This window comes from Myxine glutinosa, chromosome 7, assembly GCF_964187855.1.
Source record: "Myxine glutinosa chromosome 7, kmMyxGlut1.1, whole genome shotgun sequence".
NCBI lineage: Eukaryota > Metazoa > Chordata > Myxini > Myxiniformes > Myxinidae > Myxine > Myxine glutinosa.
Window position 1 is genome coordinate 133651276 of NC_136267.1, and position 72089 is coordinate 133723364.

The 72089-nt window shown below is 42.6% G+C and overlaps 1 protein-coding gene and 1 non-coding gene across 2 annotated transcripts; both read right to left on the minus strand.

Moving 5' to 3' along the window:
- Positions 1–30281: 30281 nt before the first annotated feature.
- LOC144892835 (uncharacterized) lies at positions 30282–32756 on the minus strand. The gene is made up of 3 exons (XM_078781162.1): positions 32134–32756; positions 31756–31980; positions 30282–30881 (listed from the first exon to the last, which is right to left on the minus strand). The coding sequence occupies exons 1-3, from the start codon at positions 32695–32697 to the stop codon at positions 30858–30860; spliced, it is 813 nt and encodes a 270-aa protein (XP_078637288.1). The 5' UTR covers positions 32698–32756; the 3' UTR covers positions 30282–30857.
- Positions 32757–39593: 6837 nt separating this feature from the next.
- On the minus strand, positions 39594–39665 carry TRNAH-GUG (transfer RNA histidin (anticodon GUG)). Its single transcript has one exon. It is a non-coding gene; the product is annotated as a tRNA-His (tRNA).
- Positions 39666–72089: the final 32424 nt, after the last annotated feature.

Genomic DNA, 72089 nt, shown 5'->3' on the forward strand with positions numbered 1-72089 from the left:
ACCAAACTGCTCCTGGACTCTGTGACCTTCTCTCCTGACAAGGTGGAGGAGTTTTTGTCAAACCTCGACTCTGATTCTGCAACTGGACCAGATGGCATCAGCCCACGGGTCCTAAAATCCTGCTCTGCCGCTCTATCTCACCCTCTCTCTGTTCTTTTCACCCTATCCTTTGCTCAAGGTCATCTGCCAGCATCCTGGAAATCAGCAAACATTATCGCTTTACACAAAAAAGGTGCAAAAACAGATCCTTGCAACTACAGACCAATCAGCCTGCTCCCAATTATCAGCAAAGTCATGGAATCCATCATTGCTTCGGATATGAAATCTTTCCTCTTCTCCAATGGCTTGATCTCTGATCGTCAATTTGGTTTCAGACCAGGTCACCCTACTCTGGACATGCTGCTTCTGCTGTCTCAACAATGGATGGAGGTCCTCAATGCCAAACAGGAAATCAGAGCTGTCTCCCTTGACATATCACGTGCCTTCGATACGGTCTGGCACCCAGCTCTGCTCACCAAACTCTCCTCCTATGGTATCCATGGAAATCTCCATGCATGGCTTGCGGACTTCCTCTCTGGTCGTAGTCAACGTGTGGCCCTGAATGGATTTCTCTCATCTCCCCTTCCCGTTCAGGCTGGAGTTCCCCAAGGCAGTGTGCTGGGCCCTGTGCTTTTTCTGGTCTTTATCAATGATCTCTCCGACTCTCTGGAAAATCCTCTGTATCTCTTTGCTGATGACTCCACTCTCTGCCGCTCCATTCCTCTTCCCTCAGATCGGCAGTCTGCAGCCTCCTCACTCTCTGAAGACCTGGACAAAATCACAGACTGGTCAAACATGTGGAACATGTCTTTCAATCCTGACAAATCTCACACTCTTACGATGTCTCTCCGAAAAGATCGACTGGACAACCCTCCCATCTACTTTCTCAACAATCCTCTCCAAGAAGTTCTGTCGCTCAAGCTTTTGGGTCTCACCATCTGCCATGATCTTTCTTGGGAAAACCACATTTCCAAGCTGGCCTCCAAAGCCAGTCGCCGACTGGGCACCCTCCGTCGTGCGAAGTCCTTCCTAGGCACACCTGAGCTCCTCACCACATACAAGGCTTTCATCCGCAGCTCAATGGAATACTGTTCTCCCCTATGGGCTGGTGCTCCTGCCTCACACCTGGCTCGGCTTCACGCTGTTGAATCCAAAGCTTTCAGAATCATTGGAATCTCCCGCGATGAAGCTATCTCTGAGGGCCTTTCACTCACTCACCGCAGGCAGGTAGGTGGTCTTTCTGTCTTCTACCGACTCCTCTCCGGCCTTGCTCCCCCAGCTCTCTCTGTGCTCTGTCCCCCAAATATTCCTACAGGTCGCACAAGATCTGCCAGCCACCCTCTGATGGTTAAACTGCCGAAATCTCGGCTCTCTGCTCACCTTCACTCTTTCATTCCTCTTTTCTCCCGCCTCTGGAACAAACTCCCACACTCACTTCAATCACACTCCTCCCTCCAGGTCTTCAAAACAGCTGTTCACCACCATCTCTTATCTTCCCCCATCCAAAACCTTGATCTTTTCTACCCCCACTAATTCACCCCAGATCCACCTTGTTTGAAATTCCAACTTCTTTCCTGGAAGTCTTGGCAGTGTCCATATGTTTTATACCTCTCCCACCCCTCCCCCCTTCCCATGCCTCCCCCCCAAAGCCCTCTCCCTCCCACAGTTCTCTCGATGTCTCCATGTCTCTTGGTCCCTGCTCTCAAATGTTGTGTTTGTGTCCTTCCCCCTCTCTCCCCATCTTGTCTACCGCTCCCGATGTTATTTGTTTTGTGTGTCTGTTTGTCTTTCTGTGTGATTAATGTTCGCTCTTTCACGAGCCTCGATCTTGTATACAAAAAAAAAAAAAAAAAAAAAAAGGTGTTACCGAGGATTATTCATGTACCAAGTGTCGAAGGAGCCTCTTCTTGGACAAATGGCTTGGTAAGAAAAAGGCCTTCTTCAGGGAACAAGTAATGGGTTAACAACTTACAGCTCTTCTGCAGCAATGTAAGTAAATTAAGCCTTGAAAGTTGATGCAAACAATTCCTACATGTGTCCCAACCTCTGCTGATTACTTGATTACAAACCCCCTGTCTGTATAAAAGCAGTATTGGAACAGACTGTTATTACACCATCTGAAGCATTATTTGGACAATATTGCACTGCAGAAAGTAGTATATTTGAAACTGGAGGAAACTCTGACAGGAAGAGGTCTGGCAGACCCAAAGCCACAACAGAATCAGAAGACAAGTTTCTGAAAGTCAACAGCTTGTGTGATAGGCGGATCACAGGACAACAGCTTCAAGCACAGCTTAACACTGGTCGAAGTATGCAAGTCTCAGTTTCAACTGTGAAGAGAAGACTTCGAGCTGCAGGTTTGACAGGTCGAGTGGCAGTAAGAAAGCCATTGCTAAGATGGCAAAATAAGAAAAAGAGGCTTGCCTGGGCCATGAAGCACCGCCAATGGACTCATGAAGACTGGAAGGTCTTATGGACCGATGAATCAAAATTTGACATCTTTGGTTCATCACGCAGGGTTTTTATACACCGTCAAGTAGGCCAAAGGATGGTTCCTCAGTGTGTGACACCAACTGTCAAACATGGAGGAGGAAGCATGATGGTTTGGGGCTCTTTTGCTGGATCCAGAGTCGGTGACTTGCACAGTGACTGGCACCCTGAACCAAAAGGGCTACCACAGCATTTTGCAGCGCCATGCAATACCCTCTGGTATACACCTAGTTGGTCAGGGGTTCATCCCACAGCAAGATAATGACCCGAAACACACCTCCAGGTGATGTCAAAACTACCTTCGAGGAAAAGAACAAGACGGTAGGCTTCAAATCATGGAATGGCCAGCACAGTCTCCAGACTTAAACCCCATCGAGCTGGTTTGGGATGAACTGGACAGAAGGGTGAAAGTAAAGCAACCTACAAATGCAACACATTTGTAGGAACTTCTGCAACAGTGTTGGGAAGAACTTCCCGAACAATATTTGATTTCCATTGTAGAAAGAATGCCACGAGTGTGTTCGGTGGTTATATCTGCAAAAGGTGGCTACTTTGCCGAGTCAAAAATTTAAATTAAATTTTGTTAAACAAAATGATTCAATGATTTCTTTTTTTAATCTCCAATTGTTTATTTGTTCTCTGCTTAATTTTAGAGTACATTGAGACATTAAACGGCGTAAATTTCAATAAAAACTGGAAAAATTGAGGTGTTCTAAAACTTTTGACCGGTAGTGTATATAGTTCAATATCGTATTTAATGCAATCTCACCAGTTCCATTTTTATATACCACTACTCTTCTATTTTCCAGTTTGTTCCTTCATTTCTTGATTAAGCACAGCAATGGAGATTCTGAAAACACTGGCATTGGTAAAGGTTTAACCTTCAATTATCTCCTCGGATCAGTGAAACTCATGCGGACAAAAAGTGATATAAAGCTTCTAAGGGACTCGGGATCCACTCCAGAAACATTTCGCACCATTTAGTTTACCTGCCTGGTCATTTATGGACTCTGATGGTTGGGTTAATGTGGTGACTGCTGTCAGTTCTGATATAATAATCTGAAATATAATCAATTCGGCTTGTCCTGTTTAGGGTTTCCATCGGAACCAGTCACTCATGATGTCCGTATCCCCTTTATCATATGTGGTCGTCCATTGTCTAATAATGTCCTTGTAATTCACATTACAGCAAACTGATGTCTCACATTGTGTTTGTCCTGCAGGTGTGTAAGTAAAAGGTATAAAAGCTCAAGGATTTACTCAAAAGATGTAAATCCAAGATGTCAGAATCATGTTTCAGAGACATCATGTTAGTCTGCTTTACTAGTTGTTGCACTTTGCTGATATTTACACAACATCGGTTCTTAGAATGAAATTCTTTCACTTTGATGTCAAGGTGGCCGAAGGATTTATTGGGGGATTTCCACGACAATGAACCTCTTAGTCATAAAAATCAAACAGACAAATAAGACAATAACGGATACAACATCCCATACCTTTCTTTAATGTATCAAGTTTGAGCGAAACAAAGGGAAAGACGGAATGTATCACAAAATTATATATTACAAGTCCCAAACAAAAATGTGGGAACGGGGAAAGAAGGAAATGATAAGATGAGGGAAGATGAGTGCGAGGCAGTATAAGGAATCAGAATGAGTGGAGAATGAGTGATAGTGAACGAAAAGGGAGGATGTCTTTCCTTGACAAGCACAGCTCGGTTTGTACCTGTTACAACGTCCTTGTGCGATCTGAAAGTCTGAACAATTCAGGATGGATACCCAGTGTTTGCTGCCTTGATCAAACCAATTTCACATCCGTCTTCTCTCTCAGCTCTTCTCCTTCCCTCTGTATCACTTTCTGACATCGTTTATTTATTTATTTATTTGGTCATCCTTTGGAGCATCTCTGTAGTATTTCCATCAACCAATGATGCAATAACATTATTCTCCTGGTCATCCCCTTTGTATGCTATCATTTATTTCACTTAATTTCCCATTACTCTCATATCCTCATTTCCCTTTCTGTTACTCAGATGCCAGCTCACATCAGGAACACAGAAAACCTAAAGTTAGAAATTGGATTATCAATGACTGTCAACATGGCCACGAGTTGTCATGACTGGCAATGTTTAATTGTGCTTAAATATTACTGAACCTGCTCATCAGAATGGAAAGGTCACAGGTCACATTGAGTATTGAACCCAGATCAGAGAGCTAAGTGAGCTCACTTAGCTCTCTGATCTGGGTTCAATCCCCAATGTGACTATAAACTGTTGGATTGGTGATTCACAAAGTGCACCATCCCACGTGGCTGTCCTGTATGCTGATGTTTGTTGGTGGACTTAAATATTCCACGGTATCTTTCACGAAGAGCAGGTGAGTTATCCCCAGCACCATGAACAAATTGCCAATTCCTCTGCATAAGCAGCACAAGTCCTCCTCAGGAATGATGCAACCAGTGGGAAGAATTCTTCGTTGAATAGGCAATCAAAAATATTCACTTTATAATGTTTTTCTTTACACTTTTATCTCGGACTAGCGAGGTCTCGGACTCGGACTCTGGTGAGAGCCCAAAAGTGAACAGACAGTGCAGAAACGCAGAATGCTAAACCATGAACCAATCAATTCCAAATTCCTGTGCCACCTTCAGTTGAACGTCAGGCATGGACAGCTAGTTCGTGAAGGACTTGGGCAAAACACTTACCATACTCACCTCACCCCACCAGAAGTTGTGTAATGTTTCTATACGTGGTCAATGGTGAAACTGCAAATGCCGAATCCGCAAATGTGAACGAACTATTACGGCATCAGACAGGTGGAAACACAAAATCTCAATTGTATTGAGATATTAACGAACCAACGAATATTTCCACATGCAGTAAATGACAAAACTGCTGCTACCGAACCTGTGAATTAATTTACATGCGGAGGGAGAGAGAGACAGAGACAGAGAGAGAGACTTTATAAAACCACCTTTGGAGACCATTTTTCCCCGCAGAGCAGGGATTGGCCGTTTTCGGGCACCGTGGTCCCCTTTTTGAAGCAAAGTTTTATGGCCGGATGCCCTTCCTGCTGCCAACCCTGTTAGTCGCCTCTTGCCACACACAGGGAATTACCAGTGAGCTGGTACTCAATTTGCGGACCTCAGAAGGATGACAGGCTGAGTCAACCCCCCTGGCGTTAATTCAGCGATCGACCAGATTCAAACCCAGGATCCCAAGCCAGCACCCTAACCGCTAAGCCAACACCAGGCTGTAGAGAGAGAGCAGCTTTATATGGGTGGAAAATCAAAATCTTAATTGTTTTGAGAAATTTATGAAACCTCTCACCCACCTTAGGACACCTGCAACACCCCTAAAGGTCCACAGAAAATTTGGTGTGGCTCAACCCAAAACTGAGGGAGTTGTTTTGGAATGGACAGACAGACAGACACTCCTGTTTTATAATACAGATAATGTAATTATGTTAGACATCCTCATTCATGAAGTAAACCAATTCCTGCTTCAAGGGGTCTTCAGCCCTGTAGTACACTTCTCATGATATGCCTATAGGTTGTTTATATAATGCCACCATCATTTAAAATAAGCTCAAACAGATGGATCTTAACCTAGACTGTTCATTTTCTTTGTCTTGGGAGAAAGAGGGGGTAAGGGCGGTGCGCGTGCCCGGAAAATCCCCACAGCTTTACAACTGGCCCTGTGGAGAGAGAGAAAGTCTCCATTCGTCTTGTTTTTATCTCCTCGGATAGTTGGGAGTGGGCAGGCTGCAGGCCTTGCCATCAGTTTTGCAGACGGCCCTGTCAGACTCACAACCGCAAATCTTGGCGGCTTCAAACCTTAGGCCTGGCCAACACATCGTGCACAGATCCATCAGTTGGTGTCCTAGATCACCTTTCTTCCATTTTGCACTTAGCGACATATAATGTACAATACTACACTATACTTTGCTATATAATGCCGCACTACAAGTGTACATTATATAAAGTTGGGGGGATTAGGATAGCTCACTGGTTTGATGTTTGCCTTACAGCTGTGTAATTATTTTTTTAAATCCACAGCCAAATTGCATCACGTTAAAACTCAGCAAGGAAGCACAGAATAATGAATCATACCATGTTTTGGATTGGATGATAATCCAGCAGAGCATTCTGGGATTACAAAAGTAAAATATATAGCATGGTATCTTTGAAAATAAATAGATATTTGAGCTCATGCAATGACCAAATAAATAAATTACCTCCAGATTGTTGAAAGTTGATGGAATAGATGAAGTTGAAAGATGGGGATGTGGGGAGAGTAGGAGGAGGACCGACACAGGACCATTCCTTTGTGGTTTGGGAAAAGAAACCCTTTTGACCCTTCCTCATAACACAATTCCTCCTTCAGATTTTAATTAGCATGTGAAGGGATAACTCCAGTGCTAGCCGAAGTTTTGAAGATGGCATTGTCAGGCCCTCTTACTCAGATTCATTCAAGGCTCTCTTCTGACACAATTCAATTCCACGACACTGGCGGGAGAAAAGGAAGGCAAAATATTGTGACGATGTAACACGTTACGATAATACTGGAATGTTACCAGTACACCAAATTCCATTGGGTTGTGTTATATATTCCACTGCCCTTCAGCCGAACATTAATAGTAATACTAAACCGGCACACTTCAGAGTGGAAGCAAAATAAACTATAGAGTTCATAGAACACATTACCCCACGCAGTCTGGAGAAAATGGCCATGTGAAGGGTCTTTTGAACTCTTGCTTTGCATTTTGCAATGAACAAACAGTGCTAGGCACCGCCATATTTGTCTAGATGCTGAATCTCACCGTTACCCAGTCGTCAGGTTATTAAATGGCATAAATATTTTGTCCAAGTATTGCTAAACAGGTTTTTGAAAGTGCCAAGAAGACGATTTGTGTTCTACAGTGTTCAGGTATATAATTCAATTGAAATAAAATTAAGGTTTTAAAGGTTGTAGAAAAATAAACAAAAACTTTTTTTGGAAGTTTCCCACTGTTGATGCACCGTCTTTTACACCACTTTATTTAACGCGTTAAATTAGTTATTCATGCCTGTTGTTTGTGTCTTTTATGAGCACCCTAAAAAGAGCATTTTTTTCTGCTTGGAATGATTTTCAAATTAGGTTAACTGCCAGACAGGCAGACAGACTGAAACAATTACCATATTCCTCTGTGCGCATGCATGATCGGGATGAGATTCTGTAGATTTTGTAAATTTCAGAGCCAAAGTTATGCTAAACTACAGGTTCATGTTTGATTAGTGTTCTACAGTATTCAAATTATAAAATTCAACTAAAATTAAACAGTAGCTCGATCATAGACTGTGGACAGACAGACAGACGAAGTGATCCAATTGCTTAACCCGACTTTTCACTTTTTGTGCATGTGGGGGAATAAACAGTAATGCTGAACAACACCCTGCGCCTGTAAAGCAGGAAATAATTAAACAACATCCATTATGCATACACAAAGGGTGATTACGATGATGATGCTAATAATTAATATTAATAATAATAATAATAACTGAAAGTTCCAACCTTGGATTCTACAGCAACCTGACCTCCTTTCTGCCTGCAACTGTGGTAGTGTCTCCAGGCAGAAAATTAGCAGCTGCTAAAGGGAACTTCGAGGCCTTGTGATAATAGCAGTTTATCAGAAACTCGAAGTTTCTGGATCACAAGGATAATTGGTATTTTCACCCAAGATGCTGTTAGTAAAAAGGAATGTGTTCCAATAAGTGTATGTGACGGATGTAAATGGAAAGGGACTAAAAGCATATGCGGTTTGCATGATAATTTATTTCAGGCTACATGTTTGATTCAGCTAAAAAATATTATTTTATGGAAATCTCCACAAACAAGGCATAAAGCCACTTGCAGATACATAAAGCCACTTGCAGATACTTGAAGTATCTTGCAGATACTTGCAGATACATAAAGTAAGGGGCAAAGTGAAGGTGAGAAAAATATAAGGATAAAGCAAAACAAAATAAAAATAAATCAATAAAGAAAAAACAAGTGCAGATACATTCAAAGTACACTGCCCCCATTCCAAATAAATAAATATCCCCCAGCGCGGAATTGCCGGGGCGCCCCGGCGATGCCGCCATGCAGCACATGCAGACGGTATTGCGAGGGAAAGGTGTACAATAATTGATTAATTAAAAATAATAAATAATAATCATACCATCATTAATTTCTTAATTGGCTAATAGCATACCTAAACCACCAGTGATTCATCCAAAGCTGTACTTTTCGGAAATTAATTAAATAATTGCTAAAAAAATTAATTGATTTATCAATAAACTAGAACGCCACTCAGTAGAGCGCATACTCCCGCCGTGGGTCAAATTGGAGCCCTATCTTCCAATGGTAAAAAATCCTTCAAAAAATTCCTGGATTCGGAATAATATCCTGAGCTTCACCAAAAACTAATCAATTCTTCCTTATCCCAAGGGCAATCATCCCACCAAATTTCATCCAAATCCATTGAGAACTTTTCCAGATATCTTGTTCACAAACACACGAACACACGAACACATACGCACACACACACACACACACACGGACGGACACGATTGAATGCATTATATTACTCCCTGGCGGGAGTAATCAAAAATATATTTTATAGCCAAATCACTTGGGCACTGTCGTGTCCAAATATCAGCTTCCGAGCTCAAAAGGTGCCTCAGATATTGGCCAGATAAGAGAGAAATTAAACAAGTGATTAATAATGAAAATAAAAAATAATAATCATAAAATAATTAGATTATTAATCACTTGGCTAATAGCATACCAAAACCACCACCGTGTCATCCGAATCTGTAACCTTTAAAAAAAATTAAATTAATTAACCGAATAATTGATTAATTCATCGATTAATTTGTTAATCAATAAATGAAAAATACCCTTTACAGCCAAATCACTTGGTCATTGTCATGTCCAAATATCAGCTTCTTAGCTCAAAAGGTGCCTGGGGTGTTGCCCAGATGAGAAATAAAATAATTATTAATTAATAAATATAATCATTAATAAATTTTAAAAAGAAAGGATTGATTAATCAAAAACTAAAAATAACGTTTTTGCCTAGCTGAAAGGATGGCTGAGATATCATCCGGACAAACAAACAAACAAGAAAACAAACATACAAACCCCTTTGGTGCCCAGCGATGACGTCATGCAGCTCCTGGAGATGGAATCAGAATGGAGCATAGATACAATAACAAGAAACCATCCAAGACACAGGAAGTAGCAGAAGTCAGGTAAAATGTGATTATAATACCAGATGGATACTGAGCAGCATGAAGTTGGATAAGAATCTCTGGGAATAAGATGTTTCCATGAGATTTCATGATGAGCTCACTGCTTTTAATCTGAATTGAGTCCCATTTTCCACCATAATGAACTGTCATCAAAGGCAGTGCATGTGAAAGAGTTGGGGACTGTCTACATCCGTAGGGGTTTGGAAAGTGGATGGGGGTATTTAGGAAAAAAAACATTAAGTAAAGTAACAAAATGGTGCATCGTAGTGAAAGGGGAGTGAGTGTAGGGGAGCTGTGGAGGAAGTTTTCTCTCCTTTGCAGGGGATATCAAGTTGGCTATCCAGCCTCCAAACTATGATGCAGATATGAAATATCCCATTTTATCTTTGCCCATTTTTTTTTTTTTTTTTTTTTAAACCTTCACACCATTAATTCGGCCAAAACAAATTCTTCCAATATATTAGATAGTGCAGGGTGGCCCAAAAATGATGACGGTTTCTTTTCATTGTAGTTTTTGAAAAGAAGTGATTGTTAGTGTCAAACAACACATTGTACGCATTCAGAATTTTTTTTATGGAGAAACAGCTTGGTGGATTTTGGTGCATGGCGCCTCGAGGTTATGGTCTATCAGCAGACAATAAGAGTCAGATGGTTACTATTCTCCAAGACAAAGAGTGCAACTCTGGTGAAACTGCACTTTAGAGATCTATTTGGAGCAAGATGGCACCATTCAGAAACATAATGCTTCAACTGCCCAGAGAATTTGAAGATAAATGGATTGTGCTTGAACCGAAGAGGCCTCGGTGACTAACACTATGCATGTCAGAAGGGGGTGAAGCCCTTTCAAAATGCAATGGAAAGCAGTCATAGGAAATCAAAGGAAAAGGAAAAAACAGCGATTTGGAATTTTACAGACAATAACTCAGTGCATACTGAAACGAGAGCCACACATTTACCCCCCAGAAGACCCATTTCACAAAGGACTTTACACATAATGGGCTTTGTAAGAAATGTATGAGGCATCCGATGAAAATGTAGATGGAAATGTACACAACTTATCCATAACTTATCTTATCTGACAACTTATCCCTACATATCGAAAGGGGGGAACCTGGACCGTGTTGGCAATATTGTGAACACAATGAACACGTGCATGACAAATCTCCAAGGAATATTGTTTCCTTTGATGAAAAATACAATTTGCTTTGTACACATTCAAAACACAATTGCAATTGAAAATGTATCATGTCATGGACTCACTAGACCAATGTGGGATGCAGATGGTAATATTAAGGGATATAATTCATTCATTCATAATTAGGACACTTCCCGGTCGAGATCACTGCGGCAGCCGCATTATTGAGACACCTGATTATTTTCTGTTGCAATTGTTGAACATGCAAGAGTTTGTAGAAATATTACAAAACCAGCGGATATACCCATCAAGGATGGGTGATGGGATGGTGTGGGATTTGATTGGACGTAAGGACCACAGAACTGCAACAAGAAAAGCAAGAAGAAAAAGAGCAATCCTGTGACGGAACAATACCTGGAAGCAACATCCACCAGAATGCGGCAAAGCTATCCAGCATGGAGAATGCTTTGAGAAAGGTCTACTTTCAGTTGGGCCATACAGAATACATGTAGTGTTTTTAATTTTAAAAATTAGATGAAGTTTGATGATGATGCTTGATGAAATGATCAGATAGGAGACAAACAGACTCCAGGCTTTTATTTATATAGGTTATCAGACAGAAATACAAAATTCACTTGGACACTGTATTACACCTCTGAAGGAAAAGGGACACTTGGCTATCTTACTAATGAGATGTTCAAGGATAAATAACCATGACCTTGTGAAGAAATCAAAATGCATTGGGAAATCTGATTAGATATTCCACCAAGTATTGAAAAACAGTTTGGACTTTCCTATATGGCGATACCAGACATTTCAAAGATCATCCTATTGAAAGGCTTTTAACTTCAAAGTGCAGACCTTGAAACCTATTGTAACATTTCAGACATTTTAAAAAGCCTTAATTCCTTAAGCTACTACACTACGCGAAGCAGTTTTCAATCATAATCTCATGAAAGTCATTACTCATTTCCCTGCGATGGATATTGCAAACTTATGCAAATTTTCTTTCTTCCTAGAAATAACATTTCGCCAATAAAAAGCGCCGTCATCGAATCAATTTTTCTTCATCAAAATTATGACAATCCATCACGCACTTCAGTTGAAACTACTACCGAAAATCATTTATTGAATCACTCGATCTCAGCATTTTGCGTCATTGTTCTTGAGAAAATCAAACCTGTGGTGGGGGGGGGGGGGGGGGGGGTGAGCATTAATTTATATAATTTATAATATACCATTTTGAGACATTGGGATGGAAAATACTTCAGCAAAGGTGGCTTGTTGTAAAGTTGAAAATAAAGCTCATTTGAAATGAGGGCAAATATGATGGAGAAGCAATTACAACCAAATCAGAATCCATCACAAATGTCAAATCGTCATTTCTACCTTTTTGTTGAACATATGCTGCTGAATGTGCCATTCATCACGTTTCTGAGTTAAGTATGATGACGTTCAGAAGAAGAAGAAGCCTTACCAACAACTTCGACCGCTTCCGGAATTGTTTTATGATTTGTGTTCAAATGTCTGGTGATTGTTTTGTATTTATTTATGTGAATGTGTACTTGCACATACAGTGCATTCAGAAAGTATTCAGACCCCTTCACTTTTTTCACATTTTGTAATGTTGCAGCCTTATGCTGAAATCTTTTAAATTCATTTTTTCCCTCATCAATTTGCACTCAATACCCAATAATGACAAAGAGAAAACAGGATTTTAGAAAGTTTTGCAAATTTATTAAAAAGAAAAAACTGAAATATCACATTTACGTAAGTATTCATACCCTTTGCTATGACACTTGGAAATTTAGCTCAGAGGCCTCCCATTTCTCTTGATCATCTTTGAGATGTTTATACATCTTGATTGGAGTCCACCTATGGTAAATTCAATTGATTGGACATGATTTGGAAAGGCACACACCTGTCTATATAAGGTCTCACAGCTGACGATGCATATCAGAGCAAAAACCAAGCCATGAGGTCGAAGGAACTGCCTGCAGAGCTCAGAGACAGGATTGTGTCGAGGCACAGATCTGGTGAAGCCTACAAAAAAAATCTCTGCTGCATTGAAGGTTCCCAAGAGCACAGTGGCCTCCATAATTCTTAAATGGAAGAAGTTTGGAACAACCAGGACTCTTCCTCGAGCTGGCCGCCCGGCCAAACTGAGCAATCCGGGGAGAAGGGCCTTGGTAAGAGAGGTGACCAAGCACCCGATGGTCACTCTGGCTGAGCTCCAGAGATCCTGTGTGGAGATGGGAGAAACTTCCAGAAGGACAACCATCACTGCAACACTCCACCGATCTGGGCATTATGGCAGAGTGGCCAGACGGAAGCCTGTCCACAGTGAAAGACACTTGAACGCCTGCTTGTAGTTTGCAGAAAAGCACTTAAGGAATCTCAGACTGTGAGAAACAAGATTCTGTGGGCTTTCATGTGTCTTTCACTGCGGAGAGGCTTCCGTCTGGCCACTCTGCCACAATGCCCAGATCGGTGGAGTGTTTCGGTATGCTGTTAGCAAATTGATTAAGAAATTAATTATGTTACGATTATTGGTTATTTATTTTAATTACGCAATTAATCAATCAATTATTGTACACCTCTCCCTCGATATACCGTCTGCATGTGCTCCATGGCGGCATCCCAGGGCGCCGCAGGCACCCCGGAAATGCCCTGCTGGAGGATATGTTATTTATTTATTTGGCATGGGGGCGGTGTACCTTGAATGTATCTGTACTTGTATCTTGTGTCATTGACAACCTCGAATTGCGTTTTTACCAGGTTTTGTAGAAAATAAATAAATACAATAACACCTGCTTTAGATTCCGACCAACCCACCTTCTTTTCGTCACCTCCAACTTACCATGTACGTTAATTTACTTCACATGTGTGAATTTCATGCCCATGCACATGTGAAATAGTTTCTTTATAAATTCTGCAATTGCACACTATTCAGCCTTATAAACTCAGGCGAAAACCAAAATTGCGTACAACAACCCTACATTTTTTGCATCAAAAGGACAGGTTGGAATTTTTTACATTAACTAACTAACGGTCACAATGCATACTTATCAACATAAATACAGCCAATTCTTAAGAGCTAAATAGAATACAACATGACATGACTAGCTTTAATCCTACTCATATATATATAATTATGTCTATATATATACTCTATTTCCATCCAGGAGGTGCAAAAAGTCCCCTCTAGACCCACTACCATCACAATATCAATTGATGGGATAGAGAAAATGCATTTTGACCTGTTTGACATTTCCATCTTTGCATTTATTAGTCAGGTTCACTGTGTTAACAAATATAATTTCGTTCAAAATTTTGGGATTAGCAAACCTGTACATTTTTGGAATCTTCAGACCATGGAGAATCCGAAAATCAATGTTGGCATTTGCACAGACACCTGCATGGCCGCCATTTTGGATTTTCAATATGGCCGCCATAAAATACATATTTTGCGTTATCTCGGCTTCTAGTCAACCTAGAGACTTAATTAAATATGCTAATCCTATGTTTCTGGGTCAAGGAATCCAATAAAGGCCTCAAAATAGTGCTCAGGATTATAGAAAAGCAACAAACAAATGTAATTGAAAACCATTGTCTTTATATTTGTGATATAACTGTATTACATAATACATGATATTGCAAGTCCTTTGAAGTTATAGGTTGTTATAGGAAGTTATAGGTAGTATCAGATTGAACTATAAGTCCTATACACAGGATCTACGAGGTCTATACCGTTCAGGAATATGCTTTTACAGATCTTCATCACTGTCCTGAGTGTCATTTTCGCAAAGGTGTCTACGCAAATGTAAACATTAATTTTTGGATTCCTCATGCTCTGAATATTCCAAAAATGTATAGTGTTGCTAATCTACCAAAAAATTTGAACGAAAAAACATAGTGAACCTGACTATTATCTCATGATGGTGGCACCCAGGTGAAAATCTAATATTTTGTGTTCATTTGTCCATTGTCTACCAATGTCTTTGTATTTAATATAAAAGTATATTCATTTCTTGTGGGGTCCTTGTCCTGAATGGGATATATGTGTTAGCTCCTCAATGAGCCCGATTACGCATCGTTAGAGCAAGTCATTTTTGTTGATAATTTCAGATCTTGACCATACAAGTGAAGCATAATGAGTGTATCATTTAAATCCACCTCTCACTTCTTTTCAATTATTTATTGTTTATACAATACCTCCACACCCCACCACCATCCGAATTGTGAAATTACTTCTGCAAGCAAAAATTCCCTGATACAATCAGCTTCGAGACCCTCGGTTCAGGCCTTCTGGATAGCTCACCTTGGGAGCATCTCCTAACGAGTTTTCAGGCGAGAGTCAGATATTGAAACAATGTGTCTTTGCTTCCATTTCTGTCGCAAGGCACTGCCCCTCGTGTCACTGGCAGCACAGAAAGCAGTTCCTGGACGTCCTGATGGATAAAATAGCTCATTTCAGGTTAAGGCCTTACTCTTAGTCTCGGAGAAGAGGCCAAGAGAAATGGTTTGTCTATTTCTCTTTTTTCGGGTAAAGCCTTTGGGGAATGAATAAAAGCACAAGTGGTTCTAACAGTGGGACACAAAACAGGACTGGTGGTGATGGAGGTGGAGGACTCGAGTGGGAGATTGCAGAAGATTGAAGAGATGAAGCAAAGGAACTGGAACAAGGGAGGGAGATTGTTGGCCAGAATAACAAAACAAAAAACAAAAACAAAAACTGCTCAGTTACAAGAAATATAAAATGCCCAGATAATCACATGAGGTGAGATACTGATGAGTAGCAAGCTCTAATATAACAGCTTTTCTTGTACTGTGCAGGGAGATATAAACTGGCAGGAGGCGGCCATGATTTCTTCAATTAAGAATTGTTTTTAACTGTGATGTCAGCCAGCTGATGGACTCCTTGGGAGCAGGGGGCGATATGCCTTGAGTTTAACTTGCAAAGAAGAAAAAGTCTAACCGTGAACAAACCAACTGGAGGCAATTGCTGCTGCTTTTTGAGGCAGGAATGGCAGGATAAGGATGGTCCCTCTGTGCCCATAATTAATTGCACCAAACAGGCACGTTCTGCGAGGCTCATTAATTAATATGCCATTATGTAAACTGGGCAGCAAAGTCTGTGATATTTGCTGAGTGTAGTTGAGTCCGGTGATGTGGGACATTGGTGATTGGGGGATTCGGGATTGGGGAGATGATATGGAGGGGGAAGGGGAGAGGTTGAGTTACCATTGTATGTAAGTACACTGATACAGTCACGTGAAAAAGTAAGTACACCCCATGTAAAGTTTTGACTTTTTCAACATATTTCAACATACAGCTATTTGATCTTCATTTCAACAATATTGATAGATAAAGGTGATATAATATAACAAATATCATTGAACATTTCCATTTTGTAGTCCATTGTATAATTTAAATAAACATAAATGCAAATTTCGCTTGTGGAAAAAGTAAGAACACCCTTGGCTCTAATAGGTGGTATTGCCCCCTTTGGTAGAAACAACCTCAAGTAGGCCTTTCTTATAACTGTCTACCAGTCTCTGACATCGACTGGGAGAAATTTTTGCCCACTCCTCCATGCAGAATTCTTTCAGCTGTGCGATGTTTGAGGGCTTTCTTGCATGCACAGCTCGTTTCAAATCCCCACACAACATCTCGATGGGATTTAGATCCGGGCTTTGACTTGGCCATTCCAGAACCCTCCATTTCTTTCTTTTCAGCCATTCCTTGGTGGATTTACTGGTAAGTTTAGGGTCATTGTCATGTTGCAAGGTCCACCTTCGGTTGAGCTTCAACTTTCCGACAGATGGCCTCACATTATCCTCAAGCACCCTCTGGTACAATGAAGAATTCATAGTGGATTCTATGATGGTGAGCTGACCAGGCCTTGATGCAGCAAAGCTGCCCCAAACCATAATATTTCCACCACCATGCTTTACAGTTGGTATCAGGTTCATGTGGTCAAATGCTGTCTTTGGTTTTTGCCAAACATATCTTCTGGTACTGTGGCCAAATAGCTCTACCTTTGACTCATATGTCCAGAGCACATTGTTCCAGAAGTGCTGGTCTTTGCCCAGGTGTTCATTGGCAAACTTTAGTCTTGCCCTGATGCTCTTCCTGGACAGCAAAGTTTTCCTCCTGACACACCTCCCATGTAGATCAAATTTGTGGAGCCTCTTTCTAATGGTAGACTCGTGCACTTTGACATCAACAGTGGCAGGAGCTACCTGTAGGTCCCGTGATGACATTCTGGGGTTCTTCAAGACTTCTTTCAGCATCTTGCGGTCTGGTCTCGGGCTGAACTTGCTGGGGCGGCCTGGCCTGAACAAGTTGGCAGTTGTTTGGAATCTTCTCCACTTGTAGATGATCTTCTGGACAGTCGAATGATTGATTTCAAATTGTTTGGAGATCTTTTTAAATCCCTTCCCAGACTCGTAGGCATCTATAACCTTCTTTCTGAAGGCCTCAGAGAGCTCTTTTGATCTAGGCATGGTGACGCCACACACTTCAACAACTAAGAGCAAACCAAACTAAATGTCTGAGGTTTAAATAAGACAGGTTCCTCCAAGATCCTCTCTAACGATGTTCTAATCATTTGCACCTGAGCTGGTGCACCTGATTCTAATTTTACGTATTTGAAGTAGTGATAAATGTCGGGGTGTACTTACTTTTTCCACATGCGAAATTTGCATTTATGTTTATTTAAATTATACAAAGGACTACAAAATGTAAATGTTTCATGATATTTGTTATATTATATCACCTTTATCTATCAATATTGGTGAAATGAAGATCAAATAGCTGTATGTTGAATATATATATATGCAAAGGGCTTACCTTGAGTAGCCTTTCATGGTTGCAGGTATGCAGCTTTCTTTGGCTATAAGAGCATGGGATGAGTTCATTTATTTAATTAATCTTAGCCACCTGGGGTAATTGATTAGGTGAGAGCTGATTGGTTATTCCCTTCATTCACATGTGAGAGATGTGGGTGGTCTTTGATTTTTTTTCTTTATTTCAGCATTTTTCAGCTCATGATGCTGAGATCCCAAGTTCAAGTTCTATATTTTGGGTTTATTTGTCCATTGCCTCCTGATGTGCATAACATTCAGTTAAATGAAAATGATGTCTCCTAAGGCCATTTACCTCATGTAGCGTTAATTATATGTACAAGCTCCTCGATGAGACTTAGACACAACAAACAAGTACAATACAGTGGAATGATCAAAATAGTCATATTACAACAAAATTTAATGCTCCAAAAGAACACATTTGATGCTGTTTAGTTGATCTACAACACAGCAGATAGATATTTACAACACAACCTCACAGGTAACATATCGGTAACACAGGTAATACATGGATATCGGTGACATGGTATTGGATAATGTGATGTACACAATAAAATTATTGCAACTGATGATTGTTTTTAAATGGGGGTATTTTTAAATCGGGATAATCATGGATACAGGTGGGGTTTTGACTGTGCCTTTGTTGTTTGAATGTCGATTGTTTGTCTGAATCAAATATATTGCCTTTAAATCTGCATTTTCCGGATGGAGAATGAAATTCAAAATACAAAAGGTCTATAGTCTCTGCAATACTACACTGATGTAATAAGACGTCACATCACGCGGTCCTATGTACTTTGTACTTCATTAAAATAGTAAATGTGGGGGCAATTTGACCCATCATTGCTGTGTTGCACTCCCAAGTTAATTAGGCGTGAATATCAGTACGAAGATCGGCACGATGATCCGCACGAATATTGGCACAACTATTGGCATGATGTTCGGCACGAATATCAGCACGAAGATCGGCACGATGATCTGCACGAATATTGGCACATATATTGGCATGATGTTCGGCACGAATATCAGCACGAAGATCGGCACGAATATTGGCACAAATATCGGCATGATGTTCGACACGAATATCAGCACGAAGATCAGCACGATGATCGGCACGATGATCCGCACGAATATTGGCACAAATATCGGCATGATGTTCGGCACGAATATCAGCACGAAGATCGGCACGATGATCCGCACGATGATCGGCATGATGTTCGGCATGAATATCAGCACGAATATCAGCCCGAGGATCAGCACGAAGATCGGCACGATGATCGGCACGATGTTCGGCATGAATATCAGCACGAATATTGGCACAAATATCGGCATGATGTTCGGCACGAATATCAGCACGAAGATCGGCATGATGTTTGGCACAAATATCGGCATGATGTTCGGCACGAATATCAGCACGAATATCTGCACTAATATTGGCATGAATATAAAAACATGCCCTGTAAGCATGTAAAACATGCCCTGTCAACATGTAAAACATGCCCTGTCAACATGTAAAAACAAGACCTGTAAATATGTATCGCTGTAATCAGCATCGCGAGGGCTTCAATTCAACCAATCATGTGAACAGATTCTGCGCATGAACAAAGTTTCGATATTTTATGACGTCATTGACTGTTGCTCCTGATCCCTGTGAGCTTCAGGACCCGTGGTCCTATTTTTACTTTGTTAAAGGACAGATGTCAACAAACTGGGCAGTAGAATATATTTTCATTTTTGGAAATCGGTCTCAGAAACAGTACCTGTGATTCATGAAACCCTTTAAAGGTTGTTATGCATTATTTGTCCTTTTCCATTATTTTTCAGAACTTTTTCCACAAATTCCACTGCATTGTTAAATCCATTACATCTACAAATTACCTAATGCACCTAACATTTTTGCACATTTGTATATGTTTATCTGGACGACAAAGTTGTATTTAAAGATTTACTCAATGTCCTCCCTGATTTTCTCTCTCTTTAAAACATACACCCAGAGTGCAAGTATTCCCGTATTTGTATATTTGCACATGAAGTCAAAATCGGCACATCACATGACTTTTCCCTCGAGGGATGACTCCATTGATACAAGCAACTACACACAGCAACAGCAGCTGCTCCCGCAATTGCCGCATACTGGGACACAGCAAAAATGTTTGCAGCCGCCCAAGATGTCAGCGATTCTTCCTAATTTCCCTGGAGCACCCATTGCAATGAGAAGGCTTGAAATCCCTGCATGAGGAATTTACACCCCGGAGAGATGCTGTGCGACTCACCCAGATGCTGTGTGGATCATCAGGAACTGTTCCTCTGAATAAGAAGTTTGATTGTTTCTCAATGAGGCTTCAACTCAAAGTCAAAAACTCCAAGAGAGACCTGACCCAAACCTTGCGTTAAAATCTAACTTTTACCAATGTATCCATACTACTCGTATCTTCATTCCGAGAGCTGTGACAATTAATTTGAGGCATCATAAAGGCTTTTTTTTTAAGTTACAACGTATTGGAGACTTGAAATTGTCTTGAATATTGTGCTAAACCAATCAATGTATTCCGTCTAATGTCTGATGATCGAGGCAAGATTCGATCGGAACAAAGAAGTGAAAACGCCTCCGCACAAACATGCCACCACACTGGAAAGGAAGGTCATGGCTCACAGGGGCTCATGACAAAAAATTAATTCCAAATGTATTACAGCAATTGGTATCTTACGATTACAGCTATACCTTACTATTTATGTTGCATTACTATATTCATTTATACAGGACCTAAGGCTCATATAACAGCTGTCACACACACACACACACACACACACACACACACACACACACACACACACACACACACACACAACATATATATTGTTGCGGTTTTTAGAACTCTCCACTTTGTAAATATTTGTAATAATCCCTTATAAATAATCCCCTGTAAATATTCCCATTTTTGTGTAAAAAGGTCAAAGGTCGCACCCTAGTTAGGTCATATTGCAACACGTAGGACACCATAGGCTTCTTCTTTAGTTATCTCATTAGTATGTGTTCTAGTTAAGGGTCTGTTTCCAATAGTTGAATCTGCGTTGTATTAATCAAATAACCTAGGCCCCTTCAATTACCCCCAATCTCTCTCTCTCTCTCTCCAAAGTGCCAGTAGCACCTAGAGGTGGGGCTTGTCCTTCCTAATGCTCTCACATAATCTTATTGCCGTCGTCGCTGCCTTAGCGCTCGCTCCAAACGCCATCGAACATGCGGTCGGCTCGAGGAAAGAAGGGGCGGAGCCACGGGAAGAGGTGTGGCCTCGCCCACGAGCCGTCAAGGGTTGAGCCAGTGAGCCCTCGCTGACCAACCAGGGCTGAGGTGAGCTCGTTAGTGGGCGTAGCCCTATGAAGGCGGCTTGATTTCGACGCATGATGATATAAGCGCGAGCGCGAAGCCCTTTGACGGACTGCGCCGGGGGATGCTGATCGTAACAGACTGCGCCGGGGGATGCTGATTGTGAACGAACTGTGCGGGGAGCGCTCGATTGATTGTCACGTTGTTGGAGCGACCTGCGCGAGGGTACCCTCTGAGACGAACGTTGGGCGAGAGAGAGAGTTGGCACGAAGATTACGTACGTGGCATCCCAGTCCCCCGCATAATTATAAGGTCCGGTCGCGCGCCAACAGCATGCGAAGCTGCCTGCCATTCTTCGTGGCGGACTCGGAGCCTGGAACCAGCTGCATGGACCCTTCTCTTCCTTCCCACCACCACCACCACACATTCGTGTAAGTGTGTTTGTACTGTCCTGGGCGTGTGATAATATAAGACTGTATAAGGTTGCCCTATGTCCTTTTGCTTCCTTCTTTTGCATATTCTTGCCTTTCGTTTCCTCTTTTAGTGTAGTTAATAAATCATATTTGGTCTTTCCTTACCTTTTGGTTTCCTCTCATCCGATCGTCTTTGTCTTTTCCCCATTGAGTACCTGTGGCACGATTAGAACCACTCAGAATCGGGTTAGTTTTATTGCTAACGGCTCGAGCTTCAGATTGCTAAACTGCTCGGCAATCTTCCGTCTTGTCCGTGGCTCGAGCAGAAGTATCGTCCTGCTTTGCGGAGAGGTTGGCAAAGGTATCTGGGAACCCGTTGACCAGTCACCCTGGTCAATCTCAACCCCGCAAAGGAGCGTGATATCTTCTAGGACTCGGACGGCCAGCTCAATAGACGAGGGGATTAACCCCCCCTCGGTAAGGGGAGCGCTGTAATCCGGGATCCGCAACAATATATTGTCGCGTTCCTGGCGATTAAAACCTTTATCAGGAAACAGATTAGCCGAGCAAGCTTTAACTCCGGGGTGACGATCAAATGTGGACTTTACATATGCGGGGGAAGAAAGGGGAGGGGAAGATGAAGGGTCTTACCTGTTGTCCACCGGCAGTTCCCGAACCTGCGAAAAATAAACTCAATCAAAAGGGGTTTAAAATGTACAAGGAAAATACCAAAAGGATTTATTAAAAGAAAATACTGATAACAAGAGAATCGCGGTGGTCAAACTAAATTCCTTTGGGATCCTCCACACCAGACTTATAACATGGACAAATGGGGAATAAAAGAACTGGAAAATAATGGTGTGTGGTTTAATTCTGGCACTCAACTTCAAATCGATCCCTCGTCAACAATTATCCAGGCCCCAGCGCACAGTCTCGATGCAGCTCCAGTGGTGGCGGGAAACCGCTCATCCTTTGGCGCGTGCACGCAAAGCCAGGCATCGCTGTATGGTCCATCTCGGACGGCAGGCGCGCAGCTTGCCTCCCCAGCCGCGTCGGCCTCCATTCTCCTCACACGCCAAAGGATGGTGTCAGCAAGAGTGTCGAGGACCAGGGGTGAGCGGGAGGCAGGAGCGTCGAGGAACAGAGGAAGAGGCGAGGAAGGGCAAGAGGTCATCGAGGACCCGATTAAGGCATGAAGGGCAAAAGGCAAGAGCGTGAGGGGCAAGAGGAAGAAAGAAAATGTCGGACCGAGTCTTATTTTATTCGTCGGGTCATGATGTCATCGGTGCGTCCCCTCCAATGCCTGCAGTCCCCCCTGCATGTTCAGCTCTCCACCAATCCACACGCAGTCCACTTCTGACGTCATCGGTTGACATGCCTTGACTTCGAAACACAATCTGCTGTAATGAAATAATTAAAGCATATTGGCGTGTGTCTACCCTGTAGTGAACACCTCAGGGCGACACGGATGACCAAACGAGCTTTAACTCCAAGGTGTTCAATTCAATGGCGGACCTTCATTACACGCGAGAGAAAAGAGAATGATGAACCTACTTTCACAGATCCCACCAGCAGTCTTAGAACCTGATGATTATTAATTCAAAACCGACACAGATTTAAAATGTACAAAAATATGGGTTTTATTAAAGAAATGCCGGTATCAAAATAATACACGATAAAAACTATAATTCCTAAATGGGACGTCCCCACGCAGACCCGTTTACAGACAAAGGGCGGAAATAACTGGAAAATAGATATGTGTGTGTGTGACACAGCTCAGAGCGGCTCTTGAACCTCGTCAGGAATTGTCCTGGATTGTTTACAGGCCTCCATGTCCTGGCGCGGGAACCACAGGCTGCACGGCCCGCGATCGGGAACCAAGCCGCTGTACAGTCCACTTCTCTCGCCGTCGAGCGCGATGTCAACAGGCCGCGCCCGTTCCACTTGCCCCTGCTCGTCCCTGTCAATCTTGTTCACCAACAAGTCCGCAGTCCCCCCTGTAAACAATCCCCCCTGTAACGTGCCAAGGAAAAGAAAATGTGGCAGTGCCTTCAATCAGAACCTCGCGCAAAGAGAGCACGCAAATGCGTCCGCCTTCCACCAACACCTCCAAGTCCAGTTCAATAGGCACTGTGTGTGTGATGACTGTTCGCTATGGAGGCCAGCTCGGAGAGAGAAAAGCCATGAGAAACCGAAATATCAGGGAGACAACCTCTCGCCACCAAACCCAGAAAACGAGAGTGCCAAGAGAGACAAAATGTCGGCCTACTCCTTTGTACTCAAGGCTCTGACGTCATCTGTCCCTGCTCCATCAATCCAATCATCCCATCTTAGCAGTCCTTGCTCCAAACAATCCCGGACCAATCACTGCTCTTCGGGGCATGGCCTTACAGACCTTGCCGGCCTTTGTGATCACCAGGTCGGTGGTATCAGCGGTAGTGCTCAATGTTCTGTTTCGGTTAGTTTTATTTAGTGTTATAAATGCGCGATTTCTTGCTCGGTGTGTGCTGCAGGTGTCATAAGTAACAGAGTAAAAATAACAGAGGCCATTACATACAGGGGATTAACTACCCATAATCCCTAACAAATTAACATAACCCCACCCCTCGTGATGGGAACGAAGATATGCGCTTACAAGACATCCGGTCTAAACAAATTTCCTATTTATGATACATTTGGTTTTTTTCTTCTTCTCGACAGTCGGATCACACTGCCTATACAATTCTACCTGGACTAAGGTATTGCCTACCCCCCATAAATGTAACAATATAATCGAAATCTGGATTCGGGTTTGATGATCGGATCCCATTCACTTAATAAGTATCGAAATCTGGAGTGAAATCTTACAAAATGCAACATATTTGCGATTCATATAACTACTGCAAGTGTATTTTACTCAGCTTTCAGCAATGCTGTCGTCCGTCCTTCTCCCCATTGCCAAAGCATTTAACTTATCTCTTTCTACGGTTCTAACAATTATATTGAGTGAAGAAAATATTAATGAATATGTTAAAGGTTCGAGAAATAAAAAATAAATGGATGAGATTATTCAAACAACACGATGACCAAACAAGCAGGCCCCGGGCTGCAGGCCATCACTGAGCAACCGACTCATTCCAACTCACCACACCTAGGAAGTGCAGCGAGCCGATAGCCGAAGATCGCCATGACGGAGGCAGAGGTAGTTCCGTTAATATCCAGTGGTGGTACTTCAATGTGTAGAGTCACTGCATTGTGGGGTTGATGTGAACTTCTGGATGATGTACTTGTCCACTGCCATGCGAAGCTCAATGACTTTTCCATGCAAAGAGAAACTGAATTTGACGATGTCAGATATTTTGTGGAAAGGTTCGCCACATTGAAAGGCAAGCTGTCTAGCGAGGAATATGATTGATTCGACAAGTACATGTCATACAGATTACTGCCGGACACAGCTGTTTCTGATCCAAATCTGAGGTAACACTGGCTGCTCTCCTCACATGCAAAGCTAACTTCTTTTGTAAAACTCCGTGTCATAATGACACCCCATGCAAAAGTGTCGCGTGTCATAGCCCATGCAACAGTGGTCCAAACACAAATGACAAGTCCACCACCTCCTGCGTGATCGATGTGACAATTTCCTCTGCATTCCAAGCCTCCAGAATCTGTGTATGCCCTTCTGTGTGTGCATGGGTGTGTGTCCTGCATAGAGACCATGTTTGGCAATTGCAGTCCAGTTGGGATAGTTGCACTCAAAGGCATTGTGGTGTTCAGCAATATGCTGGCCTAAGATTCTTCCTGTCTCTCCCACATATTCGGCTCCACAACCACAGGGCACCACGTACACCACCGCTGCCATGTCCTTCTTCAGTTCCTTGGCCATGACCTTCAATCCTTGACCTCTCTTGAGGTTGAAGACAGTTTCAAAACGTCCTCTCGCTCCTGTCGCTTTCGATCCTCTGCCGATCCTCTGCGATACACCCGGTACTATTTTGTTTGTTATATAATTCCATACCCCTGGGACAATTGCCTTAAAATTTGCTATTCCACATTACTGTAACATGCGATAGGTCATCGTCACAATAAAAAAAATTAGCAAATTTTAATTAAAATGATATTAAAGCGAGAAATTTTAGTGCTTTTGGCAATAAATATTGTACGTCAGGTGCCTCCCCCTCTTTCCCCCCACCCCAATTTAAAAAAAACGTATAATCCTTGCCTCCTGGGGTAATTGATTGGGTGAGAGCTGATTGGTTATTCCCTTCAATTACAGGTAAGAGACATCATTGGGTCTTGTTATTACCTCTTGTTATTTAATTGGGTCAATAAATAATGATGCGTCTCCAGATGGTTTAAAATTACCTTCGGCTTATTGAGTCAAACTTTTATTTTCAAATCAACAACTCTCCTTTTTACAAGTTTCTCTATCTTCTCCAACCATAAAACCATTTGTGTGTTTGGTATTTAATGTTTATCGATTTGTTTTCTCATCCATTCCATCAGTCCTATCATTGTAAGTTTCATTGCTTTATTCCAGTTAATCCGTTTGTTTTCTTTATAATTTTGTCCTTTTGTAAGTAATGCACCTAATTTTCCACCTTTCACTATTCTGAGATCACCTGTGATAATGCGTTTATGATGTGGATCTTTAAATACGGAATCTTTATATTTACAATGAGGTGTTATTTAACCATTCCTCTGTGTCTATTGATTGTACTGTTTCCTTGTAGTTGAAGATTTTTCCCTAATTTTATTTCCCAAAAGTGTACACAACCCTCGGTGTCTCTTTCTGTTGTATTGTTTCTGGAAGTTTACTCCACTCTTCCTTCTGTTGTAGCATTTTCTGTATGTTGATCATTTCCACGACTTTGTCATCAAACATAATCCTGATTATGTTCATATTCTCTTTCTACGATTTACTTATTTGCGATTCTCTTTGTACATTTTATGGTCGATCACATCCAGAATTGCTTCCATGTGTTGGATTGTGGTCATCTTGAACATCCTCTTCCATGAATCTGTTAACGATTTGCCAAACTTCTTTAATTTTTTTTTTTAGTATTGATCTTAATTCTGCTGCTTTTAAGTAATCTACAGATATGTGAGTTGCTAAGATAAATAACCACCTTTAGAGGCCATTTTTCCCCGCAAACCGGGGGTTGGCCTTTTTCGGGCACTGTGGTTGTTGTTTTTTGGTCCCCTTTTTGAAGCAATGTTTTACGGCCGGATGCCCTTCCTGACGCCAACCCTTTTTGCCGCCTTTTACGACAAGCAGGGAATTACCAGTGAACTGGTACTCAATTAGCCGACCTCGGAGGGATGACAGGCTGACTGAATGACAGGCTGACTGAACCCCCCTGGCGTTAATTCAGCGATCGACCGGGATTCGAACCTAGGAATCACTAGAAATCCGAAGCCGGCACCCTAGCCGCTAGCCCATACACCAGGGTTTGCTAAGTGAGTTGCTAAGATCTAATCCTTAATTTAACGATTTGTTGTGGGGGTGTGTGTACCTGGATGTTTATGTCCATAATTATGTACCGGAACTGTGTGTCTCTGAAAGTCTCGTGGTAAGGTGTTAAAAACAGAGGCGATTATGTTTTGTCCATTATGTTGTATGTATGTACCATTAATTATTTCATTTAATTTTAATCCTAAGGGTAAGCAATTCTTCTTGAATCCATAAAAGTTCTCGACGACATAATTGTGTGATTGTTTTATCTGCCATCCGATACTTTTTCGGCCATTTCCTCTTATCTCTTCCACAAACTGAACACTGAATATATCCATCCATAAGTGACAAGTGAGTAGTGGACAACCTGTAGTTTTTCATACCGCTCCTGTGTGCACTCTTTCTTACATTTCATCTCTGCATTGTTTCACCAACATATTGCATCACATGTCAATTTGCTTCATGTCAATAAGTAAACTATGTTTGAAGTTTTACATGTAATTCATTATTTTATTTATTAGCCCCCGTTGGACTTAGTCCGAAACGGGGGCTTATGGATTGTGTCTCGCCCGTGCGTCTGCAACCATATCTCAGAGATGTATTGACGGATTTTGTTCATACTGGGCACAAAGCCAACACGTAACGGTGCACATATGCACTTCATTTTGTTTTGTGATGCGATCAAAGATGGCCAAATGGCAGCCATTTTAGTTGTAAAAAACCCGATGTTGAACACGTCCTCAACCATTTCTTGGACAAGCATTTACAGATGTTGTTAAAACTTGGCTCACAGCTACTAAATGCCGGCTTACATATGCTCGTCGTTTTCTTTTGAAATCAGATCCAAGATGGCCGACTGGCAGCCATTTTGTTACTTAAACGTTTCCCCAACCATTTCTCGACATGCATGGACCGATTTTGTTCAAACTTGCCACAAAGTCAATACATGAGTATACATGTGCAGACGATTTTGTTTTGTAATCTGACCAAAGATGGCCAACTGACAGCATTACCTCCGTACAGCAGAATTACTAAAACCACGGTGGGGGCGATGACATTTTTTGTCTTTTTCTTCTTGTTTTAACTTGTAAGATCTCGCCGTTACTGTATAATTAATTATATTGTTTGTGACAAATATACGATAAGTTTTGCAATTGCAAATCCGACATTTACTCACTTTGCATTCAGATAAGTGTTCCCCATTGATTAAACCAGAATTGACACCTCCTACAGGCAGGACATCTGAGTTAACTAGAACAACCCTCAGTAGCGAACATACCTCTGCCAGGCTGAACAGGTTACGTTTTGTACCACTGATAGGTCATATCTGGATCCGGACCTTAACCAAAATCTAATCGGCTTGTTCCTGTCACTTACCCAACTCGTCCACCAAGTTTAGTCATAACTTGTCCACAACTTTTTTTTAAATATCCTGATATACACAAAGAATTAAGTTAAGCACCCCTACACAACGAATTAAGGTAAGCACCCCCTAATATATATTCTTTGTGTATATGTATACATTGGCATATATTCTAAGGTATGTGAGATCAAATAATGATTGGTATGACATTAGCAATTATCCATTGATGAAATTGAGTGATCAAAGTGAAAAAAAGTGATTGGTTGAGTCAGTGATCCGATCACGTGGGTCCTACACACGTTATTGACGCAAAGATCGCTAGAGGTCTTCTCAGAACAATGACTGTACGTTAGAAAACATAAACGTCATCCACACTGTCCGTGATGGACCTATAGCTCCATACTTAAATTGAGGTGAAAATATGCCTAAAATTCCCAAAAAATTTCACCTTAAATTATTCAGAATAAAATATTGAAAACGGCATGATTGTTATGTTTTTATGTGACCATAATATCACTTCTCCAGAAAATATAGCAATATCATGGGTATATTACACTGTTTTGACGACAACAAACTTGTAATGTGCGAGGTTGTAAAAAAACGGGGGGGGTGCTTAACTTAATTCTTTGTGTATACATATGGTTTTTCGCCCTATCTCTCAATGGTGAAGAATCACTTCAAAATTCTCAGATGCAGATGTGGTTCAGGATCTTCACCAAATTATAATCATTTAGTCCTTGTCACATACCCAACCCTATCCACCATATTTCGTCCAAATCCGTCCACAACTTTTTGAGATATCTTGTTTGCAAACAAGCAGACAGACACACAGACAAACAGACAGACAGGGGGTGAAAACATAATCTCCATCCAACTTTGGGTGGTGGAGGGAACTTCAGCATTACGTTGTCGAGGAACCTTCACTCTCTCATTTCTCTTTTCTCCCGCCTGTGGAACAAACTCCCACACTCTCTTCAATCCCTCTCCTCCCACCAGGTCTTCAAAACAGCTGTTCACCACCATCTCTTATGCCTCCCCTCATCAGGGATCCCCCATCCAAATCTTAATCTTTTATACCCCCGTTAATACACCCCAAATCCACGTTTTTCAAATTCCGTTTTTTCCCTGAAAGTCCTTGTAGTGTCCATTTGTTTTATACCGTATACCCTACCCCAGCCCTCTCTCTTCCACAGATCTCCTGATGTCCCTGTTCTCGACTGTTGTTGTGCTTTCCTCTCTCTCTCCCCCTCTTGTCTTCCGCTCCCTTTATTATATGTTTCATGTGTGTTTCTGTTTATGTCTTTATGTGTTTTTATGTGTTAGCTCTTACACGAGCCTCGACTTTGTATACCAAAAAAAAAATCCTATGAGAATGGTTAATCCCCATGGAGGCTAGTTCAGCTGGGGTCTGCTTAACTTTTCATTTTGTTTCGTTTCATCATTTTATAGTTTGAAATGTAGTTTTCACAAATACTTAACAATCAATTAAATACATAAGAACCAAATAAATATAAAACAAACATGTAGATATACTGTATAAGAAACAGTATAATGGATTTTCCACCAAAGCAGAATGACAAAACAGCGGGCGAAGCCTCACCAACAGAATTGTCAATCATCACACACATAGCTTTTTTTCTTTATAGTAAGGGCATTTTATGAGATATTTCACAAATCTGTTAACTAAATTGTTACCAAAAAATTTCTTCACCAATATGTTTGTAAAGGTGTGTAATAACATGTGTTAAAATGTTGAAGTTCAACTCCCATGGGAAACCCAGAAAAAAAGCTGTTGAATTCGGGTACCGAAAAATTATTTTCGAGAATTTTTATTTTTTTAAATCGGCCCTTAAGTAACTTATGAGGGGTCAAATAAGGGTTTTTCATGATTCTGAGTTGATTGTTAAATTTATATTTTAACTTTTACATTTACACACAAAGTAGCTTTTATTTCACATACATATATAATACTCAAGAGTTATTTCTCATTCACAATGTCAGAAGTTTCAACAGTCATTGTCTATGTCTTCTTCAGACTCAACAACATCATGACTGCAGTTTCTGCATGTAATGCCATTACAGACTCCACAGGCCGAGATGCACGTGACCCCATTCTTCTTGCAGCTGCATCGCCGGTTGCTGCAATCTCCATGACAATTACAGCTCGTGAACTGCAATAGCTCCTCAGGAGCCGTGGGGTCCAGTGTTGGAACTGGCTCATACCCATGCACACCTATTGTCCATCCATAGTCACTGGGGTTCAGAGACATGCTCTGTAGAAGGATCCAGTCCCGGGTCTGCAGGTAGGCACGGAGTGAATGTTGTGCAGCTGCACCCTCTGTTGGAGGTAGAGTCTCTGGTTTGATCACTCCTGCCGCTGCCTTCCTTGAGAACATGTTGTACCGAATTTCACCCAATGTAGTATCTCGTCCATGGTAAATGTACTTGAAAATCGCAGTACCAGCCTGAATCACTGTTTCCTTGGTGGCTTCTGTGTCAAGGAAGATGTCGATGTACTCAGCCGCGTCCCCTTCGCAAAACCTAAAAAAAAGCACCAGGTCTATGTCAAGTAAAGTATAATGTAAAACAGAAATAAAATTATTATTATTTTTAACATTTATACTACTAGGGCATGCCCGTACTATATATATATCTAAAATTATATCCCCCCCCTCTATTTACATGAAATGGTTTGGTCCATTCGCAAAGCCAAAGCGAACGGCTTGCGAGTACGGTGACAATCCCCCCCCTCTATTTACATGAAATGGTTTGGTCCAAAGCGAACGGCTTGCGAGTACGGTGACAATCCCCCCCCCCCCCTCTATTTACATGAAATGGTTTGGTCCAAAGCGAACGGCTTGCGAGTACGGTGACAATCCCCCCCCTCTATTTACATGAAATGGTTTGGTCCAAAGCGAACGGCTTGCGGAGTTTGGTAAAGAAATCGCCATAGCGTGCACAAACGCGCAGGAAAGCGAAAGAATCGCAAATTAGTTTTAATTAGTTTTAAAACATAGTTTAACGCCAACATAGTTTGCCAACGTGAAATAAATGAATACACTCTCAAATGTGCCGTCCGAGGCAGAGTCTGTTCGGCACGTTCGGCACACGTGATAGCTCGCTGCTCTCTGATTGGTTGAATCGTTTTTTGGACATAGCTCGGTAACTACTTCTCCGATTAATATGAAACCTTGAAAAGGCACATCCTCAGGTCCCCAGCAATATACCTGGCAAGTTTAAAGTATATCGGACCCGTGGTTGTCGAGAAACAGCGGTCACAGACACACAGACATACACACAGACATACACACAGAGATTACTGGAATTATAGATAGATGATGACAATGATTATAATTATTATTATTAGTAGTATTAGTATTATTTGCCGACGTAATAGTAGTATTATCATTATTACCTGGCAAATAGAGTTGTTTTTCCCATGACCAACGATTGCAGAAACCGTATCACACCCCGTGAAGGCGTGACAGAAGAGCAGGTAGCTCTTCTGTGTTTCGGAGAGAGATTCTTTGATCTTTCGGACGTCATAAGAGCCGTTTGATGTGGTTAAGAAGAGTGGATGGTGGCTGTCTGAGCTATGGTGCACCAGCATTACCAGCACGTCTGCATCTTCTGCCCGCACCTGAAAATATAACAACATGTACAAAGCATAATGAACCGTTCAAGAACAGATTTAACTTTTCAACAGTGTGAATTCTCTTCTTTTTAAATTACCCCATCTCCCCCCGGGCTCCATCCAATAGTTATACTAACTGAAGACACAAATGGTACTGACCTCAACAGAGCCATCTGAAGCAGCAGCCAATGCCTCTCTCACAATTGAAGTGTCAGCATCATTGTCACACTGCTCCACAGTGATGTGATGTTTTCGGAAGGTTGAAGAGAGAAGGTGGATGAGCTCACTCTTGTTTTGAGTGTTGTCCAGAAACTTTGCTCTTGGGGTCCAGTTGGACATATCCGGTCGAATCTGGAGATTACAGCAGGAATTCTTGGTACACCGGATGTGGTCGTGATCTTTTGGTGATCTGCTGTTGCCATCAAAGACCACAATGATCTTCTGGGAGCAGTGGCCCAGATACTGCACGTAGCTCAGGTAACTGTTGGCGATCTCCTGCCAGGTCTGACGTTGTTCCCACTTCACCATGTAGACAAGCCATCCGCCATCAATTACGAGGGTGCAGCAGGGTTGGTTAGTCAAGTCAAGTGGATCAGTTAACGCCTTCAGGCTTGTATTTGAAAAGTCTGCCTTGTTTGCCTTGTTCATCTTCTGATCTTTGTTGCTGAACAGGGACAATGGGAAGGGAGTCAGCTCATACTGTAAGCTTGTCTCAACTGTCATATCCCGCTGGGCGAAAATGATCAGTCGGTTGAACAACTTTAGTGAGTCAAGGTGAATCTTTTTCTCGTTGACCAAGGGAAATTTTCTTAGTGATGACAGGGCTTTTATCTTTGACTTGACATCCATGGTCGACGTCACTGACTGTCCATCCAGCTTGATCTGCATCTCCATCCCAACTTCAGCTGCTCTCTCAGCATTGACTGCGTCATCTCCAGTGCTTGTGAATCCTGTTGAGAAAGATACGAGCAACTCCTTGTCTCTATCGTTGTCGAATGGCTTGATCTCCTCAAACCATTTTAGGACAAGTTCAACTGCCTCTGCATCTCGCTTCATCTGTGTCTTGGCAAGGTCTCTGTGGACTGGAACATGTTTACTGACGTCCTCCTCCATCCGCCGGTTGACATCAGACAGGTGACTGAGGATGAGCACCCAGCATTTGTGGCCAGAAAAACTGTTTCTCATTCTTCCTCTGCTCAGTCCACCTTGTGACTTGGCTGCCTTCATTAATGTCTGCTCAATGCAAATGTCACACCATGTGCCGGACCACTCATGACTTGAGTAACGGACAACGTGGTTCCCGTGGGCAGTGAGACGTTCTAAGGTGTCTTTGTAAGCAGGCAAAGTTTCTAGTTCCTTCATGAGTTGACAGTACAGCCGTGCGCCCTTGGCATACTGATGATGGCCTGCAGCAGCAAAGATGTGAAGCATCTTGGTAACAATGCAGGACAGATGCCCATTGTGGTCTGCAAGTCGCTCGGTTCTGATAAAGACCTTGATCACATCTACCATGTGGTGGTACTCCACCCAGAGTGCAGGTGTTCTTCTTCCTTTTGCGAGTCGTTCGAAGGTTTCTTCAAACCTTTGCTCAAAAACTGGCACTACTGGGTCTGAGTGTCTGGCTCCCATCTTCCCATCAGCCACCTTCTCCATGAAGGTCTTCATGTCACCACACTCCTCCTCAGTGAAGGCAAATTTCATGATGTGTTGATAGATGGCTGCATCGATGAGGAGGTGAACACGGATTGCCTTGTCAAAACCCCAGTTGCCCCAGTCATCCCCGCGACTCCGTGCTGTCTTCAGCAAGCTTGCCTTCAGTGTATCTGCAGTCAAATTATCTGGCACTCTGTATTTCTTTCTAGCTTGTGCTGGATTATTTTTGTAGAGCTGGGCTGGTTGGTTGCAAAGAATGCATACATCCTTATACAGGAGGTCAACTGACTGTGATCTTCTAGAACTGCAGCCAGTTGATGAAGTAGTGCGGCTTGATGAAGTAGTGAACCACAAGTAGTGCGTCTTCTCTTCAACTTTGATGACTCTTTCTCTGCCTTTGATGCTTGAGCTGACTTCTTGGTGGTTGCAACAAAGTTGTTGTACAGATCATTTTTACACTTCTGGTGGTACCTCAGTTTTCCTTCCTTTTGAGCCTCCTTCATACGTTCCACAACAGTAACATTTTCGACAGTTTCTGCTTGTTTCAATAAAGTTGAGTATCCCTTTGGAGTTGCCTGTATGAGCCTTTCAGCTGGTGTATCCGAGCGTGCACAGATGAAGCAATTGAGCACAGGTGGAGTAACGTCTTCATCCATATTGCTAGACTCCATGTCCTGCAAAGTAGAAAATGAGATATATTTAGAAATTATTTTTCCACAAAGGAGTGTCTGTGGTGAAATATAAATGTTAACAATCAACTCAGAATCATGAAAAACCCTTATTTGACCCCTCATAAGTTACTTAAGGGCCGATTTAAAAAAATAAAAATTCTCGAAAATAATTTTTCGGTACCCGAATTCAACAGCTTTTTTTCTGGGTTTCCCACGGGAGTTGACCTTCCACATTTTAACACATGTTATTACACACCTTTACAAACATATTGGTGAAGAAATTTTTTGGTAACAATTTAGTTAACACATTTTCATATGTTTCCCTTACTATTATGTTCCTCACAATTCTAACACACACACACACACACACACACACACACACACACACACACACACACACACACACACACACACACACACACACACACACACACCAGGACCTCAAATATGACGTCAAGAGATCTTGGAAGCTGAAGAGCATCAAAATTGTGCCAGTGATAATGGGAGCAACGGGAATGATGAAGAAGAACCTCACTGAGATTTTGAAAACCATCCCCGGGAATATTACGACAAATGAACTACAACTGGAGGCAATCCGGGGTTCGGTGACGATCCTGAAAAGAGCCCTCGGAATAAAACTCTGAAAAAGTTGAACAGCTTGGTCCATGAACCGTTATCCCTTAACGAAGCGGAGGTGGATACTTTGGGTACTGGGAGGACTCAGTTCCACCTCCTGAAACCCGCAAATGGAGATAACAACCAACGAGACACACACAGTCACACACACACACACACACACACACACACACACACACACACACACACACACACACACACACACACACACACACACACACACACACACATACGAAAATCAACAGAATAGAGGACAGGAGAAAGATGACGATGACGAAGAACAAAAAACAAAACAACCTGGAAGAAGAGCTGGCAAACATAAGGACAAACAAAAAAATATTCATGTTTAGCGTCCCCACCCGCTTCCTTTTTAGAGGCCGCCTCCTTTTTTTTTTTTTTTTTTTCTTTTTAAACATCGTTCGACTGATAGCGAGCAATCAATTTTCTCACTCTCTGGATTTGATAGCCTCCATCATAATTGTTTCATGGCCGCTCACACAAAATAATCCCGTCTGTGATACACGTACATACAGGTCCGGCAGTAATATGCGGCTGGTTGTTGTAGACTAGCAAAACGTGTGAGCGTGCTTAGTGTAGCAGCATAGCAAACCTGTTGTGCATTTTGTGATACAACTTACAAGCACCAAATTTGGTACACTAGTAGACTATCATATTATGAAAAGATCTGGATATTGGGCCATCTCAGATTCAGAGATTTGATTTTTGCAAGATTTCGATTCGATTGGGATCGAAGAGAACACCTTCTTCGTCTTCTGTACAGTGAAGTTGCCAGCCCTGAATTCTCTGGCTACATCTGGGTGCTTCATTGGGAGTGCAACCATGTCCCTCAGGTGAACAGGGACCCACCTGGCATAGTGTGTGTGGTCTAAGGCATGGAACCATGGGACCAGTTCCGTCAGGGCATCAAGGTACGTCGTGAATGAAGCCTGCCGCAGAGAACGCACGTAGACCAGTACCAACATCTCTAGTTCCAGCACAGTTGCCCAGTACTGAAAGTTGGGAATGTCTTCTCCTCTCTGGTGACACCAGTCTTCGAACTCAGGCAGGTCTTCTGCATCATCAGCATATGTCATACAGTGGCGTTCATACGCACGGTGTTGCAGGATGTGCAGTGCCGCTGCAGTGATTTGATGAGCTCTTCTTGTGCGGGGTGACGTGGGCAGCTCGCAGGAAGGAGTCGGCCGTCCCTGGCGTTGCAATCTCAGCTTGCAAATCTGCAAATCTTGCAAAAATCAAATCTCTGAATCTGAGATGGCCCAATATCCAGATCTTTTCATAATATGATAGTCTACTAGTGTGCCAAATTTGGTGCTTGTATCACAAAATGCACAATTCTTTTGCATATTTGGGCTAAGCCGCCCCACTAGCTATACTATAGCATGTTAGCGCTAGCGCTAGCGTGCTAGCGTGCTGTAGTTTCTACATGCTCTGATTTCGAGACAGACTTTCTCGATAAATTTGATCCACTTTTGCTATCCACTCCATTATTTTACTTGTGTTCATCATGGTTTTCCTTTGTGTTTCGATCCGAACGGCAAGCAAAGTCGTTAAGACCCAAACATTCTACATGTATTTCAAATCTAAAGAAACAAAAAAGCAGGCGACCATCTTGGGAAAAATGAGCCTGGCGGCCATTTTGAAAAAAGAAAAAGAAAAAAAAAAGGTGGCTCCTCCTCCTTTTTTTCAAAAAGGCAGGACGCTAAACATGTTTTTGGTTTTTTTGGCCTAATCGGAGGTATGTGAATGATACCATTTGGGGAAAGGCCAAAACTACAGTATATATAGAATACAAAACAACAAACAAAGAAAATGTTAATAGAGAGAACCACCCAAGCGATCAGAAAAATGATACTGTAGCGGTTGCCGCTGAGCATACACAATCGCCTTACACCTGCCGAAGACGCAACCAGGGAGCGATCACTGTACCGGGCTCGCCCAGGCCGCCCGGACATGCCCAGATGCGCCTTTCCCGGGCATGCCCGGACTCGCCTTTCCCGGGCTCGCCCAGGCACGCCTGGTCTCGCCTTTCCCGGGCATGCCCAGACTCGCCTTTCCCGGGCTCGCCCAGGCCGCCCGGGCACGCCCGGTCTCACCTTTCCCGGGCATGCCCAGACTCGCCTTTCCCGGGCTCGCCCAGGCCGCCCGGGGACGCCCAGTCTCGCCTTTCCCGGGCATGCCCAGACTCGCCTTTCCCGGGCTCGCCCAGGCCGCCTGGGCACGCCCAGTCTCGCCTTTCCCGGGCAAACGCTCCGGCATGACGTGTTTGATTGCATATATATATTGCTGCCCGATAAACGGGCTTTTCAGAGTTCCCGAGTTTTGGTTTTGCTCAATAAAGAAACTCGGACGAATTCCCGTCTTTAGTCGCGTCAATCCTTTCGACTCGCGTAGGAGCACAGCTCCTTCAATACCAACATCATCCCCTTGGAAGAAATCAATACTCTATGTTTCGCAGCAGTTCTGTTCATTCAAGAAAAAGTAAAAAGAAAACAACAAAGAAGCAAAAACTTGAAAGACAGAGAGAACAATTGAGAAAAGAGACAGGACAAATACAACAATTCCAAAAAGGAAATCAGAGTCCAAAAATAAAGAAGAATATTCAACGAGATCGATATGCCTCCACGCACATTGAGTCTTTGCTTACTCTAGTTTTGACCTAAAACCTCAAGGCAATTTGACCTCAACATCTAATCTGCACATATGTATCATTGTACATGAACCTAAATTGAGTTCGAATCTCATAGCCAATGGTATTACATTAACAGAAGTTTCAATGTGACCTCTGATCCTTGACCTTTTAGTACCGTAACAAATAATCGATCATGGATGGACGGAGTGATGGAGGTTTTTACATACTTGTACCAAGCTTGATTAAAATCCCTTAAGCTGTTCTCAAAGATCACATTTTCACCTGACATGACTTCTGACCTTTGACCTCCGGAACCCAAAATCTAATCAGTTCATCTTTGCATCATAATATATAATTATACCAAGTTTGGTCACAATCCCATCACTGATTCACAAATTAGCTCAGTAACATAATTTTTACCAAATGGGACCTTTGACCTTTGACCTAACAACATTTGACCTCTTGACCCCATAGTCTAATATGTTCATCTTGCATCATTATACATACTTGCTCCAGGTTTGACTTAGATCCCTTTTGCCAGTCTTAAGTTATCGCAGTAACGAAAACTTATCATGGACGGATGGACGAATGGACAATTCAAAAACATAATGGCTCCGGTGACTTCGCCAGCGGAGGGATAAAAAAAAAATTCAGAATAAAGTACAATGATGTCTCCCAAAGTCTTTGTCCTTTACATAACACATGTGCAAACTCTTCCCTAAACTTATCACTGTAAAAATGTAAGCATAATCACCAGAAGATAAATAAATAAATGAAAAATCACTCATAGAGCGACACTTGGCAAAAGAGAACAAAGCTGAATGGCACTCCGTAGAGCATCCGTTTGACCTCAAAATAATTGATGGTTGAATTCAGTTACCGGATATGCAAATCGTTTTCAAATTTTAAGTTAATCGAATGAAAATTGAGGATTTTAGAAATTTGAAGAAAGTTGTTGACCTTAGGCCTGTGTTGACCTTTTGGCCTCTGTTGATCTCGAAAATAGTTTGTGGTTGAATTCAGTTCACTTATATGAAATTCCCATTCAGATTTCCAGTCAATCGGATGAAAATTGAGGATTTTTGAAATATGAAAAAGGTGGCTGACCTTTGGCCTATGTTGACCTTGTGACCGATGCTGATCTCAAAAATAGTTGGTGGTTGAATTTAGTTAGCCGATATGAAAATCCTATTCAAATTTCCAGTCAATCGGATGAAAATTGAGGATTTTAGAAATATGAAAAAAGTGGTTGACCTTTTGGGTTATGTGCACCTTTTGACCTATTGACCTCAAATACATATAGGATTTTGTCGGACCACGAGCTCTACCATTTGGTGAAGTTTCGTGAAGATCGGTTTAAAATTGTGACCTGTAGGCAAGTATAAGTGGACAGACACACAAACACACACACACAAACCTGCGGATTGATCAACAAACTTGTCAAATTTTTTTTTTTTGTTAACCAAGTAACAAACACGAAGAAGCAGAAGGAAAGCTCATTTAGTGATTGACAAATGAAAGATCTCTTGCTAATTCATTTTATGAATTTTCATTTATTTCCTTTTCTTCGTTGTTGAAGGTAAATGGAAGAGTTTGCATACACATCCCTTTTGTGATTTCTATATTGCGAAGGCCTCACGCACGTTTCTTTGACGTTCGGCTCTTTGAGACGTTTCTTTATCACAGCTTTAAATGACGTTTACAAATCGCCTTCAAAAATGTAAGCATTTCTCTTGTCGTTGTAGAGTACAGGTCAGGACATCATATTTCAGTTTCTCACAGCAATCCAGGCGATGGACATGAGCCATGAATCCTTTGTGGTGTGTGACGTAAACTCGAGCCCACGCAACCCATCTCGCGGGCACTGCGCATGCGCACAATGTCACGCTCGTTGTAAAATGAAGCCGTGCTTTCGTGCCAGAGAAAAAAGACAAAATAAAACGGTTTCGTTAATACATGAGGGTTATCGTGGTAAAATATAACCCACTGCCATGTCATTGTAACCGCGATGCCATGACTCGGATTCGAACCGAGGTTGCTGCGGCCACAACGCAGAGTACTAACCACTATACGATCACGGCGAGCTACGTGGGTACAAAGAAGCTCCATCTTGTTCCTAATACATAGTGAGATGTGAGATGAAGACTGGTCGGAAATCTGATAAATGTGCTTCTATAAAATCCGAGAAGCATTTTTGGGAAAAAGTTGACAGACCACTTTTTTAATCATAATTTGGGTGTGCTGAGTCCATTTTTGCTATCTGTCACCCTCTCAAATGAAGGCAAAAGCTTCAAAAATGGCCGAAAACAAAATGGCTGCCAAAGATTCAATTTTACTGTATTTTTAAAATACCTCTCCAAATTAAATACAAAGTTGCGTACTCTCCTCATTTCAAAAGCATCATTATGTACAAAATTATTCTCAAATATGCAAAATACTGTTATTAATTTCTTAACATAGGTTGATGGTGTCCATATTGAATTTCAAGATGGCTGTCATTGTGTCATGTATGAAGTGCAAATATTCACCGTTGTATCCCTCCACCGTGACCGCACTGTATCCCTACACCGTGACCGCATTCTATCCCTACGCCCGAGCTCGGATGGCGCTGAGGTGAATTGGGCCTGTATCGGCAGAGTGAATAAACGCGTACGACAATTGATCGCAGTTTGTCGAGATACTTTACATGGCGACGAGGATAAACATCTAGACCATGACTTCTTTCGGCCATATCGATGAATTCGACCCTTATGAGGGGAATTTTGACACGTATTCTGAGCGGTTGTCTTTTTACTTCGAGGCGAACGGCATCGCGACCGAAGCCCGGATGAAGGCCGTCTTCCTGTCCGTTTGCGGAGGTGAGACATTCACACTTGTTAAAAACCTGATTCGGCCTCGGACAATCCAGGAGCTCACGTATGCAGAGCTCAAGGCCGCTTTGAAGGAACATTGCAATCCATCTCCTTCAGTCATCCTGTGTCGGTTTAAGTTTTACATGTGCAGACAGCAGCAAGGTCAGTCGATCGCAGACTTCATTGCACACCTCAAAAAACCGACACATCTGTGTGAGTTTGGGGACACGATTGATGACATGCTCCGTGATTTGCTGGTGGTTGGCATGTCCGATGACCGCACTCGTAGACGCCTGCTTGCGGAGAGAAGACTGACATTCCAAAATGCCAGAGACACCGCCATTTCCATGGAAAGTGCTGAATGCAACGCTACAAGCATCGGTGCCACTCGCTCGTCTGGTACCAGCCCTGCTGTGAATCGGTTGGATAATGTTCAGCCAAAACGTTGGAACAAGGCTCCTCGTCAGAAGCCAGTGCAGTCTCAAACCCACAACAAATGTTTTCGGTGCAACGGAAAGCACCATCCGGAGACGTGTCAGTTCAAAGATGCCACCTGCCATTTCTGTTCGAAAACTGGCCATATTGCTCCAGCCTGCATCACTCGCAAATCGGGAAAAGGAAAAGCTGCTGACAAGATTCATCAGTTTATCGGTTCGGAGGAACCTGAGCTTGACCAGGTGAGCTCTGTTTCGAACAACCCAGAATCGTATGACCTGCTTCATATTGATTCTCACCATAGGCGGGACCCTCTTCTCGTCAATGTTGTCGTCAACAATCGACCATTGCAAATGGAAGTCGACACTGGTGTGGCCGTCTCGCTCATCAGCCATGCTGTTTTCACAAATCTGTGGAGTGATGCTGACCGACCCCATCTGCAACCTACTACCTATGGACTCTCCACCTATACAGGTGAGAAGATTGTTCCCTGCGGTACATGTGACGTCATGGTGGGCTACGATAACCGTGAGTTTCACCTACCCCTGATCGTCATTCCTGGAAAGGGCCCTTCCTTACTCGGCAGGAACTGGTTGAGCATAATTTGACTGAAGTGGAAAAGCATTCATCAACTCCGGGCAGCCAATGTTTCTCCTACTGCAGCATACACACTCAAAAATGTGCTGGATACGTACCCGGATGTCTTCAAGGATGAGCTTGGAACCTTGAAAGGACATACGGCTAAACTCAGGGTTGACCGGGATGCCAATCCTATATTTTGCAGAGCTCGCCCAGTCCCTTTCGCCCTGCATGAGCGGATTGACAAGGAACTGGATCATCTTGAAAATCTGGGCATCATCGAGGAAATCCAGTATGCCGAATGGGCGGCGCCCATCGTTCCGGTCATAAAATCGGACCAGTCCATCCACATATGTGGAGATTATAAAATGACCGTGAACAAGTGTTCTTCCTTGGATAAATATCCAATCCCGAGGATCAAAGACCTCTATGCTCGTCTCACGGGAGGCAAGACTTTTACGAAACTCGATCTCAAATCCGCCTATCTACAGCTCCGCTTGGACGAGAATTCGAAACAGTATCTTACCATCAACACGCATCGTGGGTTGTACAGGTACCACCGACTTAGTTTTGGAGTGAAATCTGCACCTGGAATTTATCAGCGTGTCATGGACAGTTTGTTTGCCGCCGAACGCAATGTTGTTTGTTACCAGGATGATATTCTGGTTACTGGTCGTACGGACGCGGAACATCTACAAAACCTGGAGAGAGTTCTGAAGAAGATTTCGGACTCCGGCCTATGTTTGCGTCGAGACAAGTGCAAGTTTATGGTGCCATCAGTCACGTACCTGGGTCATACGATTGATGCCGAGGGTCTACACCCGACAGATGAGAAAGTCCGAGCTATCAAGGATGCTCCTGCTCCACGAGACATGACCGAATTGAAGTCATACCTCGGTTTGCTTCAGTTCTATGGTCGTTACATCCCGAATGTGACCGACGGTTTGGGCCCCCTTTATCGGCTTTTGAGGAAAGGAGGCTCCTGGAGCTGGGGATCCACTGAACAATCAGCATTCCAGACCTCTAAGGATCTGCTCAAATCGTCCAATGTTCTCGTTCATTTTGATCCAGAGAAGGATCTTGTGCTGACATGCGATGCCTGTCGGTATGGAGTGGGGAGTGGATTATCACATGTGATGCCTGATGGTACGGAAAGACCGGTTGCATTTGCATCCAGAACGTTGTCCCCGGCAGAAAAGAACTATTCCCAACTTGACAAAGAAGGATTGGGAATCGTTTTCGGCGTCAGCAAATTTCGCCAGGACCTTCTTGGACATCATTTCACGATTCGCACTGATCACAAGCCGCTGATCAGTCTGTTTGGTCCAACTAAGGCGACATCTGACACACTACCGCCCAGGATCATCCGCTGGTCCCTGTTTCTCGCTGCTTATGACTACACCATATGTTATAAGCCTGGTTCGTCTATCACAAATGCAGATGCCATGAGTCGGTTACCCCTTCCAGAATCCGTTGATGATTCGCCTACACCAGGATCCATTATCGCACTCATGGATCATCTGGAAGATTGTGCTGTCGATTCCGGCCAGATCCGCACTCATACTTGACGAGACCCCATTCTGTCCAGAACTGTCCAGGCTGTACAGCTTGGATGGCATTTGCTACTTGAGGGTGACCCAGATTTTGCGGCTTTTAAAGCACGTAAAAACGAACTCAGCGTGGAAAATGGTTGCCTACTCTGGGGATGTTGTGTCGTGATCCCGAAAAATCTGCGTTCCAGGGTCATGGATGAAATCCATGACTGTCACCCCGGGATTGTGAAGATGAAGTCAATCGTCAGAAACTATGTGTGGTGGCCGAATCTTGATGCTGATATCGAACATCATGTTCGACATTGTTACCCCTGCCAGAGCACCCGGAATACACCTGCGAAAGCGCCACTGCATCCCTGGGAATGGCCCAGCGAACCGTGGCATCGCCTACATCTCGATTATGCCGGGCCTATTAACGGCAGCATGATTCTAATAATTACGGACGCGCACACAAAATGGATTGATGCCTATGTGACGCGTGGTACTACGTCAGCCATTGTCATCGAAAGACTCAGATGGTGTTTCGCCACCCATGGTCTGCCCAGGATGATCGTGAGTGACATTAACGGTTTGTGATAACGGTTCGTGTTTTTCCAGTTCCGAGTTCACACGTCGGAACGGCATCAAACATAAGTTTGTCAGCCCACATCACCAGGCTTCAAATGGCTTGGCCGAACGATCCGTGGGAATCATCAAATCCGGATTGCAGAAACTTCAGGAGGGAACCCTGGAAACAAAGCTTTCTCGTCTCCTGTTCAAATACCGCATCACGCCACAATCAACAACCGGTGCAGCTCCGTCTGAGTTATTGATGAAACGACACGTGAGATCGACACTTGACAATCTCAAACCAGACATATCATCAAATGTTTATCAGAGCCAGCTTAATCAAAAGTTGGTGCACGATAAGACGTCCAACAGTCGATGTATCAACATTGGAGATCCAGTGTTTGCCCGAAATTTTGGTGCAGGTGCTACGTGGCTACCGGGGGACATCATCGAGAAGCCAGGTCCACTGTCCTGTGTGATTCGCCTGCAGGACGGCCGCGAAATTCGTCGACATCAGGACCACATAACCTACCATCACTGTGAGTCGATGGAGCCTGCAGCATCGTCACAGTCAGGACAACAGTTCGACCCACCAACAGTTCGACCCACCACGATCGTCGTGACGCTCCAGCCGGCTCGGATGCCCCGAAAACCTCTGCGAACGCTACTGTTACGTGGTCCCCTCGGTGAATACCTGGTCTCGGTGACCCCCGGACCGTGAGAGGAACTCCGCCAGCAAGCTGTACTATATATGCGCTTTCGCCACGCAATCCATATGAATTTCACCCAGGAGACAACTGATGTTCAAGGATATATTTCCAATGGAAATGATACCATACAATTTCAATGACACAACCACGGAGATTTTCCCCGAGCAATCAACAATACACAATCATCACCAATTCCCAATTCACAATCAATTCCCTATGATTAAGATGGCCATCTTATACATGTGTGTCCCGGTGAGTACTCACGACACCCTTTTGGTCTCGGTCCCGCACAATGTCTCTGGGCTCCTCCTGACCAAGATGATGGTCGCCGTCGCCGCACTCGGGCGGTTGAACGAACCCCGGGTGGACGTGTTTCCACCGGGCAGGTATCGTACCAGGCACCGTGGCTGCAGCCCCTCGTGGCCACGCGAAGCGGATACGGTAGAGCAAGCCAAACCCCACGCCGCTTGCAAGGCGCGTTAGGCCCCAACGTGCGACCCGCACGCGTCTGTTTGGACAGTGCCGCGAACGATGCCAGATGCGGGGTCGATGCACGGCCCCACGTCAACTTGACGTCTCCACCGGGCAGGTACACGTCCCGGTAATTCCTCTCGCCAGACAGGCTTCGGAACGCCGCTTTTTCACGCAGCGCAAGGTCGATCCCACCTTTTGTCGGAGCGGGGCGAGGAAGAATAATACTCGTCCTTTTTTCCTCGTGTCTTTTCCTCTTCCGTTTCCGGTCACTTCCGTTTCCGGCCACTCCCTCAGAAGGGCTCCTGACCCTCCAACCACAACAACTACACAACAACTTAATATACTACACACGGATAAGCAAAGACCTGAATGGTAATTCACATACATTCACAGAAATATGTAACACTCCCCCCCTTCAAGAAAGAAAGTTTGAACCCAGCGAAAACTTTCTTTGCCGGCCAATTTGGAGAAACAAACCAGATAACTCAACCCCCCCCATATTATCCGTTCCCCCCGGGCACAGTTATCACTTAAAAATAAAGCAACCAAAATTTCACCACAACCCCTCCAGATTACTCCCTCTGGACTAAGTACCAACAACGACATTGTCCCTGCCAAATCAAACTCCATCTCACGACCCTCTGACTTTGACCGTCAGTTTCTTGGGAATGAAGGTTAAGGGGTTGATCAAAGATCCAAAGTTAAGCAACTCGATAGCACTTTTTCCGGGAGGCCAAGCCGAGTATTCACTACATGGATGCCTTTAGGAACGCGGAGTTCACGGTTAGTCCGTGCAGGAAAGTTCTCTACATGGGCGCCTTGAGGAACGTGGAGTTCACGGTTAGTCCGTGCATGAAAGTTCCATACATGGACGCCTTTAGGAACGGCGTTCACGGTTAATTCGTGTAGGAATCTTGGCTCGGCGGCTCCGCCGCCTTCAGTGCTTCAACTTCTCAGAACTTCCCTAATAATTAGGGTGGGACCACTGGTCCCTGTAGTCCCATGAATAGCGGTCTCCTTCTCGGCCACTACCAAAACTACCGCCCAGTTGTCCTCTCCTGTAGACCTCTCGACGCCTACGAAATGCCTTCCCTACTGTTATGGTCCGACCCTCCAAATCCTTGCCATTCCAATTCTTCTCTGCCTCTCTGGCGTCTTTTGTGCTGGCAAACGTGACAAAGCCGAACCCTCTTGACTGTTGCGTTTCCCAGTCTCTTACCAACCGCACTTCCACCAGCGGCCCATATCTGTTGAAGACAGAGGTCAGAACTTCTTCCTCTGTTTTGAAGTCCAGTCCCCCTACAAATAACTTGGCACTTTGGTCGCCCTCCCGAGCTGGTGTGGTGTTATTTTCCCTGCTGGGCTCTTTACCAACCCTCAGGTTACCATAAACTTGACCCCCGGCCAAATCATTCCCGATAACCACAGATACACCCTCTACAGGAAGCGTGGCTTGTAAACCGACGGTGACCGGTCCTGACACCAAATCGGACTCCAACTGGATGACCTGAAGGGGAGCACTAACACCGCCCCCGATCCCCTGTAAACGAACACTATCCCCCGTTGCCGTCTCCTCGGACCATGGCAAAATGCCTTCAAGCATTAAAGATTGATGGGCCCCTGTGTCCCTCAATATCCTAACCGGTCTCCGGTTAGTCGAGGCTCCATCCAGTGACACAAACCCCTCTGAAATAAATGGTTGGTAACCCTTTTGATGGCGATTTCTTACGCTAGCCATCGCATTCGGAGTTGTAATAGTCGGACTCCGCTCTGGGTTGTCCCTTTTCATGAGGTAACAACTGGACATCAAGTGTCCAGGTTTCTTGCAAAACGCGCAAGTAGGCCCGGAGGAAAAACTCGGGGTCTGCCTCGGGCCCCCCGAACTATAAGTTTGTCTTGGGCCCGCATCCCTCTGATTTCGAACCGGTGGGGTATCATAGTTGTCCCCATAATCATCTCGAGGCCGCCGCCATGTATGGTCGTTCTCCGCACCTGCTGTTCCCCACCTCCCCTGCGGAGATCTAGGCGAGGAGTTAGGTTCGTGGACCCCTATTCGGTGGGTTAAGGCATAATCATCTGCCATGGTGGCTGCGTCCCACAACTTTGGTACCTTCTTTTCCTGCAGGTACACTTTGATGTCCTCGTGGACACACTGCTGGAATTCCTCCACCAGGATCAAGTCCCGCAATGTCTCGAAGTCTTTCCCGACTCCTTTTGACTCACACCACCGATCAAACATGTTTTCTTTCACTCTGGCAAACTCCACATGGGTCTCACTCTCCCTCTTCCTGGCATTCCTGAATTTTTGCCTGTAAGCTTCCGGAACCAACTCATAGGCCTTGAGGATGTGCTTCTTCAGTACCTCATAATCTGCACATTGGTCCATTGGTAGCGCCGAATAAATTTCCTGAGCTTTCCCCACCAGCACACTTTGCACGAGTATGGTCCAGGCCTCCTCCGGCCAGTTTAATTGTCGAGCCACTTTCTCAAAGTGTGGGAAAAATTTCGCGACTTCTTTTTCACTGAACGGTGGAACCAGCCTCACATGTCTGCCCACATCCCAGGTTTTCTGGTTAGGTGTCGACCCCGTCAGCAAGGGTGGTGCCTCTCCCCGTTCTCTCATTAACTCCAGCTCCTTGAATTTGATTTCTTGCTGAAGCTCCATGTCACGTTCCTTTAATTCCCTTTCCGCTTTTCTCTCCTCTGCTTCGAGGTCCCTTGCAGCTCTCCTCTCCTCTGCTTTTCTCCCTTCTAACCTTTCCTGGAGTTCTCGTTCCACTCTCCTTTCCTCTGCTTGTTTCTCTTCTCTCCTCGCTTCTGCTTTCCTTTCTTCTTCTGCTCTTTCCTTTTCTGCTTTCCTTTCTTCTTCTGCTAACCTTTCCTGGAGTTCTCGTTCCACTCTCCTTTCCTCTGCTTGTTTCTCTTCTCTCCTCGCTTCTGCTTTCCTTTTTTCTTTTGCTCTTTCCTTTTCTGCTTTCCTTTCTTCTTCTTTTAACCTTTCCTGGAGTTCTCGTTCCACTCTCCTTTCCTCTGCTTGCTTCTCTTCTCTCCTCTCTTCTGCTTTCCTTTCTTCTTCTGCTCTTTCCTTTTCTGCTTTCCTTTCTTCTTCTGCTCTTTCCTTTTCTGCTTTCCTTTCTTCTTCTTTAATCCGTTCCTGGCTCCGTAATTGCAACTCCAGTTTCTGGAGCTCAACGTCTTCTGGTTCTTCGGGTAGCCACTCCCAGGCTAACTCGTCCCATGTTCCTAATCCCACCATAGATTGTATCACCGTGGCCTGCAACTCTGCCTTCCTCAAATTAGTTCGGACCTCCAAGTTAAAATGTTTGGCCAATTTCAAGAGGTCCGACTTTAGCAACGCTCGGAACTGTGCCTCACTCGGGGTTACCCCAAAGTTCTGTGCCACAAACGCCATGGTGCCTAGCGTTAACACCTGTTAACCTTCACCCAAGACTTTACCCCAATTTCTCAAAAAAAAATTTACCAATTAATAATTAATTAATAAATTTTAATTAATAAAAAATATTATTATTTTATTATTTTATACAATTTTAAATCCCGGACGTAGACCCAATTGCGAAACCGCAAATCGTAATTTGGACGAGCCCCCAATTCTGTTACGTGGTCCCCTCGGTGAATACCTGGTCTCGGTGACCCCCGGACCGTGAGAGGAACTCCGCCAGCAAGCTGTACTATATATGCGCTTTCGCCACGCAATCCATATGAATTTCACCCAGGAGACAACTGATGTTCAAGGATATATTTCCAATGGAAATGATACCATACAATTTCAATGACACAACCACGGAGATTTTCCCCAAGCAATCAACAATACACAATCATCACCAATTCCCAATTCACAATCAATTCCCTATGATTAAGATGGCCATCTTATACATGTGTGTCCCGGTGAGTACTCACGACACCCTTTTGGTCTCGGTCCCGCACAATGTCTCTGGGCCCCTCCTGACCAAGATGATGGTCGCCGTCGCCGCACTCGGGCGGTTGAACGAACCCCGGATGGACGTGTTTCCACCGGGCAGGTATCGTACCAGGCACCGTGGCTGCAGCCCCTCGTGGCCACGCGAAGCGGATACGGTAGAGCAAGCCAAACCCCACGCCGCTTGCAAGGCGCTTTAGGCCCCAACGTGCGACCCGCACGCGTCTGTTTGGACGGTGCCGCGAACGATGCCAGACGCGGGGTCGATGCACGGCCCCACGTCAACTTGACGTCTCCACCGGGCAGGTACACGTCCCGGTAATTCCTCTCGCCAGACAGGCTTCGGAACGCCGCTTTTTCACGCAGCGCAAGGTCGATCCCACCTTTTGTCGGAGCGGGGCGAGGAAGAATAATACTCGTCCTTTTTTCCTCGTGTCTTTTCCTCTTCCGTTTCCGGTCACTTCCGTTTCCGGCCACTCCCTCAGAAGGGCTCCTGACCCTCCAACCACAACAACTACACAACAACTTAATATACTACACACGGATAAGCAAAGACCTGAATGGTAATTCACATACATTCACATAAATATGTAACACTACAACCTTCATGGAGACCAAAATGAATCACCTCGGACTCTGTATCCACTCGTACACCGCGACCCAAAGGAATCACCTCGGACTCTGTATCCACTGGTACACTGCGACCCAAAGGAATCACCTCGGACTCTGTATCCACTGGTACACCACGACGCTCAATGCGTGAGAGAAAAGCACCCGACCGGTTGAATCTTTGAAGATGTTTTTTTTTTCACGGTGACACATGTACTATTTTCACGTATTTTCATTATTCTCATAACCGTTTGCACACATATTTTCACATGTTTTGGAAATGTTGCTTTTGAAATGTCAATTCTTGAAATCTAGCATGTATTGCCCTTGCTAATTTTGGACTTAAAGGGGAGGATATCATGTATGAAGTGCAAATATTCACCATTGTATCCCTACACCATGACTGCATTTTATCCCTACACCGTGACCGCATTGTATCCCTACGCCCGAGCTCGGATGGCGCTGAGGTGAATCGGGCCTGTATCGGCAGAGTGAATAAACGTGTACGACAATTGATCGTAGCTTGTCCAGATACCTTCCACATTGTTAATCGGTATGTTGCCAATATAGGAAATATGAAGGCGACACGAGAGGCTATTTGTAGGCACATTCATATGATGACAAACAGTGAATTAGATAAGGTACAAGCATTTAAGCAGTACATAATGCTACTTTATATGTATTCAAATAAATTTAGCCATATATAATACAATGTACATGTGATGTTATCTGATAGAATGTGCATCTCCCTCCAATGTCTCATATGAAAATGATCGAATTTTCTGCAATTGTGTCACACAGTCATTCATATACAGTTCTACTCATTGTGACAGTTGTCGTTATCCTTGCATTTGCATTGTGATGTACACAACAGACGAGACTTTCTGCACTTGCACCATAAATTCATACAGCCAGTGTTGCAGCTACAGGAAATCCGTTCCAGACACGACTGGGGTACAGGTGGAAATGACATCAAAATGGGCACCAGTTTGTCCTCGCTCTGTTTCCAACCCATGGACTCGGGTGGAGGCAGATCTGGGTAGTTCAGATGTGCTTGTCTCCACACTAATGCCTGATAATGTGAACGTTTCACATGGAAGAATAGTGCATCACTTGTTGGGGGAAGTGACTCTGGAGCGCGGGACTTAATGAAGAGTACTGGTCGAGCCTTGTCAACTGTGTCAACGTGTTGCATCTTGTACATTTTGCAGACAAACAGCTCCGCATCTTTATCAGTTCCTTCTGTAAGATCTCCATTTCCAAGATTTTGCAGTAGTCCGTGATGCTCTGTAAAGACTTTCCATGCAGTGGATTTGCTGTGGCCCGAGAAGAAGGATGTCACATCACTTCCAGTCAAAGCATGGAAGGCTGGAATAGTTTCCAGCACAATCGGACCAAACGACATCTGTTCTGCTATTGTGTGAATAGGTATATGTTTTCTTTTCTTAGCTGTGCCCGCTTTGAGCCAGAGTTTTGTGCAAGACATTCGAGGGAAGTGAGCCAGAAGAAGAACCAGAATGTCAATATCCCTGGCTTGAACCACTATTCTGTCAGCTTTGTTTTTAACACAATGTAAAATAATACGGGTATCAGCCTCTTCATGCTTCAAGCAGGGATGTGTCCACATCCGGGTTGTTTGATTCAACCCTCTCTTCATCAGTGAATCCGCCAGCCACAACGATGGTTTTGTCATGCTGATCATGCCTTACCATATGTTCAGAAAGAAATCGCGCCAGGTCTGCCTTGTTTTCCCCTAAGGCCAGGAAATTACTCCAGTCAGCTGGCAAGGGCACCTAATGGCTGTCAATGACTCTTTGAATGGGTCTGATGCCCTTGGCACGCCTCTTCCTCGTCCGGGATTTAATGGACACCTTATAATATCTGTCGAATGCAACATCAATGCGGTCAAACAAATATCCTATCTGAAGGACAGTGTTTTTGAAGACATCAGCCAGATCTCCAAATGTAGAAAGTCCGTGTGGCTTCCCAATGGCAATCACCAAGGCTTGTCCATCAAAAATAATGGTTGCATTGCCACCGAGCTCATCTGGGGCCAGCATCGGTGGGCATGGTGTTTCTGCTGTCAGAACTTGAGACAGAATGGCTTTGGATCCTGTACGAATGTCACCATTCATTTCTGCCAGTGCAATCGGCACTGGCAAGAGCTCATGGGACAAAATTTCATCTAGATTGACCTTCCTTCCTGCTTCATAGGCAATGATCAGCCGCTGCAGGATTGATCGGTCTGCCTTTAATACTTTGTCTTTGCTTGATTTTGAGCATTGCCTTCTGCATCAAAGAGGGATGAAAATGTCAATGGCTTATTCTTGTGCAAAGGGTCACGAAATTTGACCTTCCGTTTCTCACATGGCAGAAGCCTATCCTCGACAAAGGTGTTGAGTTGCGTTTGTCCTTTCTCTTTGGCATTCAGGAGATCATCTCCAATCTTTTGGGTGGCCAGGTCTTTTGTTGCGATGTTTTGCAAGACTGGAGACTCTTCATTCGCAAATATGGTGAATGATAGCAATACTGCCATCAGGTTGTCTTCATCTTGGCTGTCCTGTTTTTGTCTTCCTTTTGTGGATTCATTGTGCATTGGCTCTTCGTCCATGTGGGATCTAAGGTTGTAAGACAGGGCCCACCTGCTTAAGGCGGTCGTGGTCTTGGTGATACCAATGATGCCACCTCCTTTTTTCCCCATCCCATTTAGCCATTCTTGGCTTTGGTCTGGATCAACCTGGTTAAACCTACGTTTTGATCTTTTCACTACAAAATTTCCATTTTGAAATTCATGTAGCACTTCTGGTGGAAGTTGGTGCATTTCATTCACATATATTGTTCCCCATCGTGCGTAGTTTGTGTGATCATAATGCATGAACAGTGGGAGCATAGACTGGAAAGCATACAAATGAACTTCCCAATTTCCATCACGTTGGGCACGGGTGAACAAGAGAAGTGTATGTACCATCTGCATGTAACTCCACCAGAACTGGCAGTTTACATTGTCCATGGAGTTTATGTACACTGTCATTGCATCCCTGAACTCATCTGTTTCGAGAAGCGAGATCAAAGAATCCAAGTCTCCATCACTAGTTTTGTCTGTTATGTCTTGCCTGAGTTGTGGGTTGGTATGGCCAATTTGATCCAGCAACTTGGGCATGATGATCCTCCAGAGAACCTGAAGGGTGATTTTGTGAACTCTCATGCCCCTGGCATATGACTTGCCTGCCATCACTTGTTCTGCAGCCCTAGGACCAATGAGTTTGCTTTCCACCCATGAATCCAACAGTCCAGATGACTGAACATGCTTACCTATAACCTTGAGGAAATTCATTGCTGTATGAAGTCCTCCAAGCCGCACGATCAAGAATGTCTGGTATTCATCCTTTGCCCATTTCAGTTCCATCAGCTTACAGTAGAGAGCTTCGTCCACTGTTAGCACTACATATTCTTGACCAAGACAACGAGCCACATGTCTGCACCGTTCGACCACAGTATTCAATGTGTCCAATTCATGGGCTGGTGCTTGGACAATAGGCATGTACCCAACTGTTGTCAAGGTTGGATCTACCGTACTGATTTTCTGATTGAAATGTGTCCAGCCAATTTTATTGTCCTCTTCTTGACGGGTAATAAAAAAATGCCACATCAGTTGCTTCTGACCGACATACTGCTGCTTTATTTGTTGATGATTCATTGTACCATTCCTTCTTTGTGTCTCTGGTTGATTTTGGTTCCACGACACCTTCTATAACTTCAGCAGGCAATAGTTCTTCCATCACTGCAGGCACTTCTAGAGTGGTGTTTTTCGATGGCCCTAAATTCTTGAAACCCATATCCGATTCTGGACCCCGTTGCCACTCTGCAATTTGGGTGGCATGGAAGCTATCTTTCCCATCAAGACTGCTGTCATTGATATCTATGTTGTCACATGTGAAATGCACAAACCGATTTGGTACAAAATTTGGAGGTGTCACTGCCGCTGTTATAATGTTCATGGATTTCAGGGTATGTTCTGCCTGAGCTGTGTCAACCTGTAGAACATTGTCATAGCCAATGATGTGACCAGCATTGTGAAAGAGCTGCACCAGCTCCTTTGATCTAGTGGCTTGGTGTAATGTACATGATAAGCCTACATGCTTGGGCGTCCAGCGTTTTCCACCACTGACATTGTAAACCAAGTCTTGTCCTATGCTCAGAATTATACCTTGAAGTTTTAATTCACCCTGGCGGATGTGTTAGTTTGGCGGATGTCTTAGTTTGACGCATGTCTTAGTTTGACGCATGTGTTTGTTTGGCGTATGTGTTAGTTTGGCGGAAGTCTTAGTTTGGCGCATGTGTTTGTTTGGCGTATGTGTTCGTTTGGTGGATGTCTTAGTTTGGCGCATAGCCTATTTTACTCCTGGAGATCCCAGGATTACCCACCCAAAATATCGTTGCGATCTGTTCAGCAGTTTTCACGGTACCTTTGAACGGACAGACAGACAGACAGACGGACGGACATTTGGTGAATTATAGTAAGATTCAACAATTACTGTTTTATCAGGTGAGAAAACTAAAGTTATAACTTAAATGATCCTCTTCCATTGTATCTCGGTGGATTTTCCTGTCAAATGCAAACATTTTGTGTCAGTGATTAATATATATGATGGACTTCCTATAATACTAATTTGAAAAAATCTGTAGAATAGATTTTTTTTTTTGGCATTTGGAAGGCAGGAAAAATCAGTATAATACAAAAAAATCCGATTTTCCTGCCAATTCACCACTGATTATATTTGGAAAAAGAGGAATTGCTAGTTCGATAAATGGAACCACGGAGTTGGGGGTTTCGTCTGAATCTTTGAAGCCCTCTCGTCCATGGGCTGATCCGTGAAGTATGGTGTGTTTCCTAAAACATTACCTTTTTACAGAAGGTGGCCTCCCCTCCACCTCTGCATATCCTCCAACCATTCCCAGGTATAATCTATTGCTAAGACAGGCGCTGTCGCCTAGACAAATTGTCTTGCTTGCTGTTCCTCTCACGTAGGGATTGGGACCAAGAAGCGGAGAGCACGCGTGGGAAGAACACCACCATTACCACTCCCATCGGGTCACATCCTTCTGATGCATTCACACGAACATCCCATAATGGTAATCTGGACAAAAAGGGCTTGTGAAATATTAGCACAGGAAACAGAATTAAAAACGCAATCAACTCTTCTCTATTTGAGGCTCATTTTGTATAAATACCTTCCCCAGCTATTTCTCCTAAATTGCGAAGTTTAGCTCAACTCATTCTTATTGTGTATCTTACCCCAGTGCTAGGAAAATTAAGCATTTACACATGTACTGATTGAAACAATAATTTCAATGTCAATTGATATCTGCGATAACAAAACGATCGCTAAGGGTAAGCCTCCCCTGGCGCCCATAATCCAAAGATGGCCATGTTATTTTCAGATTGCCATATGACCTTGACTTCATTTAGGGATAGAGTGTAAATTAAGAAAATGTGTCCACATCTACAATCGATCCAAAAAAACTCCACATCATGAAAACTATTCAAGTTATGATGAAAAAGGTGTTATTTGTTAATTTGCTCACAATGTGAAAACAAGAAAGAGCAATCAGAGATTGCAGAACCTCACCAGGACGTGGTTTTGGTGGTTTTTAAGGCTTTTGTGTTAAAACAAATATGTCGGCCGAACCACGTGACCGATGACGTCTTCATTCTTTTTCACTTCCAATTAATCGCTGGATGACGTTCAAGAAATTTCATCTTGATCAGATGAAATTTTGTACTTGTCGAATTATGGCATCATAGTGGAGGCACCTATTACATAATCATTAACATATGTTATTCCCCATGGAGAGTTGCTGTACTTACAATAAGCCATGCCTCAATTTTTTCTATGCGCCGCTTTCGGAGATATAGAGGTGCAATTTTTTTCGTTTTTCTCAAGAGGACGCCCATACCACGTGACCTATGACGTCACAATTATAATTGAATTTCAACAGGAAGGGGCATGCATTGCACGTGCACCTATGGTGAAAATTTCCTGTCAATTCGACCAACGGTTGCAGAGAAAATCATATTTATTCTGTGCAGATAAACAGACAAACCAAAAATATGTCGTGCATAGCATGATACTTGAAAAATTCCTAAAATAAGTTGTTGGCCTATGATGACCTCAAAAATACTTGGTGGTTGAATTTAGTGACCAGATATGTGAATCCTCTTCAAATTTCAAGTTAATCGGATGAAAATTGAGGATTTTAGAAATTCGTGCTATGTTGACCGGTGTTCAAAGTTGACCTCAAAAATATTTGGTTGTTGAATTGAGTGTCCAGATATGCAAATCCTCTTAAAATTCAAAGTCAATCGGATAAAAATTGAGGATTTTAGAAATTCGGCCTTTGCTGACCTTTTGACCTATGTTGGCCTCAAAAATAGTTGGGGGTTGAATTCAGTGACCAGATATGCAAATGCTCTTCAAATTTCAAGTTAATTGGATGAAAATCGAAGATTTTAGAAACTTGGTCTATGTTGACCTGAAAAATACTTGGTGGTTAAATTCAGTGACCAGATATGCAAATTATCTTAACATTTCAGGTCAATTGGATGAATACTGAGGATTTTAGAAATTTGGCCTATGTTGACCTTTTGGCCTATGTTGACCAAAAAATAATTGGTGGTTGAATTCAGTGACCAGATATGCAAATTATCTTAAAATTTCAAGTCAATCAGATGAAAATTGAGGATTTTCGAAATTTGACAAAGTTGGTGACCTTTCACCTATGTTGACCTATTGTCCTTTTGACCACAAAAACAATTGGCTTCTTGCTTATGACCAACTCTATAATTTGGTGAAGTTTCGTGAAGATCGGTTGAAAATTGTGACCCGTAGACGACTGACATACAGACAGACAGAATAACGCACAAGACCAACCAATATACTTGAAAAAATCTTCGATTTTCGCAAATAATAAATAAATAAATATTTTTATCGAAGAGTCACAATGTCTTTAAGGGCCATACAGAGACATACGGAAATGTGGCAGAATTATTGGTAGACAATTGACTTAAATATGTTCACCATGTTTATTCAGTAAAACCTCTTGAACTATAATAACGATGAAGGCCCCATGACACTTATTGAACAAAGAACTTCAAATAGTAAGTGAAAGATTCGAATTCCTTTGTTATAACAGCAGAAAATAAACAAGCACCAGAAAGGTCTCCATCCCATTTGTGGAGGATGAAAATATTTGGAATATTACAGATGGAAAGGAGGGGAGGGGGTTTTGAGTGGCAGATTAGTGGGAAGAGCACAAAATGTCCGAGAATAGTGTTTTAAAAAACAAAACAAAATGTAACAAATATTGGTTTGTAATGAGCGAGTGGGTTGGGAGGAGGGAAATAAATAAGCAGCCATTGTGAAATGAAATGGAATATGAGTCTCTGTGAAGTTAGTGTAGGCCTGCATCAGTGGACAAGTTAAACTATGCATTTTTTATGACTTCAATGTTGTTAACTTTATGTTTACCGCTATTAGAAATGAGGTGTGGCTGGAATTTCGATCATTGTACCTTCTTCGGAATAAAAGTCAATGGTTAGTTCGTGTTCTCTTTTGTTGTGTTATAGAGCCAAGACTTGAAAATAAGCTATATATTACATATCATGACGGTTAACATATTCTGCTCGAGCCCCAGTTGATTAAATCCAATATGAGCTGGAGATGAGTATTTTTGGTGGGAAAATGCAAACAGGCAAGATAATGAACAATTTTTATGCATTACGAACCAGAAGCATATAGATATCCTAACTGATGATTTAAGACCTGACACAGCAAAGTATAATTAAAAACTCATATATTTATATAAATGTATATCATTTTCTGATCATTGACTGCCTAATATTAATGTTTGGTACCTTCCGGATGTAGTATAAAGCTAAATTTTAAGCCCCTCCTCCCCGCCCCCCACCCAGAAAGATAAACTAGACAGAAAGCAAGATTTTGGCGTGCTGACGACATTGAAGCCGATACACCGGGAAAAATCACAGAACCGTTGGAAAGATGGAAAGCATCCATAAATACAAATTTACATAAATAACCGTAAAAACATCTGTAATAAAAGAAACCTCAATCGATATCAAGCATTTTAAAATTGTAATTTCTACAACTGTAAACAGTGAAATAAACATGACAATAATGTCCATAAATGACAATTTACGGAAATAACAGTCAACGCGTCCGTAACAAAAAAACCTCAATCGATATCTACATTTGAAAACTGTAATTTATATGACTGTAAACTGGGAAATAAAAATCTCAATGAAACGCATCTGTAAAATAAATAAATAAACAAGAAGACGGCATGCAGAAAACAATACTTGCAAAATTCAACCCCCCACCCCACGAAAAAAAGGTTGCAATTGATCCAGAAAATTGTCCATTTCATCAAGATCAAAATTGACGATTGAAGATCTTGATCAAAGTTCGAGTCAATAGGATGAAAAGTGACGATCTCTAGATGAAATTTGCTGATTTTAAAAGTTTAACTTAGAGTTGACCTTTGACCTTTTGACCTCAAAAATAGTTGGTTTCCCAATTCAGTGAGGCACTATGCAAATGCTGTTAAATTTTCAAGTCAATCGGATAAAAATTGATGATTTGCCAGATGACAATTGATGATTTTTCAGATGAAAATTGACGATTTTGGAAGTTTGATCTTGAGTTCTTCTTTGACCTTTTGACCTAAAAAAGAGTTGGTTTCCCAAATCAGTGAAGCACTATTTAAATGCTGTACTATTTTCAAGTCAATCGGATGAAATTTGACGGTTTTTCAGAAAAAAAATTGATGATTTTGGAAGTTTGACCTTGAGGTTTTTTTTGACCTTTTGACCAAAAAAACAGTTGGTTTCCCAATTCAGTGAAGCACTATTCAAATGCTGTTCTATTTACAAGTCAATTGGATGAAATTTGACTTTTTTTTCAGATAAAAAAATTGATGATTTTGGAAGTTTGACCTTGACTGGACCTTTGACCTTTTGCCCTCAAAAATAGTTCGTTTTCCAATTTAATGACTCAATATACAAATTCTGTTCAATTTTAAAGTCAATCGGATTAAAATGGCGATTTGTCATTTGACCTCCAGATGACCTTTGACTTCTAAATCAATAGGCTTCTCAATTGTGACGACCACTACAACTTGGTGAAGTTTTATAATTGTGACCTGTAGGCCAGTGATAAACAAACAGACAGACAGACAGACTGACAGAATAACAAACGCAACTGACCAATATACTTGAAAAATCTTGCAAAAAAATCTGCTTGCAAAAAATCTTGCAAAAATCTTGCAAAAAAAAAAAAAAAAAAAAATATTGCTCTGGAAAATCCTCTCTATCTCTTTTCTGATGACTCCACTATCTGCCGCTCCATTCCTCATCCCTCAGATCGGCAGTCTGCAGCCTCCTCACTCTCTGCAGACCTGGACAAAATCACAGACTGGTCAAACAAGTGGAACGTGTCTTTCAATCCTAACAAATCTCACACTCTTACTATGTCTCTCCGAAAAGACAGACTGGAAAACCCTCCCATGTACTTTCTCAACAATCCTCTCCAAGAAGTTCTGTCGCTCAAGCTTTTGGGTCTCACTATCTGCCATGATCTTTCTTGGGAAGACCACATTTCCAAGCTGGCCTCCACAGCCAGTTGCCGACTGGGCATCCTCTGTCGTGTGAAGTCCTGCCTTGGCACATCTGAGCTCCTCACCACATACAAGGCTTTCATCCGCAGCTCAATGGAATACTGTTGTCCCCTCTGTGCCGGTGCTCCTGCCTCACACCTAGCTCGGCTTCACGCTGTTGAAACCAAATCTTTCAGAATCATTGGAATCTCCTGCGATGAAGCTAACGCCGAGGGCTTTTCACTCACTCACCGCAGGCAGGTTGGTGGTCTTTCCGTCTTCTACCGACTCCTCTCCGGCCTTGCTCCCCCAGCTCTCTCTGTGCTCTGTCCCCCCAATATTCCTTCAGGTCGCACAAGATCTGCCTGCAACCCTCTTATGGTTAAAATGCCAAAATCTCGGCTCTATGCTCACCTTCACTCTTTCATTCCCCTTTTCTCCAGCCTCTGGAACAAACTCCCCCACTCCCTCCAATCCCACTTCTCCATCCAGGTCTTTAAAACAGCTGTTCACCACCATCTCTTATCTTCCCCCATCCAAAACCTTGATCTTTTCTACCCCCGCTAATTCACCCGATACACTTTTTTTGAAATTCCAACTTCTTTCCTGGAAGTCCTTGCAGTGTTCATATGTTTTATACTTCTGCCACCTCCCAAGCCCCCCCTCCCACATTTCTCTCGATGTCCCTGCTCTCAAATATTGTGTTTGTGTCCTTCCCCCTCTCTCCCCATCTTGTCTACCGCTCCCCTTATTTTTGTGTTTTATGTGTCGGTTTGACTTTTTGTGTGATTAATGTTAGCTCTTTCACGAGCCTCGATCTTGTATACCAAAAAAAAAAAAAAAAGAAGTAATAAATAACCGAAATTGATATCTTGCAACAGGTTGGTAATGCTTGGTAATGCAACAGAGCCTTCCAATCACCCCTTTTAGGATGAGCACCCCTGAAATAATGAAGATGACTTTAGGAAAAAAATCATCACCTTGTTGAGGATATCTCTGTCTGGAACAATAATCTGAAGCAATACTATACTCAAAATTATACTTTGAGGTTTCTGGACTTCAGACCCGATTTTGGTGGGTTAAACCGGTTTTATGAGCGCTCAACCGCCCCTCTTCCCTCAGAGCATATTTCTGGTGTGAGCAGTAATTCTATTTGTCTGAAAGCCTTTGAGCTTCTGCATAGCCCGATGACATAGCTTGCTCTCAGGGCCGTTTTGGATGCAGCGTCCATAATAATCTTCCTCTTTCCTTTTGGGATGCCTAAAATGGCAAGGCAATTACTGAAAAATGTATTGTAAAATCCTCTACTATCTATTTCTACTGGAAAGTAGTTTACAGACCATCCTATATGTTCACAATCAGCGACCATGTCTTCGTATTTGCCTTTCTTTATGGCATATGCATTGGACAGGTTCTCCTCCATCGGGATTGTCAATTCAATAATGATGACATTCTTCGTTACTGCCGAATAGATGGTGATATCGGGCCGTTTGGCAGTTTCCGTAATTTGTGGAGGGAAAACTATTGGCTTATGGTCTTCATCCATCAGAAACATCCAATCATTAGCCTTCTGTAGGATCTCCAGTGTTCCTACCTGTGGAAGTGGCAAGGCTGGGTTCCTGTAAGATGTACCATCAGCTGTATGGAATGGAATGGTGAGAATGGAGTTTGGCTTTGATACAATACTGGTCTTCTTATTTGCATCTTTGATATAAGGAGCCAGGCCTGATGCAATCGCTCTTAGGGTTTGGTCATGGCGCCAGTTGTAGCTTCCACTTTCGAGTGAGTACCTGCACCCATTTAAGATGAGTAGTGTGCAATGGTGATGATGGCACAGTTGGCACAGTCCAAGGTTGGCTTTGCCCCACAATCTTAGGATGGCTGGCAAAGGGAGTTGGTCGTGGATAGCATTGATGTGGAATGACAGCAGTTCCGGTGTCCATACATAGAGGAGTTTCTTCCATGATGTTTCGGTCTGTATGGCAGAGTCCCATCTCAACCACTGTCCTTGTGTCGGAGAATGTAAACAGATCGAATGTCCACACCTCAAGAACAATTTCAACGATTTAATTCACTGGAGAAGACTCACTCGAATATATAATAAGGATTACAACACATTTTAACAGTACTATGCCGGCATACCCAAACATGACTCAACAAAACATATCCAACAAATCTTCTGCCCGATTCGGTTGAATCTCGTCTTTTATAGTGTTTCTTGAGACAAAAGGAATTCTTCTGTGCTTCGAGGTGTCAGACTGGATGATGAGAGGTGAACAAGAGGGCAGGGATGTGAGACACGTTGTCGTCATCAGCATGGTAAAACATCTGTTGTTAATTCAACTCAAGCTATTTGAGATAAGCTTTTAAAGACGGAAGGAATACACACATGGTATTTTGCAGTGCCGGCGCCAGAAAACTCTTGTCGGCCGAAACAACTTTGTTCTTTTACATATAAATTCTTTTCACAGATTAATTATAATAAATGTAGCCTTTATTCCTAAGTATTTCAAACTACAGCAACACACAATATCTATCCATTATATACAGTCATGTGAAAAAGTAAGTACACCCCATGTAAAGTTTTGACTTTTTCAACATATTTCAACATACAGCTATTTGATCTTCATTTCAACAATATTGATAGATAAAGGTGATATAATATAACATATATCATGAAACATTTACATTTTGTAGTCCATTGTATAATTTAAATAAACATAGATGCAAATTTTGCATGTGGAAAAAGTAAGTACACCCCTACATTTATCACTACAGGCAGTCCCTGGGTTACGAACGAGTTCCGTTTTTAAGTCTGTCTGTAAGTCGAATTTGTATGTAAGTCGGAACAGTTGCATACGGTTCATATCTAGCGTCAATTAGTCAAATGTTTGTCTTAGTATATAGTATATATTTTACCTAAAACATCTATAGGTATAAAAAACATGAAAGAAACATTTCTTAAACTGTTTAGATAGAAAAGAAAAGATAATGATTAAAGGTTAATACTTACTCTCGTTCCAATTGATGTCTTGCAAACTTTGAAACGATCATACCTTTATATATCTCTCCGAGATGATGGGCCTGGTGTTGGAGAGGATGGCCCTGGTGCTGGAGAGGATGGACCTGGTGCTGGTCAATTTTCTTAAAGTAAACATCAAGGGTGGCTTGAACAGAGCTTTTCTCATATTTCTCTTGTCTAACGCTCCCATTATTTTATACTTTGTGTGTCTGTTTGTTTTTTTCTCTGTATGATAAATGTTAGCTCTTTCACGAGCCTCGATTCTGTATACAAATATATATATATATATATATATATATATATATATATATATATATATTTTAATCATAGGCTTTACGAAGGTCGGTACGTAAGTACGGGCGTTCGTAAGTCGGGCGTTCGTAACCCGGGGACTGCCTGTACTTCAAATACCTAAAATTAGAATCAGGTGCACCAGCTCAGGTGCAAATGATTAGAACATCGTTAGAGAGGATCTTGGAGGAACCTGTCTTATTTAAACCTCAGATATTTCGTTTGGTTTGCTCTTTGTTGTTGAAATGTGCGGCGTCACCATGCCTAGATCAAAAGAGCTCTCCGAGGCCTTCAGAAAGAAGGTTATAGATGCCTAAGAGTCTGGGAAGGGATTTAAAACGATCTCCAAACAATTTGAAATCAATCATTCGACTGTCCGGAATATCATCTACAAGTGGAGAAGATTCCAAACAACTGCCAACTTGTTCAGGCCAGGCCGCCCCAGTATGTTCAGCCCGAGAGCAGACCGCAAGATGCTGAAAGAAGTCTCTAAGAACACCAGAATGTCATCACGGGACCGACAGGTGGCTCTTGCCACTGTTGATGTCAAAGTGCACGAGTCTACCATTAGAAAGAGGCTGCACAAATTTGATCTACATGGGAGGTGTGCCAGGAGGAAACCTTTGCTGTCCAGAAAGAAGATCAGGGCAAGACTAAAGTTTGCCAATGAACACCGAGGCAAAGACCAGCACTTCTGGAACAATGTGCTCTGGACAGATGAGTCAAAGGTAGAGCTATTTGGCCACAGTACCAGAAGACATGTTTGGCGAAAACCAAAGACAGCATTTGACCACAAGAACCTGATACCAACTGTAAAGCATGGTGGTGGAAATATTATGGTTTGGGGCAGCTTTGCTGCATCAGGGCCTAGGCAGCTCACCATCATATAATCCACCATTAATTCCTCATTGTACCAGAGGGTGCTTGAGGATAATGTGAGGCCATCTGTCGGAAAGTCGAAGCTCAACCGAAGGTGGACCTTGCAACATGACAATGACCCTAAACATACCAGTAAATCCACTAAGGAATGGCTGAAAAGAAAGAAATGGAGGATTCTGGAATGGCCAAGTAAAAGCCCGGATCTTAATCCCATCAATATGTTGTGGGGGGATTTGAAACGAGCTGTGCATGCAAGAAACCCCTGAAACAACGCACAGCTGAAAGAATTCTGCATGGAGGAGTGGGCAAAAATTTCTCCCATTAGATGTCAGAGACTGGTAGACAGTTATAAGAAACGCCTACTTGAGGTCGTTTCTGCCAAAGGGGGCAATACCACCTGTTAGAGCCAAGGGTGTACTTACTTTTTCCACATGCGAAATTTGCATTTATGTTTATTTAAATTATACAATGCACGACAAAATGTAAATGTTTCATTATATTTGTTATATTATATCACCTTTATTTATCAATATTGTTGAAATGAAGATCAAATAGCTGTATGTTAAAATATGTTGAAAAAGTCAAAACTTTACATGGGGTGTACTTACTTTTTCACGTGACTGTAAGAGAGCCGTTGGTCTGTATGTTGCCATTTTCTCAGAGATGGCTGAAAGGATCTTCATCAAACTTTCAGAGGTTCATCAGTGAGTGCCTGGGAGTGTTTTAGGCAAAAAAAAATTAAATAAATAAATTTTAAGTTGGTTTTTTTGGATTTTTTTTAAAAAGGTCACTCTATAGTGCCTAAGCCTTTTTGATTAATGACAGTTATATACAAGTACCCATTCGCATAAATAAATACAAAACAATCACCAGACATTTGAACACAAATAATTAAACAATACTGGAAGCAGTCGAAGTTTGTGGTAAGGCTTCTTCTTCTTCCTTAACGCCATCATACTTAACTTAGAAATGTGATGAACAGCACATTCAGCAGCATATATTCAACGAAAAGGTAAAATTATGACACCCATCTCCTCCCCCCGTCAATGCCGGCACTTCTGCTTACTAGCAGTAATTCATAATGCAGATAACTCAAATATTTATTACTAATCATACTCTTGACCTTTTTTGGCAATATATATTTTGAAGATAATAATGATTGGTGTGTCATGAAATGTGTGGATTAAAAACAACAAGTGGAAGATACCATCATTCAAAATTTGCCATTTTCTTTAAACAGCAACGACAAATAACATTTATTACTCCTGAGAATTAAAACATATGATAAAATAAATTTGAAACAAGATGCCTGCGATAACTCACCTTCTCTTTTCAAGAGAAACATCTCTCTACAGGTGGGTGTCGAATCAGACTCCTACATTCGCCCGATTTTTGGTCTCCTAATAGGACAATTAAACCAAGAAGACGCTCTAATTAAAATTTGGGTTTCCAATTTTTCCTTTACCTCGGCATACCCCATCTGCATGGAAAGATTTGGTCACTAATAGACGTGTTCTTGTTCGTTGAATCCATCTGTTGTTGACAATTCCGTTTGTTGCATTCAAAAGAGCCACTGCCTGGCAATGCAATTATATGAGGTTGTCTGCAATGGCTAGGAGATGTTGTGCCAACAAGGGGTGTACCACACATTGTCATTGTTCAATTGGATGCATATTCAAGTATCTTGCAAACAAATTTCACCACCTACAAATGCACAAAATATTTTAATTCAAGATAACAGTTATTATTAGGTTTACTCTCCATGAAATGGAGAGTAACCTATTTATTATTCCCATTCCCAAAGTTTTTCTTATTATTCTTCCGCCCTATTTTGCACCTCCGAAAACTTTAAAATGAATGTTCTCAGCAACCGTTGGTCGGATTGACAGGAAATTTTCAACAAATGATCGGCTAGGCTCGTAGAATTTTCTAATGCTAATTATGACGTCATAGGTCACGCGGTATGGACGCCATCTTGTAAAACACCTTCAACTTTGCCCTTCTATATCTCCGGAACGGCTGAATGGAAAAATTTGAGTAATGTCTCATTCTAAAGAACTCTGCAATGTGAACAAAAAAAAAAGGTTATTCAGTATATTAAAAATGCTAACGTTAAGAGGTTAGAATTCGTCAAACACAAATTGTATTCCCCCGAAAATGATATATGTTTTCCCAATGCTTAGTTATAAAAAACTCAGGTTGCAAAAAATTTCGAAGTCATAGGTCACATGGTTCGGCTGCCATATTGTTTTGAGTGAAAAGTCTGAAAAAAACACTAAAATCCCATTTTCTCCAAAACGCCTGAAGAGATCGAGCCTAAACTTGGCATGCATAATCGCATACCCATGACGAACAAAAAGTTCCCGAGCACGACGTCATCCATCACATGGTTTCAGAGTTATGACGTTTTTAAGCATAAACTAGAAATGGTATCTCCTCCATAATTTGTGAAGCTATCGAGTGAAATCTCTACACAAATGTTCCTCATGGGGGGATGTTTCAATGTTACTTGAGACGTTTTGATAAGTCACATGGTTTGGCCGCAATAAATATTGGAAGGAAAATCCTAAAAAGCTTCTAACTCTTGAACCACTGCATTGATCGACTTGAATTTTTAATTTTAACTCTCAATTTTAATTTTAATTTAACAATTTTAATTTAACTCTCAAACAATTTTAAATTTTAACTCTCATCAAACGGAACAAGTGTGTAAAATTTCAATAAGATTGGTTGTACGGTCTCGAAGTTAGACGTCTTTATTGTCGAAAGAAGAAGAAACGCACCATGTTGTCCGACCAGGCCATGTCACTCAGTGCTATTGCCATTTTAATTTTAAATTTCCTTTAAAAACCATTTTCTCTGCAATGATTGGACCGATTGAGATCAAATTTTCACCAAATGAGGGACTCGGTCTGTAGAATATTTTAATGGTAATTTTGACGTCACAAGTCACGTGGTTCGGCCGCCATCTTGTTTTTCGTGAAAACACGAAAACCCCTTTTTCTCTGCAATGGCTGAACAGATCGAGGCCAAACTTTGCAGGCATACCGCATACCCATGATGCATACCCATGACAAACAAAAAAGTCAGTGAGCATGACGTCATGCGTCACATGGTTTCAGAGTTATGACGTTTCTAAGCATAAACCTTTAAAACCTAGCTCCGCCCTCATTTTTGATCCAATCGAGGGGAAACTTCACAGATGTGTTTCAGCATATCAGTCTACTATAATATCCTTTTGGAATTTGCGATAGATCACGTGGTTTGGCAGATATCGTTAATTAAATGAAAAAAAAAATGGATATCTCTTGAATCGCCAGTACCTCAGACCGTGAGTTGGTAATAATTTATATAATTCACACAGTGCAATACGTGCAGGCCGCTGCACGGAGCAACCTTGCGGGCTTATCAACGAGGCGAGGCGTGACACACATGTGTCTCAGCATACCTCAGATCAAGTTTGAAAACCAGCATCAACCGTGCATAAATTTGCATATTCGATCATTTTTGACAAAGTTATGGCACTTTGTTTATTCTAGAGTTCTCCTCAAGCCGCAACGCACGCCCTCAGCCTCGTCTCATGAACGTCAAAAGCGCGACACAGCGCGCTCTTTCAGGAGGGGCGGAGCCAAGCCGAGCAACATATATATACACATCGATCATTGATCTTGAAAAACAACGTATTTTGTCGTGCTTCTGCTGACCTGTCTGCGAGGTGTATAAATCGAAGTCCCAAGTGCGAATCACAGGTGAGCCCGTCCTGAGGTAATTAGTGATTGGGAACGATTCAGAACCTGTAGGTAAATAACCCTTGGTAATTTCCCCAACAGTTTTCCGGACTATAATTTGGAGTGCGGTAAGTCAAAGCTGTTAATATTCCTTGTGTACAATATGCTGTAATCGTGGACTGTTCTTTAAAATGCTTTCCTAGAATAAGCATCAAGTCAAAAACGTTTTCACTGAATTTTGTTTCCATTGACACAATTCTTCATATCAGGCAAGAATACATTGAATTCACATAGTTTACCAATAAATCAACAATACATCTAGGGAGGTTGGAGTGTCACTTTACCATATGCTTCTGTGCGTATAATCTGCGTGAATACTTCTTTAAATATGTATCTGATACTCTGCCCTCTTAGCAGTATACACAGTACGTGTCAGAAGTAACCTAGCTTCCACGGTCCGCGGATAACCTGGTCAGGATAACCCGGTCTCACATCATCCGCGCCCACATTCAACGGAGAGAGAGAGAGAGAGAGAGAGAGAGAGAGAGAGAGAGAGAGAGAGAGAGAGAGAGAGAAAGAAAGAAAGAAAGAGAGATTTAAAAAAAAAGAAGAAAAAAAAAAGAGACTTTCATGTCCTTCAAAGCAAACAATCACAACAGTTGCACAAGCATTTACATGATAAATAAACAAATTATCAGCAAATAAACAAGCAAGTATTAAGGAAAACAACTACATAGTAAATACTAACTGACCCTCAGCTATTTTGCAAAATGCATCTCTCACACACCACTGCTTCTGAAAGAGTTGTACATCAGAACAACAACAAAATTCCAGCTTCACTCTTGAAACACAGAGAGCTTTATACATTTCCAAAACATCTGTATGAAACGAATCATTCCGTATCTTTGATTTTCTGGTCTTATATATTGCCAACTTGGCTTCCGCAAGAAAGAAATGAATTAAAATTGTTGTTGAGGGAATTGAACCGCCCACGAGGGCCAAAAATAAAGGCAGGAAAATCAAAAACAAAGGAAAACCGTGCAAGTAACATTTTAAAGAAAACAAATAAAGGAGTTAACCGGTCACAGCATACATACGCATGGGGCAAGATTTCAGTTTGTCCACAAAATGGACAATGCTCACTTATCGCTTGCGAGAGCGGTGAATTCGGGAATTTGTGGGTAGGATCCAATGCACAATTCTCCATTGAAGATCCCCAACACGTTTTGGCACAGGCTGCTTATAGTACCACCCCCAAATAGGGTAAATGGGAGGGGTATTCGGCAGGACTGCAGGCCATCTACAGGGTACAGGCGAGGACAAGGAAGGAAAAAGAATTTTTAAGCATAGCATGTACAGGGTCTTTCAATTGCTCCCAGAAAAGGATAGAGAGCGGCCAAAACTAATCTGTTCCAAACTGAGAGAACCAGATAGACAAAGATTGGGGAAGGGTGGAAAAGATTCAGAGGTGGGTACAGGAGGGTTGCTTGCCCAGCCATTTGAGGCACAGTAGATGCGAAGCACCATTTTCAAAAAGCTGTCAACTCTGCGACATGATCTAATGCCAACCGTCGAAGCCAGAACGGTAGCACTGATCCACCTGTCATTGGTGGCGCTTTTAAAGTGACATACTTTTGTTACTGAGGCATTTATAAACTTTTGAATGATGGTGCTTTCATTCACCCACTCACCAAATACAGAGTTGTGAAAGAATGGTTCGTTGAAGAACATGGATCGAACATAAGTCGAGGGGTCACGGAGACAGGCAAAGGCTTGCCACACATTCAGTAGGCTTTTGGGAAAGGCAGGTAGCATCGATAGGTCTATCTTGGTCGAGTCCATCAGGAACAGCTCCTGTGCAAGGTCCAACTTCCCCGCTTGACGTAAGATGCAGCTGGAAAGCTGTCTCCAGGCCAAACATGGTTCAAACAAGAAGCGCCATGTTGTTCGTAGGCAGAAAGCCATGATGCGGCACTTGACATTGACCAGCCCTTGGCCACCCTCTGCAGTTGGTAAGTTTAGAATCTCTGGTCTCAGCCAATGCTTTCCGGACAAGAAGAAATGCGTGATGCATTTTTGTATGTCCTCCACCAGTGTTTTTGGCGGCTGCAGGGAAAGAACCTTCTACCATAACTTAGTGGTGACCAGACTGTTGATGAATAGTACCCTACCTCGGTAGGACAGTTGGCAGAGCAAGTTCTTCCATTACTTCAATGTGTACCAACAAGCCTTCCCAGTTATGCCTCACAAAATTCCCAGGGCCAAGGAACACCCCTAGGAACATAATCACATCTCTTCTCCATAAAAGATTGACAGGGAGAGGAGGAGGAGGGAGAGGAAATAGGGGGGCAGGTAGGGGGTAGGTAGAGGGTTGAAGCCACAGCGCTTCTGATTTTGTCCAATTTATCTTGGCCAATGATGCCCTGCTGAAGAGATCCAATGCACTCATCATCAAATCAATGTCTTCTGACTGTCTGATGCAGACACAGATGTCACCTGCATAAGCAATGCTTTTTAAGGGGTTGGTTCCAAAAGTAACACCAGACAAGCACTTCCGAAAGGTATTTAAGAGGGGCTCAAGGGATAAAGTGTACAAAATTCCTGACAGAGGGCAGCCCTGCCTTACCGCTCTCCCAACACAAAAGGGGGGGGTACAAGTTCATTGTTTAGCTTTAAGATAGCCGATATGTTTGAATAGCATAATTGTATATGGGATAGAAAGAGAGGCCCAAAACCAAAACATTTTAGCACTTCAAAAAGATATGTATGAGAAACACAGTCAAAAACTTTCTCCTGGTCGAGGAAGATCGAGCTACAACTTTCATAATTAGTCTCACAGATTTCAATGACATCTCGGACAACAGAGATATTATCCTGAATATTGCGATCAGGAACACACTATGTCTGGTCCATGTGTATAATGTCTCCTAGTAGGGGTGAGAGACGCAAGGCCAAGGCCTTTGAGAAAATTTTATAGTCCGTACACAATAAGGACACTGGCCTCCACTGTGATATGAGCAATAAATTTCCTTTTTTAGGAAGCAAAGTAAGCATGGCTCTCCTGCAGCTCAGTGGAAGTTCACCCTTCTTCAAGCTCTCCAGGAAAACCAGAAGCAAATCAGGTCCAATCAAGTCCCCAAATTTCTCGAAGAACTCCACTGGCAGACCATCCAGGACAGGTGATTTCCCTCTGTCCATGTTTTTAAGGGCAACAGAAAGTTCCTCAAGCGTGAGCAGTGACTCCAGATCCATTCTTTGCTTTGGAGGTAGTGTACCGACACCATCAAACAAGTTCGGAACAAGTTCTGCATCGACATCTGTTACCTGGTAAAGTGTAGAGAAGAAGAGTCTTGCTTCCTTCTTAATTTCTACAGGGTTGGTCGTGCTTGAATTATCAGGACGTTTCAAAGCAATAACTTGGGAATGAGGAAATTTTGTTTCAAAATCAAAGAAAAACCGGGTCGGAAAATCCAGGAGGAAAAGGTGCTGAAAGCAAAGTCTCGTTAGCGCTCCTTTGGCTTGATTAGAAATTATATTATTAAGAAGAGACTTCTTCTCACATAGTCTTAGTTTATTTTGGTGGGTAGAATGGGTTTTTTAATTTGTTTGAATCTGGAGAATCTCCTTCTCCAGCTCCACTTTCATTCTGTGTTCTACCTGTGTGTTAAAAAAACAAAACTGCTGACAGAAACTTATAATTTGGACCTTTGTGTTGTCCCACCACAATCGCTGGTCTGTAACACTGGATTTGGAGCCTCTCAGATTGGACCACACCCTCTCAAAGGCATTCCTAAAGGAGGGGTTATCTAATGTGGAAATGTTCAGTGTCCAAAAAGAGTGGCGATTTGGAGATAACCCTACATGGTAACTCATGGTAATGAGGTGATGGTCGGAGAAACCAGACGGGGAAATTTCAGTGGTGGGGGAGAGGTTGGCAAATGGCAAATTTATATAAAATATATCAAGTCTGGTAAGGGCCACTTGATTATTGGCAACCTTACACCAGGTAAATTGATGGGTGCCTGGATTTTGTATACACCAGATATCTTGAAAACCAAAATCTCTTATTATTTTAGAAAACAGTCTGGCTGGTCCGGGGTGAGGTTCTGCGCCATTCCGATCGCACTCAGGATGCAGGGTGCAATTAAAATCACCGCCTATTATAATGCACTTCTGCAAGTCTAACTGCATCATGTTGAGTATTAACCTGTCATAGAAGGCTCATCGGTCTGTGCCTTTTGAAGGGGCATAGACATTTATTAAAGTAAAATTTATGTCTCCATCAACAAAATCTAGTGCAGCTAAGTGACCTGGGATTATTTCCTGAAATGAGAGTTGGAGCAGGCAAAAATGGGGATTCATTAGAAAGGCAACTCCTGCTGTACAAGAGGTTGAATCGCTTATGGTAGCCGGCCTTTTCCATCATTCGATTCCATATAGCGTGAGACGATGGAGTAGAGTGGGTTTCTTGTAAGAAAGCCACACCTAGTTTCCGTTGCCTTACAAGGTTGACCACTGGGAGCATCCTAGACTGGCTCGCACCCCCATTTATATTGAGGCTACCAAAAATAGTCATCGAGATGTAAAAGAGGGAAGGAAAGGGAAAAATATTCATATCATCCTTTTAGTTGGTTTTTTGCCTTCACAATGTGTTTCTTAAGCCTACTGCATTGGGGTTCCGTGAAATTGTGGTCACTGGGTCGGCGAATAATACACCTTGCCATGTCAATAAACCCATGTACATTACCGGTCAAAAGTTTTAGAACACCTCACTTGTTCCAGTTTTATTGAAATTTACGCAGTTTAACGTCTCAATGTACTCTGAAATTAAGCATAGAACAAATAAACATTTGGAGATAAAAAGAAATCATAGAATCATTTTGTTTAACAAAATTTAATTTAAATTTTTGACTCAGCAAAGTAGCCACCTTTTGCAGATATAACCGCCGAACACACTCGTGACATTCTTTCTGCAATGGAAATCAAATATTGTTCGGGAAGTTCTTCCCAACACCATTGCAGAAGTTCCCACAAATGTGTTGCACTTGTAGGTTGCTTTGCTTTCACCCTTCTGTCCAGTTCATCCCAAACCAGCTCGATGGGGTTTAAGTCTGGAGGCTGTGCTGGCCATTCCATGATTTGAAGCCTACCGTCTTGTTCTTTTCCTCGAAGGTAGTTTTTGACATAGCCTGGTGGTGTGTTTAGGGTCATTATC

Bases quoted from the DNA above. Each gene is read 5' to 3' on its own strand.
- LOC144892835 (XM_078781162.1), bottom strand. From the start codon at position 32,697: ATGACAGTTGAGACAAGCTTACAGTATGAGCTGACTCCCTTCCCATTG. The intron at 31,981-32,133 runs GTCAGTACCATT...TTATATTTTCAG, and splicing joins CTTCAGATGGCTCTGTTGAG to GTGCGGGCAGAAGATGCAGA. The intron at 30,882-31,755 runs GTAATAATGATA...GCTTTTTTTTAG, and splicing joins AAAACAACTCTATTTGCCAG to GTTTTGCGAAGGGGACGCGG.